Here is a 72089-nt window from a genome sequence, read left to right on the forward strand (position 1 = left end):
TTCCTTGCGGTATAGTTTAGTTTCTATCCTATTGTCCGCTATGTAAACATTGGTATCCAGAAAACTGACTTGTGTTGTACTGATATTCTCCGTGAAATGTAGATTCAAATTATTCACATTATTGGCTTTTATAAAATCCTGAGCCTCAATGGTATTGCAATCCCATACAACAAACAAGTCATCAATTTTAACGTAACCATAGTTTAACCTTGGTCGTCATTGTCACACGGTGCTCTGTCACGAGGACCAGCTCCTCCCACTAGCCGATGTGCAAACAAGCATAGCTGGGAGAGAAGCTGGCCCCCATCGCCACACCTCTAGTTTGTTTGTATAGCAAGTTGTTAAACATAAATATGTTGTTCATCAAACAAAATTCAACCATTTCAGTTATCATCATATTATGTTCCACAGTGCTGTCCAATTGTTCTCCAAGAAATGGCCCAAAGCTCGCAGTCCGTCAATGTGTTTGATACTAGTAAATAGCGAACTTACATCAAGTGCTACAAACAAATAACTCTGTTTCCATTCAAAATGTTTAAGTTTTCTTAAAAAATCACTAGTATCACTTACGTACAATGGCAATGCTTTGACCAAATTCTGAAGAAAAAAATCCACGTATTGGGAAGTATGTTCAAGTAACCCATTCCTGGCGGATGTTATTGCTCTGCCTGGTGGATTCAATGGGTCTTTGTGGATTTTAGGTATAAGATATATTGTCGGTACAACTGGATGGTCGTTTTTCAGAAATTTAAATTCCTGTACAGTAATCAAATTTTTGTTTTTCCATGTGGACAACTTTTTATAAAAAATCACATACATTGTCTTTAGGTCGGATCCACTGCTCTTGGTATAGCCAGTTCTGTCATTTAGTTGGTTCTAGGCTTCCTTGGAGTAACTTTCTTTAGGCATTAAGACAATGTTCCCTCCTTTATCTGAATTGCTAATAACAATATTATTATTTTCTTTGAGATTTTTCATGAGTATATTGTAATCATGATTTTGTTTATTGTATTTAAATTTGATGTTATTCGTATTGATATTAAGTTCTTTTAACTGCTCAATTACCTGTTCATGAAAGACGTCAATTGAATCACAAATCATGATTGGGTTGAACGTCGATTTAGGTTTGAACTGGGGTGTTCGACCAGGAGTAAGGGCACCACCACCTTGATGACCTAATTGACCAGATGTTGATGGTAATACGTCAAATGTATCCGGTTCAGAGTTGCTTACCGCCTCATTATTGTTCCACAATTCCCGCCTTTCATTAACAAATGATGCATCAGATTGTGTGGATGCATTCAAATTTTCCGTCCTAGTTTCTCCTCTTCCAGTTGTATTCAACCGGTTTTCATCCTTTTCTAGTACTCTTGAAGATATCCAACCTTGTTTTAGAGTACTTGAAGTTCCTCACCGGGCACTATGTTAATTCCAAACTTAAAATGCGTTTATCGTTGTCACTTAATTCTACATTCAATAAGTTTACAACTGTTTTGTTGATGGTCATCATTTCAGGTATTTTCCTTTCCTCCAACCGCCCCGTTTTCTTTGATTTGTTCCTGTTTCTGTTTGCCTTCCTTCGTTGCTTTCATTTGTAGTTTTTGTTTTACGGTAATTGGTTCTTTGTGCACGTGGGTGGAGGGTTTGCCTCCTGTCCTCGCATAAAAAACCCAGATCTTCATCTAACGTGCATTTTTGTCTTGACTGATTCGTATTAGATTCTTGTTCAGATTCACTGCCTGGAACAGAACTTAGATCAGATTGTGAGGTACTTGAGGTGGCTTCGCCTGTCCTTGTCATGCCTGACCTTGCTGTTGCTGTTTTTTTTATCTTTTATATGTATATATGTATACAGTACATAGATACATAGATATTAACACATGGCTGTAGTTATAGGTAGGAGTCCTAGGTATAGGAATTCCTTGGAAATTTGGTCGCTAATAACTTTGCACCCATTTGCGACTCTCCACAAAACTTTGCAAACCTATTCTTCATTCTACATTCGCAGATGAAGCAAAGTTTTGTGGCGGGTGATCAAAAGGGTGCAGAGATAAAAGGGTGCTCCCAAAATGCATTTTTTCACCAATCCATTTTTCATAGATTTTTGTATCTCACGAAGCACAAAAATAGCTGAAAGGATTTACATGAAATTTAGCAGGATTAGACCATATAGTGCACAGATGAACCTTTTGTGTACTACAGGTGAGCAGAGTAAGTATTTTTTTCAGTTATAAGGTATTTTAAACATAGTGCTATCTGTGGCTGCGGTATTTTGGTGAAATTTCATGGTATTTTTCAGAGGAATGCTGTACATAGCGATTATGTGATGGGCGAATGACTGCCTTAACAAAAGTGAAAGGCAGCCATGTTGTTTTTATTTACACTCTGCCTGTTGTCTGTGTTTCACCCGTAGTTGTAGGTAAGTACTACGTGTGATATGTTCCTCTACCTGTTGTCACTTTATTAAAGTGGTAATAGGTAGGAAAAAATATTTAAAAGTGTCTATATTTTTTTCTAAAAAAGTGCAGATTAGTGATGTACTGCTTCTGTAGTTCAGCTGGACAAAAAAGAAATAAAAAACATCTTAAAAATGTGAAAATACTCTGCAGTAGCCTATATTTTACAAATACAATGTACTAAACTGTATTTGCCATTTTTAACATATTCAAACCTTCAGCAAAGAGTCTATGTAGTATCATCGTAATGCCTACAAATTATTTTGGTACTTACATTTTTTTTTAAACTGCTGTAAAAATATATAGGGAACTGTAAATGCATTTCTCTACCTTTTAACACTTTAATAAAGTGCCAATAGATAGGGAACATGTCCTACTTATCTAAATGTAAGACCCTAAACCAGAACGCAAACAAAATGTCATGAAAAAGAGATGGCTGCCTTTTATCTTTGGTGAACACAGTCATGAGCCCATCACATACTACCTCATCATGTGCATTTACAGCGATATACCACAAACATTTCTCTTTATACTGCTGCACAATATATATAGCAAAGTGTTTGTTGGAAAGTGGTGTAGGGACCAACCTCTAGTAATGAGGCCAATGAGTCTAGTCAAGGGATCAATAAATCATTCCCTTGCTCAACCCTTGGTATCTGTCAATGAGCAGGCAGATGCAACTTTGGAGACTGGTGTGTAATGCATTCAAAAGCATTAATACATTAAATAGGAAAGGCACAACACACAATAAACATCCAACACCAATTTATAAACAGTGGAAATATTGCTATAAATAAAATGACACCACAAATACAAAGGGAACCAGAATATGATTTTTTAAATATTAAAAATACAACTAGTACTTAGAAGCAAATAGCACTCAAAATGTTAAAAAAAATAGTCACGCTCGACCTGGACAAAGTCCAGAGTTCAGGCCCCCCACAATGAAATACTTTTACACTTACATCCAGAAGAGTTTCTTGATTCAGGAAAGTGGTCCACAGCACCTGCCAATTGTTCAGATGCTCTGGTTTGATTCTTTGGGTCTTTGGGTCTGGGACTACAGCTCCCACAATGCGCCTCGCCAACTTCTGAAGCTTTTTACAAAAGTTACGACAAACATCTCCAAACCTCTGGAACTTCTTCCTGAAGTTCCTCTTGGGATTCCAAAGTGCCCAGAACAAAACTCTAGAAGCTCTGAGATGGTCCTTGAGATGTTGGGACTACTTTTCCCAGAATTAACCTGTCCCAGCTCCTTAAAAGTCTGTCTGGACTTCTTCCAGCTGGGATATTCTTGGTTGAGATTGTGCAGGTAGAGCTGTTTTAACCTGCTGCTTTCTGGGAATCTACTCTTTTACTTCTTGAAATAAGGCAAGGTCCTTAGGGCAGTAGTTCCAACTGTGCAGCAGTAGCAGTCCTTCAGAGTGCAATTCTTTGCAGAGCAGGTCAGGGGTCCGGCAGGGCAGTCCTTCTTCTCCTTGTAGTTTCAGGCAGGGATCTCTTGTAGCTCTTTTGAACATTTTGCTTTCAGGGAGTCCCTCCTTAATCCTTTTGAAGGAAGGCAAAGCCCTTAGGGCTGTAGTTCCAAAGTGTGCAGCAGGTACAGGCACTATGAGTATAGTCCTCTTGGGGTGCAGACCAGGGGTCCCAGCAGGGAAGTCCTTATCTTGATTTTTCTAGGCAGGGATCTGAGTTGCCAGGCAGCTCTTCCATTTTAATCCAGTGTTCCTGGGTGACAAGCAGGGGGTACACCTGAACAATGTGGCACAGGGTGCCACCCTCAGGCATGCCCACTTCCTCTAAAGTGTGATATTCTTGACACCAAATGCATCAATATTCAAAAATCCAAAATGGAGAAACCTTCTCCTGCAGGTTAAGATTTGGTTAATCCATCCACGGGTGTGTCTAAGTTTCCCTAACGCCCCCTTCCAACCCCTCTACTAATTTAATTACAGGTGCTCCTTTATGGCAGAGGGGTGCAGAATGTGTGGGTGAGTCTGTGCTGCACTCAACTGTCATTCCCTCTTTGAGGACTAGTTGCTACTCCACTTCCTTCCTGCCTTTTGCTCTGAAGTTTGCACATCTCATACCTCGTGGTCTCTAATCAGGCCACTTCGCACATCATTAAGACAGCTTGACTCTACCTTGCAGAGACTGACCAATAAGAGCAAGACTGCTGGATGGCTGGGGTTTGACTAAGAGAAAAGAAAGTTCTATGTCTTCTTTTCTGTGATAATTATAATAAATCTAATAGTGGTAAGTTGTTGGACTTATTCTCAATATGATACTTTGAAGTACATTTGTATCTCCTTTCTTTCAACAGTTTCACTTTAATAAAGTATTCCCATATCAGTCTATGGAGATATTGTGCTACAATAGGGATAAACAAAATTGCCAGTTCTTTCCTCACCAGGGAATATGAAACATATTTTATCATGTCCCTGCTTATAGTTACAAGGCACTCTAGCCCTGGGGCACCTAGGGGAGATCTTGGGGGTGACGTTTAAGATTTTGGAAGTACCTTTAAATCCAAAGTCGAATTTGCATATAATTTAAGTTTAAAAGCAGTCTGCAAGGCAGGACTGACTTTTAAAATGACAGCATGCACCACAGTAATGCACACTTAAGTAAGTGCATTCATTCTACTGGTCCTCTAGACCTACATGCCCTATCATATACTTTGGACTTACAAGTAGGTTGTCCGTACCAATTGGAGTTATACCTAATTACCATGTACTTTTAATCAGAGCACAGGCCCTGGGTCTGGTAGCTGAGCCCAGGACACAATCAGAGTCAGAAAACAAGCACTTAGTAGTAAAAACGGGGACAAAAGTGGCGGACGACACTGCAAAGAGGTCCTGTTTTCTCAGTTTGTAAACAATTACTTTTTAACTACTTATACTATTCACACATATGAACAAAAATTACCATTCACATCAAATATTATATTTCCTGACACATTACATCTATGCCCATTAACACACTTTCAGGCTACATCTGTTTGTTACCACAATCCAATGTACACAACTCCACTCAATTCCACTCCACTCTATATAACTCCACTCTATGCTATTACATGCTACACCACTCAACTCTGTGTCACTTCCCAATATGGCACTCCACTTTACACTAGTCCACTGTACACCACTCCAGTCTACCATGCTACACTGTATGCTATTTCCCTCCTCAGTCTATATTCCTTCTAAGCTACATGCCTCAATGGCTACACACAGTGTGATTTTTTACTGTGCAGGGGGCCTTAAGGAGCACGCAAAACGAAGGGATCTCCTGCTGACAGGAGAAGAGATCTGTTCATGAAAGCGCAGGAAGGGCCTTGATATTTTTCCTCCTCCCTTCTGACTCTGACCGTAAAGGTACGACTCCCCCGCCCACCACAATTCTGATAGGAACTTTTGTTTAACTGCATCAGCAGCACCTAAGAGTTACACACTTTGTAATGGTGAAAACGCTGTACATTTGAGCGGTTTCTATAATCTGTATAATAAAAGTATAGCAAATAAACAAGCTGTTTTGGTAAAGCCATATTTATTTGCTTCTATTTGAAAGAATTTGACTATAAAAGCCCCAGATCATTCATGAAAACAGTGTTCAATTCAAGCTAACTTATTTGGGTAGGTAAAGAAATGTAGCAATAAAAAAGAAAAGTGAGCCCTGCTTAATATAAGGGTCATAAAATAAATGCATCGCAGGCACACTCTCCCCAGCTAGGAGGAACATTTCCATACATACATTCTTACTGTAAATTAAATGGGCCAACTTATTCTTCTCTATATGCAATTTGAAAGCTGCACTCCTGTTCTTTTTATTCATATGTGATTTCTCCACAACATTATTCTTAATAATTACAGTTCCTGTCTGGAACTGTCGGGAGCGCTGCAGGGTTACTAAAAGCACTTTGTAAAAACAAATCACATACAACTAGAGATGGATGAGCCTACACATTAACAGGGAGAGCAGAGTCCGAAGTGAGTCAAGACTCTGGTTTGGACCTTAGAGCCAAAGCATGAGCCAAACCCTGAAAATGTTGGCTGTGTAAATCATACAACAAACATCACCAAAAATATACTAAAACCTCATCAACATACAAAAATGCTTATTTATGTGACTCCTTTGACATCAATAGTCACATTACAGCACTGCACTGAGAAGTACTTATTAAAAGTGATAGTTTTCAAACATGAACCATTACTGAGCTAAGATGCAAGACCAGTTGTCATGTAACCCTTTTAAATGGTCAAGATTATTATAAAGAAACAATATAGTGCATTAAATCAAACAAAATAGATTTTTGTACAACTGGTAGTCTGAACTAACATATTTGAAAGTGTTTGCATGCCTAATAATGAAGAAAAACGTTTTGGTAAAATAAAATATGTTCTTAAGATCACACAATTTCGGTGGGGAAGACACGATTTATCTAGGTTTTCCAGGCCAATTTGTACACATTGTGCAATAACTCTTTGAGCATTTTTCTGCAGTTTGCGAACTCGACCTAAATGTCAGAGAGTGCTTTACATGAACACCAGTTAACATTCACTGTTTATAAGCACAGGAAAATGCAGTGATGTATCCAAAATAATAAGATGTTGAGCCAGCGCCAACACTCAAACCGGTTCCCCCGTTCCAAAGTAAGCTGTTCTGGCAGTAATGCCACATCCTGGTAGAGGGAGGGAAGGAGGCATGGAGAAGCCACTTGAAAGCTCGTTCTTAAAGTGTTGGGCTAGGAAACACTTTTTACTTCCGCACAACACTCTCTCACAAAATATTCTGGGCTTATTTATGAGCCCTTGCGTCACTTTTGCGCCGCCGGTGCGTCACTTTTTGCGATGCACCAGCGGTGTAAAAAAGGAGCCTTGTTTCACCATATTTACAAAATGACGCATCTAGGTAGAACTGCACATGCGTTCATTTGCAATTGAGTGTGGTACATACATTGCATCTGATTTCAAGGTTAAAAGCAGAGGGGCAGAAATAACATGGTTGTAGCACGTGTCATTTCCCATTCCTAGATGCACAAACAGTGCAGATCCATCATTTGCTCCCATGGTTAAAATTATCGCTGCTTTAGCGGCAGAAAACTGCCGTTAAAGCGGCGATAATGGGCTTGATAATATGCCGCGGAGAATTCCCATAGAAGCCCATGTTGACACCAGAACATGGGCTTCTATGGGAATTTTCAAGGGCATATTATCAAGCTCATTATCCCCGCTTTAGCAGCAGTTTTCTGCCGCTAAAGCGGCGATAATTTTAAAGCAGTTTCTTGATAATATGCCCCTAAACTTTAAACGTATGATAACATAAAGGGAACTTACCACGTTGAGGTCGAATTTTCCCCTTAGTTTCTTCAATTAAGCCTTTTTAGTGTAAACTCCTAAGAAACCACATTTTACTCAATTTCATTATTTAATCAATGTTTCGGGTTTTCTAAGAACAATTGTCTGCTAACCTTTGTAATTGTGAAGAAACATAACCAAAAATAGCCTTCATTTACAATGACGAAAATTGTAGGGGGATATTATCAAGAAACGGCTTTAAAATTATCGCCGCTTTAGCGGCAGAAAACTCTCGCTAAAACGGCGATAATGGGCTTGATAATATGCCATTGAGAATTCCCATAGAAGCTCATGTTCTGGTGTCAAGATGGGCTTCTATTAGAATTCTAAAGGGCATATTATCAAGCCCACTATCGCCGCTTTAGCTGCAGTTTTCTGCCGCTGAAGCGGTAGTAATTTTAACGCCGTGCTTAATAATATGCCCCATAGTTATTAATGTGAAATCGATTGTTTTTGTTCTCTTAAAAACCGCATTCTAATATTATTATTTGTTTAACTGAAAATAACGCGGGAATCGAAGAAAACGCCATTGTACCTGCTGTAGCAACATATTGGGGAGTCACTGTCCAAGAAGACATGATATGATTGCATGTCGTGCAATTGGGGTTCAGACAGCTCCAACTTTATGTTGTTGGAGAGTTTCAGTGTGATTGAGAATGATACATTAATCACTGCACTGAAGGAAGGAAAAGCAAACCTACTAAAATCATGATGTGTATTGTACTTGTGTTTCTAAAAAGTATGGAGTGGATAAATGATGTAGAAAATTGATACACGAGGCAGAGAAAGTGGGTGTCCGTATTTAAATCTTCTCGGAAGTCTACCATATAGCATTTCTGCGTGAGCTCAGGTTTTTAGAAGATAGGCTGAAATACAACCTTGTTCTGGCATATGGGAAGACAAATGTTGAGGAAGGACAGAAGAGATCACTCTGACTAATGGAGGCCGTCCATCCTAGGGATCTTGCACTTGAGACATCCATTTGTTTATGACCTTGTCTTTGTTCATTTTTAGTTCTCGCTAATGTGAATTTGTCACAGAAAACACACATCATCAGCACTGCTGTGTACATTTGTCCCGTAGGCTGATTTAAAATCACCATATCCGCATATGAAAAAAAAATATTTGTTGTTATCAGCATGTGTCACAGTTACTACCCGCTGCAAGCGGAATGGGGGGGGCACTTGCAATGAGAGCCTCAATGCGTAGCTTAATTCCGATTGCACCCAAGATGCTGTTGTTGTGCTGTTTAACTAAATCTATAAATAAATGCATGCATACATAATTTGGTGCCATGTATTTAAAATGTATAGTGTATTCAGTTAATGCAACAGCTTACTAAATCACAAAATCATTATCCACCCTACAATACCATTACAAGCATGAATATAGAACGCAAACCAAGTCAAGTCAAGTTTTAATCCATTTTTAAACCCCATACCATAATAGGACATATAATAATGATATTATTAAAAAACACATACATAGGATAAGGTACAATGAAAACTTTATCCAATAAAACAAAGCTTATTCAATGCAAATTTAAAAAACGTACATACTCAAGTGCAGAACATTTCATTTGGAGGAGCATTTTTAAAGCACATGTTCACCCAGAAGGGCATTTTGGTGCAGGAGAACAGATGTTTATTGTTACCCAACAGCGCTCCTTTTATCCACCTCAGGACAATGAAAGGCTGAGTGGACCAGGCAGCATTTGAACATGAGACCATGAGGTCAAACACAGGCCCCTCCGGGGGATGCATTAGTCCACTAAGCCACCAGACCTGGCTTTAAACGACGAGCTTCAGAGGCTGTTCACATATGATATTTTAAAAGCAGAGGTCTGAGAAACGTATGGCGGTCCATTATCAATTCAGGACAGCCAAAGACAAATGATTCAGATCCTGGACCACAATATTACATAAATTACATAAATTATACTCTATGTTAGTTTTTGCTAATTTATGCCATTTTGAGGTAAAGTCCAGAATCATCTAACCCCATGATCCATATGCCATTTTAAATATTGTTGGGGTTTTCTTGGAATTACAGAGGTCCTTATGATGTTAAATTTGTCTTTTGTCTTGCAAGAGTCAGCAACCAGGCACACATTTAAATTAATGGAAGCCTGTTTAAGATAAGATTTTAATTGTGTTTTAGACGAAGAACGAACACATCCCTGGTTTAGTTCAATAAAAGGCTTAAAGCAAAGTTAAAATTTCAATGGAACAAAGATTTGTCTTTCTCCCTTTCAAAGATCTCAATGCACATGTAGTTCCTTAATGAATTCGATTTGCTTTTCATAGGTCAATAGCCCTAGCAAATAATGGACACAAAACCTTGTACAAACGCACTGCTTAACCCAAATTTTAATCTTAGGGTCCAAATGGCTGCGGTAGTATTGAGCTTCCTCAAGATCTGCCTTTCATGTTTATATAAACAAAACATTTCACTCATCCGTTAATTCTAATGCAAATAAATAGTGGCTGGTGGGTTAGGCTTATATACCAACAGGAGATGGGAAAAGTGCCTATGACCAACTGCATTATATAAGGCACTCAAACCATTTGACGGAGATTTAGCCTTACTAATACTATGCAAAATATGATCTGCATCAATTAAATTATTGGTCACATTTTCCATAAAAACTTGTGACTTACAAGGTACTAGGTAATATGTGTAATTAGCATAATTGCATGTGCCTTTACCCTTAAAGCACACAATTTTATTTTTAGAGATATTAATTTTTAAAAGTGGGTATCAGAGTACTGCCATAATGATGCAAGACTACAATTCAGAACCAAGAACTTTGGAGTCAAAACGTTTCCAAGTCCCAGGTTTCTCAGGATGTTAGGAGGAAGACACTTTAGTGCAGGCCAAGGAACCATGATCTCAGGGGCAGCAATTGTGGGGTGTCGACACTCACTCCAGCAGGAGCCACTAGCATGGTGAATGGCAGATCCAGTGGAACTGGTCAGAAAAGACCTCTTGTATCTTGAAGCTTGTTGTGTACCTGTAGTTTGAATAGGAGATCAACCTTATAACCTTTGGAGTCCACGTCTTCCTCTGGGTACAAAAGGGAGCCCAAGTCCAGTTTTTCAGGGCTCTTCTCAGTTCTTAGAGAGTAGGTTCCTTTTTCTTCTGATTTTCCACAGGCCCAGTAGTGGCTTTAGGAGAGTACTGGGGGTGCCATATTTATGGCTAACACTAGCCCTTCCCTAGACAATAGGGTACAAGCTTAGAGGGTAACCCTACCACTTTTGCAGCATTTTAGAAGCGTTGATCCTTTCACTTTTTTTAGTTGATATATTGAATGAATATCTTGCAAAGAGGTTTCAGTTGCAGCATGTGTAGAAAAAGCATCAGGAATCTTCAAAAGACGTTTACATCAGTTAATGACTTTGCAGTATCAACCCCTGCAAGGGGGCACTACATGAAAAAATAATTATTGTTTGTCTTTCAATAAAATACAGTACATTAAATTGCCTTATTGAGTGACAGTTATTCCACTTTACTTCCACTTCAAAACTCATCAATGCTATGATATAAAGATCACCCTGTACTTTAGTAATGAGGGTTCTTGTACATGGCTTTCTGGGCGGATTTTATTCTCAGAGCTTCCTAATCTTGCGCGTACAATGAGGTACAGTTCCAGTAACATGTGTGACCCACATCACACAATTTGCCTGATATGAATGCCTAGGCTTTCAGGATACACAATGCACAATTCAGCTTCAAAGTTTACCTTCTGGTTTTCCTACTTTGAACAGGGAAGATAGCCCTTTGTGTATAACTGATTTTCAGGGCAACGTTTCAAATGTGTCCAACGCTTGAAATGCAGCACACATAGAAAAAGGGAGTTAAAAGGAGCAATAAAGTTATTTTTGCTCGTTAAGACTCCCCTAGGAAAGTGTAGCATTTTGCCGCATGCTCAAATTTACCAGTTCTGTTACATCATGTAATGCAACAAAAACCATGGGAGTTGCATGGGAACACCCACTCAATGCCATGAAATGCCTAGGGCAGAGTAATGCAATGTAGCAATGTGTGCAGCGTTGCGTTACTCCTGATCTATGAAGCCACTCAGGGTGATGCAAAGTGGCCATGCATGGCTTCATGAATTTCATTTTTAGGTTTCCTCGCGCATGCACCACGTTGTGGTGCAAGTGTGACACAACAGGCCTCATAAATATGGCTCTGAGCATGGGTCTGTGACGCAGTAGGAAGAGCAGTTGCGTGCTGATGTGGTTTTAGTCCCAGACTGCACCATGTTTGTGACTGGGTACAGGCTACAGGAGGTTAAAGCTGTAGACAGCAGGTGCCTGTCTCCAGAGTTTGGCTGAATGCTAGAAGCAGATTGCTGCTCTCACCCTGGCCCACAGCCCACTCCTGCCAGCCAGCTGCTCTTGAGGAGGACATGGACCAGGAGGGAACAGAGCCAGAGATACGGAACCATGGAGTGGTAAATGAGGAAGAGTAGGGGGTGTTTGGTGGAGTGTGTGTGTGTGTTTTGTGAGTGTGTGAATGTTTTTGGGTGTGAGAGATAATGTGTATGACCGTGTCATCTGTATGTTTCTGCCTGCTTGTGTGTGTGCCTGTGTATGTGGCTATAATTGTGTGCATGGCTGGGAAGTGGGGGGCTGCCGGGTGGCTGCCAGAGACTCGCCTCTGTACTCTTTACAATGTTCTTCAGCCACCCCTGAGTCTCCTTATTCAATTTTAAAGCCCTTCGAAGACGGCATGTATCAAATATGGGCTCGATAAACCTTATTATGGAACCTTTTATAGCACACACCCATTACCTTATCACTGGCAGATGGAGTGACATTTCTAATAAATACTCGCTTTTTGAAAGTTATCTACATTATTCCAGGATTTAAGTTATCTCAAACTATTTTATTAAAAACGACGACATGTTCTTTGTCACATTAATTTCATCAATAGGACATGGGCAGTGATGCCATGCATGACATGCTAGGTTATAGTAAATAGTCTGTAAACCTGTGATCAGTAGCATTGGACTGATCTGTACTAGGAACCTAATTTACAGAGGAGTGGTAAGAGAATATGCTGTAGAATTATCTCCACCATACTATCCTCATTACAAAGGAGGTTCTACCTACGAATACGACTGTATAAGCGGGGCCACTGAAATTATGCGGCAGCGGAGGGCCAAATTATGCAGCAGAGTTGACTAGATTATGCAGCAAAAGAAGGTGAATTATGCAACCTAATGCAGCACATTTTGTTGTAGTGTCATTTTATAATTCAATCATTTTTTCACCTTAAATCTATCTGGGCAAATGTTTCAGCTCATTGGTTTCAGTTTAACTTCCACATGCAGTAATATGCAACATAAAGATGAATAGTCAGCCTTTGCATAGGGCCTTCCACTGTACTGCAGTATGAGTTGCTGCAATTTTAGCAACATATGATGTGCTATAATAAGAAACATGTTTTTGTTAAAATGTGCAGATTGTAAAGCAAATGATGAATTATGCGGCAAATCCATAGTTATGCAGAAAACACCACAGCTTCAGACAGTGGCCCTGTCTATAGGCAGATAATCCCTTTGTTAAATTAGCACTCCCATCTCAAAACAATGGATTTCCCTTTGCCAGCCACCACTAAGAAAGACTCTATCGCTGTTATCTTTAATCCAAAGGAAAATTCCTAGAAGGCAAGGAGGCGGCTGACTCTCCCTTCATCTCATCGGTATTCCACAGCTCTCGAGCCATTAAACTGCAACATTGCACAAAGTATTTAGGCTCATAAATCACAGATCGATTCACGCGAATATGAAACTGCCTTGTGGCTTAGAAAACCTGACACACAGCTATTTCCTCCACCTGCCACATAGAAAAAAACAGTTACAACAGGCCACTCAAATGTTAGGAGGCATTTCAGGTTACAGCCTGTCAAGGTAGGGTTACACTCTGCTTGACTTGACAAAAACATCGCATTATTCATCCTGCAGGTCTTAACAAATGGAGAATGTGTGGAACTCTTTACCTCCTATATTTAAAAAATAACTCTGCTTCTTTTCAAAATTAAATATGCATTATTTGTCAGGAATTCATGTGCAAAAAAAAGAACAGAAAATAATTTGAAAAATATGTTTTATTGCCTGGACAGTTAGGTTCATCTGACTTTTCTGGAAAATTGGTGGCGTCTTTTTACAGATGTGAGCAAAATCGACATCATGGATGTCAAATTCACCAACATGCCAGGGGTAGCGGAAATTACGTTACACGCCATCTATTAACCTTCACTTTCACTCACACAGACTTGCTTAGACACATACATACACATTCACATTTTCACAGACTCTCTCTCTCTCTCATGTAAACACGATAAACATCGTTTACCACGAAAACTTTTCCCTGCAGGGAATTACAATCCGGTGGTTACAACGACCGCTTTGTAACCGCGCATACCATTACTCCGCTAGTAGAAACAATGACTTGGGGAGGGGGCAGAAGGAGTTGGATTTGAAATCCAACAACTTCCCTAATGTCCGCACAGACTGGAGTTGGAATAGTAAATTATACTGTTCCAACATCCAGCGCCTCCCCCTCAGGTATGCGTGGTTACAAAACGCGGTCGTTGCAGCGACCGCGTTGTAATTTCGCTGCGGGGAAAAAGGATGCATTCCGTAAACACTCATTCATCCACAAGCATGCACACAACCTTCATTTAAAAGCATTTTGTTTTGCTTAGCACAGCGGCCAGTGAAGGCCATATTCAGTGAATAATGTAACATTATTCCGTATTAGTGCAATAAGAAAAAATAACAGAAAACGAAGAGAGTGGAGAATCGACCGATGTCCTTAAGGAAGTGCTGCTACTGTGTTCCTCGCACTGATTTTGTCACCTCTGAGGCCAGGAGTCACAAAGGCAGTGCCAGAGGTTGCAAATGGCAAATCAGGGGTCAGAGCTGCAGCCTATGGTGACCCCTAATGACGTCCATGAATGAAACTACATTAATATTAATGATCGCAGATATGAATGAGTAAGTTGCAAAGGATAAAATTCAACTGGTAAAATACTTATTCATCTTCTGTATACTAAAGCCCAACACACCATACCACAGTGTATGATAAACAATATTGGGCAATCTGGCCAGGCCAGAGGGGCTGGTCTAACAATTAGTGTGTGGGACTTTTTGGGCTATTGGTGGGCTTCTTTTATGGCTTGCCTGGTGTTGAATTTGAGTTGGTGGTTGCATGTGGGACTCACAAGCAGTTATTTTTGGAGACCAGCACTTATTTTTCATGATCAAACTTTGACCTAGAACAAGAGCGAGAAAAGCAGAAATAGGAGAAAGAAAGACAAGAAGAACGATGGTGAAAGAGTGACAATTGAAGATAGCAGAGGTGAGAACAGAACCTGCGAGAGTCACATAGGGGCAGGCAGTATTTGGTGGAAGAAGAAAGACTAGGCAGCTTCAGTATTTGGCAAACCCAATATATGCAGCCTCAATGGTGGACTTCTGGGAAACACTTGAGCCCCAGCAAAAAATAAGCGCTGGGTCTGGTGAGCTAATATTTACTGTTGAGTTTCCTGCATCAAGTACATGGCCAGCTTGGCCTTTTAATCAATCAGGCATTTTCCTGGTGAGCCGGAGCTATTGGAGGCTGGCTTTCAAAGCCCAGGGCCAGTGCTGGTGCCTCTGTCCCTTTCCCAACTTTTTAATTGCAGTAGGCAATTGTCTAGGGTGGTTGAGAGCTGGGCCTTGTGCATTCTAGTAGCCACACACAATGGGAGCTTAGGTATGACTTGATGGGTCTTAATGAGCTAATAACTGGCCTAATGGGTGGCGGAGCTTAGCACAGTCCTACTTGCACGTGAATAGGCTGTGCCCTGTATCCACACGATAGGCCTAACAACCCATTATTCTCAATACAGCAGCTTAGGGTCAGGGTAGGGGTTGAAGGGGATTCCCTGCACTTCAAAACCACTGTCTAGAAACCTCTCCCACCTTCCAGAACCAGGGCACCAAAGTATAAATACAGGACCTCAGACAGCACCACTTCAGTACACTTCTGGACCTGTATATACTCTACCAGGAGGAATGATTGCTGTGCAGCTGAAAGGACTGTCATTCTGCTGGACTCCTGCTGTGTTGTATTGACATGCTGCCCTCCTTGCCTGGTAGTGAGAAGGACTGGACCTGCATCACTCCAACCCAGAACCAAAGTGACTCTAAGAGTTTGCCTGCATGCCTCATGTTTTCTGAAAATTCAGGGGCACAAAAGACTTTTAACTTACCTTCTACAGCACCTGGACTCTGTGAATCTACCCTGCCAAGTGCCACCCAGTCCTAGACCCTTGGAAAGTGGGCCTAAGGTGCTTTGCCTTCTGTGGTCCTTCTTGGAAGCAATGCCGGACGATGCAAAGCCTTGCAAAGCAACGTCATGCAGTCCTTGGAAAAGAATTTAAGGTACTGTGTCCAGAGGACACAGTTGTGTCCCTGTAATCAGCCTATGCTCCATCTCAGCTGGCTTGAAATTGTACCTGATAACGTCAGTTGAAGCTTTGTGCTTTTATGTGATATTTTCACCTAAATCTTTTTCACCACTGTTTTACTGTTTGAAGTGTTGCACAAATACTTAAAACATTGCCTCTTAAGTTAAGCCTACCCGCTCTATGCAGAGTTACCAGGGGATGAGCCCAGGTTAATGTAGGGTATATTTGTGACTTATCTTGACTAGGATTGTGGTTTCTGCTTGGACAGGGTGCATACCTCTGACAACCAGAAACCCAGTTCTAACCCTGCAGTTCGCACTTGCCTTTGTTTGTTAAGAATTATTTTAAGCACAATTTGCCAACATGATTGATAGGTCTTTCACTCTCTATACACATTATTATTGGCTTACCTAAATCAACAATATTATAGATTACTGCCTGTCACCCTCTTCTTAAACTACTACTTGTCTCCAGCCACCTGAAATCCCAGAGGTTGCTTAATAGAGGGCCACAACTTCACATACTGAGACAAATTTATCTATAAGGTGAATCCAGACCTGGTTTTCTCCTGACCCCTTTTTTCTTTTACCCAAATTCCTCTATTGGGCATATCAGTCAACCAATATCCTGCACAGGGATTTGGGGACATCAGGGGTTCCCAGCAGGTCTGAACATGCAAATCAGAAATCTTCCTGCTCTTGTGGAACTACTTAACCCAAACTGTCTGTCTAGGTTTCCTAGCAGTATAATTTCTATCATGTTCAGAACTGTTTATTGAAGTATTGTTTTACATATTTGAATATAGTGACGCTTTGTTATGGTCCAACATTTGTTGTTTGTTTTGCTAATTATGCTGGTTGTATTTGAATTGTGGTAGGGAATTGTGTAGGCAGAATGTTGAAGGGTCATAGTATAATGGTCAGAATATTCAGAACAAAATTTTGAAGAGGTAAATGCATAGAGGTAGATGTGAATTACTATTCTTAGTTTCACATTATTGTTCCTTGAAGATTTACACCTCACCAACGTACTTATATCAGACCCTCCAGCATTTCGCGATTTTGCGATTCACGAAGAAATCGCAAAATCAGCAGAGTAGAGCGATGGGCGCGAAATTTACTTTTTCTGCCTCAAAAAAGGTCTCCTGGCAGGCATAAAAAAAATGGTGGCTTCTTATTGGCTATACGCAAACACGTCACTACGTGTCGCCGTACAGCATTATAGAGAGGAAAGCCAAGAGATAAGGGACAGAGTGAAAGGGACACGAGAGAAGCAGGCAAAAAGGCAGAGAGGTGAGAATGGGGTCCACAAACATCAGTGGAGAAAGGAAGGGAAGAGTAGTGGGGAGTTGCTGGGAGTAGGATAGAATGAAAGGGAGCGTCTATTACTGTTTTTAATTTGAATTATCGTTTCTTTTGCCCTCTTGATAATGCTGTTGTGATATAGTGCAATCAGTTAGATCCATGTGCTGGATAGTTGCTAGAAATACAATCAAATGAATGCATGTTCGTCGTCATCACTCTGCTTCCTCCATCCACATTGCGACTAGCAGAGTCAACGCAACCAGTCTCTGGCTGTGCGTGTGGCAAGCCTACTCATCAATTAGCAGGCAGGCTATGTTTTTAGGCAGGTTACTTCGGCATTCGCTTAAGTGACCTTTGAAATCCAAGGCCCCCTCTCATTCTCTGCTCCCTTTCTGTAGGTAGAAGGGCCAGTGAGGAGAGGTGCTGGAGAGGAGAGAGGAGCTGTGAAGGGAGGTGCTGGAGAGGGGAGCTGTGAAGACAGGTCCTGGTGTGAGAGGGGAACCAGTAGGTAGGGGGGCGAGTGAGGAGGAGAGATGCAATAAAAGGGGCTGAGGAGAGGAGAGAGGTGCTACTCCTACAGGAGGGGCGAGCTAGTGAGAGAAGACAGCTGGGGAGCTGAGGTGATACGAAGGTGATGGCAGAAGAGGGAGTGAAGGTAGTGCCCCGGTCAACGGAGTAGACGGGGAAGGGAGATGGTCTGGCAGGTGGATGAGGCTAGTAAAGAGAAAGGTTATCAGGAGAGGCTTACTACTGCCGGGCATGAGAGGCACAGCCTGCGCTTCAGATACAGTCACTCCAGGCCTTTATAGTCGCTGACTGCAGGATTTAGGTGTCAAACTGATAGTATTAACATGACACCTTTGCCCAGAGAGTGTTAAATGTAAAAATAACAAAACTACTGTCACAAAATGTCTCACATTACGCCACATATTTTGCTTTTTTAATAAATAATTTAGACAATGCACCTGCTTAATTTGTTCCTACCATGCAAATAATTCCAGTGCCCTTGCATAAAATGGACGAGCTACCTTTGGCAGAAAATGAATGATTATGAGTAAAATTAAGTGCTGGAAAAATGCTGCTAAATTTCCATATTTGTGCCGCTAAATTTCCACATTTGTGCTGCTAAATTTGCTAATCCATGCCGCAATATCCTGGCGGGTCTATTTATATGTGGTGTAAGGTATAGAAAATATCTTAAAATTACCTTTCAATATTTTGTCCCTCAATATACTTGTTAGAATATTGTGGCACTTTGATATATTTCAGTAACATAACTGACATGGAAGTGGGAGCATCTTGGCCAATCCCATGGTCCGATCACCACATAATGCCGTTTCAGATCTCACACACAAACCCACGAGTCAGCTTACCTGAAAAGTCAGTAACCCGTAGGAAGTGGGAGATGTTTAATCCTGACTAGTTCACTCAGGCACTACCAAAAAATGAACCGGAGCTGGACAAGGATATTAACCTAGCCAACAGAAAAGTGGGATCATGGATAACCGAAGCGCTGAATGAAATAGCGCCCTGGACGACCAAAAATACAAGAAGGGGGAGCATCTCAGCGCCATGGTTCAATGACACCTTAATGAAGGCCAAATAAAAGTGCAAACAGTTGGAACGCAGGTGGCGTAAGAACTACTGTGCAAACATTAAAGGAGAATATAAACAACAACAAAAAACATACTACGCTCTGATAAAGAAAACTCGTTGTGAGTTCTACACTAGGAAAATTGAAATGGCCAAAAACTACCCAAAAAAGAGATGTTTGCCATATTAAAATCCCTACAGTCCGCAGATAGATTAACAGTGCCCCCCTCCACATCGGACGAATCTTGCAATATAATTGCCAACTTCTTCGCAGAGAAAGTGACAAAGATCTATGATACTTTCCCTAGAGATGCACGCCAGGGCCCCTAGCTCCAAAGACACTACATCCACAGTAGTCAAAGATGCAACCCTAGAGGAATTTATAATGCCAAAGCCAAATGTAATAAGGAAACTAGCAAACGGAATCAAATCAGGTTCACCTAGGGACCCAGCCCGTCCCGAAATCTTATTACAAGGAGCAAAATGTTTTGTACCTTTCATATCAGAACTTATCTCCTGTTCCTTCCAATCGGGAGAAGTTCCCTATGAATGGAAGTAAGCTATGGTCCGCCCATTAAGGAAAAAAACACAAATAGATTATGAGGTACTAGATAATCTACGTCCCATCTCGCTCCTACCCTTCTTTGCTAAAATCGCAGAAAAAATTGTTAACACTCAGCTCACAAAACACAGCGATAGTAATGACCTACTTCACTGCTCACAATCAGGTTTCCGTGCCGCACATTCCACTGAAACCGCCTTGCTCCTGGCCACAGGAACTCTAAGACAACGGGCGGACGAAGGACACAATGCTGCACTGATCCTATTGGACCTCAGTACAGCATTTGATACAGTCTCCCATGGCCTCCTCCTACAGAGGTTAGAATCTTGTGGAATCAGGGGTATGGCGGAAAGGGGTTTCCAGGTTACACAAGACACATTGCCTTCCAAGAGATCTCCCTATTACAAGGAGTTCCCCAGGGGTCAATACTGAGCCCCACTTTCTTCAAGCTATATGGGACCCCTTGCTAATATATTGGAAGGCCACAAATCAATAACTGGCCCACCGCAATTAAAGAAATCCCAGCATTAAAGCTGAGGTATTAACATCAGTCATTCAATTTGCATCATTTAACTGTCCGTGTCGTACAACAATCCACTATCAGACCTTCCTAAAGGAGTCTTTTCCCCTGTTTGGATATTTCAGCGCATTTAACATTCCATTCTCATTGCGTTCCGTCTCCATCCCACCCTTTACTTCAGCAGTGTAAACAAATACCAGCAACAAGTGAAACCAGGCACACTGCAGACAGGTGAAAGTGGATTCAATGCTTCAGTTGTAATAAAGGGAAACCCTGCCTCAAGCCCATCTACGGTGCACCACTGATAGCACTACTACCCTAGCGATGATGCTCCATTATTGTACTGTGCAAAATTTAGATTATGGGGCACCACTATTTCTTAGTGAATATGCAACGATGATCCGGCAAAATCAATATTTAAATATAAATATTATTTTTAATTGAATATTTTTTAAGTTTTAATTGACAGTATTCAATTTCATGGTTTTATATTGAGTTTATATAAAACCAATCAAATTGATACTTAAAGGATTTCATTGTTGTGATCATATCAAATTCCAATCAATTTGCCTAATATATTGCCATGCAAATATGCTTTTCGGGGCCTATGTCACTGTTTCAAGGCTAGATGCAAAATTAATAATAATGGATACAAATGACCGTTTAATGAAAACATTTCAATGTAAATCCACGATACTTTCACACTTTTAGAAAGTGTTTTCAAAATAACCGGTCTAGCAAAAAACGAATCCATTATACATTTCTTAGTCGACTCAAAATAAATGTAAATAAAGTACTGCTTTTAAAAAGTGTTTCACTATACTCTAAGGACATCAGTTACCATTGGTTCCTAACTTATTGTGGGTTTCTTTAATAGATATTTTATCATGATTTCAAACAATTCAATTAAATCTATTTAGGTGCCGATTACGATCCTGGAAAAACCGGGTACGAACCGTCGGTCGGAGCGTTTTCTCCGTCCGACTCGTACCCGGTCGTAAAACTTTACAAACATGGAAGTACGATTCGCACGGAAACACCATTTCCGTACGAATCGTAAAAAACACTGTCCGACGAAAATATACATACGAATGTGATCCGGGAATGCCCCGACGTGACGTCGGGACGCTGTCAGGCAGCGTTTCACGACCCAGGAAGTACGATTCGAACCGACAGCAGTCCGGACGGCAATATTTTTACGGCACCCAAAAAGTGCCGGAAAAGCGAAGTACGCCGCAAAACGACATGAATAGGGGGCCCGGTACGCGCCGTACCCCCCCCCAGCCCCTGTGAGTACGCGCCATACCCCCCCAGCCCCCGTGAGTACACGCCGTACCCCCCCAGCCCCCGTGAGTACACGCCGTACCCCCCCCAGCCCCCGTGAGTACGCGCTGTACCCCTCCCAGCCCCCGTGAGTACGCGCCGTAAACCCCCCAGCCCCCGTGAGTACGCGCCGTACCCCCCCCAGCCCCCGTGAGTACGCCTCGTACCCCCCGTGTATGTACACCCCTGTACGTTCGAGTCGTACCCCCACCCGTGTATGTACACCCCTGTACGTGTCGAACCCCCCGTGTAAGTACACCCCTGTACGTTCGAGTCGTACCCCCACCCGTGTATGTACACCCCTGTACGTGTCGAACCCCCCGTGAATGCACACCCCTGTTTGTTCGAGTCGTACCCCCACCCGTGTATGTACACCCCTGTACGTGTCGAACCCCCGTGTATGTACACCCCTGTACGTTCGAGTCGTACCCCCACCCGTGTATGTACGGTGCGTGCCCCCAGCGCTACGCGCTGGGGGTACGCACCGTACATACACGGGTGGGGGTACGACTCGAACGTACAGGGGTGTACATACACGGGGGGTTCGACACGTACAGGGGTGTACATACACGGGGGGGTTCAACACGTACAGGGGTGTACACGTACGGGGGTGTACATACACGGGGGGTTCGACACGTACAGGGGTGTACATACACGGGGGGGTTCGACACGTACAGGGGTGTACATACACGGGTGGGGGTACGACTCGAACGTACAGGGGTGTACATACACGGGGGTATGACTCGAACGTACAGGGGTGTACATACACGGGGGTACGGCACATACTCACGGGGGCTGGGGGGGTACGGCGCGTACTCACGGGGGTTGGGGGGGTACGGCGCGTACTCACGGGGGCTGGGGGGGGTACGGCGCGTATGCGGGCACATGTCTCCATGGTTGCAATGGGAGTTCGGTGCGGACGGTGTTTTTCCATACGGTTGTGACATCGGACGCACGGGATGGATCGTACTTGCGCAGTCGGACTTCACTGTTCACGTTTGTACGGTAAATCGTCCAGGGAGGTGTCGGACACATTTTCCGACCCGAGGATGTGTGGGGAATTATTCCCAATGCGACTCGTATGGGCTTTTTACCATGCGAATCGTGATTGCCAGTTTGTACGGCACTTGTACGATTCGTACGGTAAAAAGACCGGATCCGAGTCGGACGGGCAATTTTTTTACCGGATTGTGATCGGCACCTTAATATCTGAAAAAGAAGAAAACGCCAAAGAGGGACTGTGTAAATACCATTGAATTAATCAATATCCACGCCATTCATAATTCAGAGCCATCTATTGAAGATAATTTTTATAGACAACAACCAGATCAAAATCTGTTAAACAAAACATCAATTTGAATTTAGCTTAGTTAACAGATAAAAATTGTTTTGAACAAATATAATTTTTCTGACAATATTAACGAGCGATCGTTAACGTAATTATGTTTGTTGTGGCATGCGGTCAGAAAAAATACAAGGTTTAGGATTTATGTTAGCTACATACTTACATAGTCTCATGCTACTATATAAATAAAGAGCCTTAAATTAAATTGTGCGCATACTTTGCCCGTCATTATATTAAATGGTGTGCGCTTACAAGATGAGAGTGAAATCAAAAGGACCTAAAAATATTGTTATATGCTGTAATACACTAAACAGAAGCACACTTTGCAGGATTTCAAATTATTTTTGCATTATCGACTGAAATGAACAAGTACATTATTGATAGTTGTGGCAATTGTATGAATGCATTTGCTGTTTAATTAACAATATTCAAAGGAATCCGTGGTAGGCTTTAGTATAAATGTCCACCTGAGTGGTTTTTGTGCGGATTGTAAAATGGGGAAATAATGGAGTGCTAATCACCTAATTTTGAAGCAACTAAATGAAGTCTGACACTCCATGCTCAAAGCAAAATCTAACCCCATTTTTAGTAACTCACCCTTGATGAATGTCTCTCTTTGGGAGGTGAGTATCTCTATTTCCATAATATTCTAACAAACTAAGGGGCATATCAACAAGGGCTTTATCTCTGCTTTTTTGGCTTTAAAAGCCAAAAAAGCAGAGATAAAACTAGCACCCTATCAACAACAGGGTGCTAACATGCAAATTTGCATGTTAGCACCCATTTACTCTACGCTTCCCCTTGCATCTCTAATGAGATGCAAAGGGGGTGTTCCAGAGTAAAATAATAGGAGAAATGTCGCTAAGCGACATTTCTCCTATTATCAAGAATATCGCTAACCCTGTAAGAGACACAAAAAGCAGCGCTAACCGCAGTTAACGCTGCTTTTTTACGTCTGGTATTTTTCTGACTTAGCCATGATATCCTATGGAAGGAGGATATCATGGCTAAGTTTGTCTGTCCCTATCAACAAGCTAACGTGAGATTATCACTGGGTTTCCAGCGATAATCTCACGTTAGCCACTTAGCGTGAGGATTTTTATCGCTATTGAGATAAGCGTTGCCAATAGCACGCTATCTCAGCGATAAAAATCAACGCTAGCCGGCGATAATTATCCTAGCGCTAAGTGCGCTTAGCGATAATTATCGTCGGTTGTTGTTGATATGCCCCTTAGTAAGACATCAAGCTGGTCCTTGAGAGTGGGAAAAGTAACATTTCAATCTGGTCCTTGTTCATGGGAGGAGGAAACTCTGGCATACTTTTTACAAAGTTATGCATCATTGGGCAAGGCCTGACTCAGGTAAGTCGTCTGATTGATTGTGATTAAATCTTGTACATTTTAAGATTTGCTTATGCTTCAAAAGGAAACCCAGGAGCCAATACCACCTGACATTGGTCTCACTACCAGCAATGCGATTGAGATGAATAAATTCGGGCAAGGGTAAAAAGGAAGAAATAAAATAACTTTATTAGACTTCCATCTATTGGAAAGGAAAGCCAAGACCTGGAAAATGAGAAACTACTGCTCATCAATACATGGTTTCTTTTCTAAACATGGGGTTGGCGTGGTGATTGTTCTTTCAGGTGCCAAACCCCGTGATTCACAAAAATCCAGTGTTTACAGAACCAAAAACACTTTTTATAATGTACTAACCCCATCGCTGATGGAAAGCTTCTTTTTATTACACAACAGAGTAGGGCCGGCGAAGGAAGGACATTACACCCCATGCCCTATTTAGGGTGGGCGTTATGAACTCCTTTCCTTTCTTTCTGTCAACTCCAGGTAGAACACGGCACCGTGTGACAGAAAAAAAAAAAACAATACATCGAGAGAAAAACCTCTGGAGGTGTGGGGGTCATTAGTTTGTGGTCTTTCAATAATAAACTCCCACTTTGAGAATTTCTTTTTGAAAAACAAAAACTTTATAAAATGTTGGTGTAATGGCTGTTAAAACTGGCATGGACGGTCCACCAAACCTTTTTTTTTACCTTTACAGAAACCGCCATGGCGGCAATTCCTATCAAGGTACTGAGATCTCTGCCGGGCCATCTGTGAGCTCTACGTTTGGCGGACAGTTGTGTGTAGGGAGACAGGCGAAATGTCATATCAAGAAAGAACCTTCTTTTCAGAATCTTTAATCACTCCTAACACATTTTTCCACGGGAAACATCTGCATCTAGCTGCTTATTCTCACTATTCCTGTTTACTTGCTTTGTGAAGCTCCTTGATCTTTGTACCGTGACTCCTGCTTGAGCTTGATTTATATATTTTGAACACTGCTTTATAAACTTGTTTCAAAATCTCTACGTTTTAGTAATCTGTATAGATGTAATTGTCCAGCTTCTTTTAATTTGTAGTCAAACCAAGCATTGATGCTCTCCCCTGCCTTGGCTACGTGGCTTTCTAATGCCACTGGTAACAAATATGTTCATCGTATACTATCTCCAATATCGGCCTTGTCTGTTCTGAGCTTGGCAGTTCTTCCACACTACAATTACTTTATGACTAAAGTCCCAATTACAGGCTGCACAGTACTGGCAGTGTACAAGCACTGTTGTTCACATTCTTGTTAGGTAACACCCCACCAGTACCATGAAAATATCAATTACATCCATCAAAATGGGAAATAACTGTACGACACAGAACACAGAAGTAGCGCGTTGAATTCCACACTGTATATCCTATTCTGAGGGGTTTAACACATGCATGTACCACCTGCCTCAAACAGGAGGTCAATGTGTATGGGAAGGGCCTGATTTGAGATCGAGTAAAGGAGGAGGGTTATGAAGGTACGGTAGGGAAAGGGAAGAAGAGTATTTAGGGAGGAGGACTGCATGCCCCCCAATGCCAGAAAAGAGGGCAGTGGGGAGTGGGTTCTGACCCTTGGTTTGTGTTGTAGCTGAAGGTCCAAGTTCAGGTTTTCCAGCCAGTAAAGCTGGGTCAAGTGTTCTCACACTCAGGAACATCAGGTGCAAAAACACCAGACCATTTGTGATCAAGCAGAGCCGAATTCCAAATGGGAATTACACCTTGCCTGCTTCATAATTGGGCGCTAAAATACTGGTTCGGTTTTGCCAGTTTTCAACCTAAGTCTATGTATTTTGATTGTGTTCTGATTATATAATATTCAGATACACAGCTGCTTCCCACTGAAAGGTAAGACTAATTGTGACTTTACAAATATTAGTTGTGCCAGTATCCTGTTTGCTGTTCAGCCCTGCTCATAGCTTTTTGTGTTGCCTTTCTCTGTGTGTGACAAAATTGTTTCCACACAATACCACTACAGATCACTATTGTGTTTGTACAACACCCTGAAGAGCACATAGGGTAGAATTGTTCATATAGGCCAAAATGCATAAATAGTACAATTACAAACATAGCAACATTAGTTGAATTTCCCACTGGCACATGTTCATCACATTTCAAGCATTGGACTATCCCTCACTCATAGCACCCATTCAGATTTGTTGGCTTGTTTGGAAGTATCCATATTTCCATACGTACGGTTGTAGATCACTAATTTCCACTATCTTTCTTTAACACAGTCTGTACAGATAAATTCCCATGGGTGCTAAAAATTTAAATTGTCGATTTTTTCCAGTGGGTGTGGTGTTTGCAAGTAGATAATAACAGTGATTATATGTACACTATATATTGTGGAGACATAGTAGTAAGCTGAAACACATTTTATTTATAGTGATCACACTTAAAATATGTTAAAAAGCAGTGCCAAATTTGTAAACTAATAAGTACAAGGGCCCTCGTCGGGAGGCCAACACAGCTTACACCACACATTGCCCCTGCCAGTATAGCCAATGACACTACCAGCACAACTACTAACCACCACACTCCTACAAGTGTAACAATTCAGACTATTCTAGGCCCCCAAAGCTATAAGAATGGCTTGGACAGCTTGTATTAGGCATTTTTATTGTATATTTAATTAATAAACAACTGTTGATCTGTTCATCTTCAAATTAGCCAAACAGCGCCATCGTTTGGCAGATGGTGATAAGCGCAGGTGTTGACAATTAAGTTCAGGTGGCAAACATTGGAAACCACCAGCTCCAATTAAGCACTTTTAAGAATATCCCTAATATACCCTGAAAGGCTGTTTTTAGATGTTATCCCGTTTAGGACATTGAAGCCTGTTGCTATTTAAAATGATGAATATGATGCCTGCTTTCTGATAATACCTATATTATACCCCCAGGCACATCAAGAGCTTTTGACCGACATGGACCCAGTAAATAAACTCTATCTCTGACAAAAGGGGTCATTTAGAGTCTTGCGGACAGTGCACATCCGGGCTAAATCAGCAGAGTCTATGGCCTCCAAAACAATTGCAGAGGACAACCTGCCATATTTAGAGGTTTCCATCTGCCAGATGGGGATCCATGCATCTTCAGTGGAGCTCCTGCTGCAGCCACCCCATTGCAGATACTGATCTTTGCCCAGAAGATATCATGTTTGATGCAAATACTTAGTGTGACCAACCAGGGCCTGTTTGCAGTGACCCCCCCACTTTTTGCCCCCATTTTGACTACTAGATACTGGTTTTCTGACTCTGAATGTGAGCTGGGTTCTGCTAACCAGACCCAGGGTCTGTGCTCTGTGTAAAAGTACATGGTAATTAGGTATAATTACAATTGGTACTGACAACCTACCTGTAAGTCCCAAGTATATGGTAGGGCATGTTGGTTTAGAGGCCCAGAAGATTTGATGCACTTAAGTGTGCAGTACTGGGATATGTGCTGTCATTTTAAAAAACACCCCAGCCTTACAGACTACTTTTGAATAGAAATAATATTCAAAGTCGACTTTGGAATTAAAGGCACTTCCAAAGTCTCAAAGTCCCATATTTTTACATATAAGTAGGGCTCCCAGTTTTCCGTATTTACTGATTTTTACAGATAAATACAGACAGAAAACTATTTATTTTCCTGTCTGTATTTATTTTTAAATACAGAAAAATACGAAAAATAGGCCTTCTTTGAATTAATTTTTTTCTACTGTCAGTCAAGAGTGCCAGGTCAGTAGGTGTAAAGATTTAGTGGTAGGAGAGATGAAAAAAGACAATAGATTCCATAATTCAGCTTAAATAAGCACAGATCTACAGTTATTTATGCTATTCTCCAATGCAAGTGTTTTCAGATAACGCTTTTGCGCTGTATACAGCTAAAACCTTTTGGACATTCAAATGCAAGCATACACTTATCAGTTAAATACATGTAGAAAAATACCCATTGTAGCTTCATTTATACAGAAAACACAAAATAAAAATGATAAATACTGAAAAAATTAGCAAAAACTAAATATGGATAAATATAGATGGAAATGTTGAAAAAATAAATAGCATAAAACCGGGAGCCATACATATAAGTCACCCCTAAGATCTCCCTTAGGAGCCCCAGAGGTAGGTTGTCCTGTAAATATAAGCAGGGACATTATAAATGATGTTTTATAAGCCCTGATGAGGGAAAAACTGCCTATTTCATTTTTCCCCATTGTAGAAAACAAGCTCGATAGGCTAACATGCAAATATTGACAAGAATGACCTAGAAATGCCATTGAAAGACTCAAAATGATACTTTTGATAAATCTAACAACTTGCCAATGTTAGATTTATAATAACTATTACAGAAAAGAAATGATAGAACTTTCTTTTCTGTCAGCTAAAATCCAGCCTTCCAGCTGCCCTCTCCTGATTGGTCAGCCTCTTCCAGGCTGTCTTAATGAGGTGTAAAGTGGCCTGCTATAGAGACAAAGGATTTCATCAGGGTGGATAACTGCAGCTGCAGAAGCAAAAGGCAAAATAGGGGTGGACTGGCCAAACTGATCTTCAAAGGGATACAGACACTTTAGGACAGCACAGGCTCACCCCCACATACTGCACCCCCAGCCAGACAGGAGTAATTAGATAACTGAAGGGGCTGGAAGAGGCGTGTTAGATAATCTTAGCCACACAGTGGATTGGCTTAGCAAAATCTAACAATCCAGGAGAAGGTTTCTCCATTTTGGATTTTGCAAGAATAGTGTTTTCTGGCAAACACTATTGCTAAGGAGAGGGCAAACTTTGGAGGAAGTGGCCATACCTGCATTCCATTGGTCAGGGATGCCCCCCTGCTTGACGCCCAAGAACACTAAAAGAATTTGGGAGAGTTGCCAAGCAACTCATATCTACAGCCTGAAACAACAAGGAGAAGAAGGACTGCGCTGCTGGAAGCTTGATCGGAACCCAACCAAAGAACTACACTCAGAAGGACTGCACCTATTGCACAATCTTGTGCTACAGCCCTAAGGACTTTGCCTGGCTTCACAAGGATTAAGGAGTGGACTCCCTGAAAGCTACAGGTTAACAGAGCCCACCTGCATCAACTCCACTAAGAAGTCCCCATCCTGGAGTAGGTGCAGTGGACTATTAAGGATTTGGCCAAGTGCATTTTGAGAATTGTAGTCCCAACATCCCAAGGACCATCTCTGAGCTTCTAAACCCTTGGATTGGTGTTTTGGACACCTTTAACCCACAAGAGGAACTTCAGGAAGAAGTTCCAGAAGTTTGGAGATACTTTGGGAAAAAACTCCATAAGGTGACCGACTCATCGATGAGAGTCGAGCCGCCAATGTCAATCCGCAAACCGGCCTGGATTTCAGGATTGTCCCTCTGAAAGCTCCGGAGCTCCAGCCATTGATGAGATTTCCAGGAGTTGACCAGGGACTCACACAGAATCAAGCCGGTGACTTTGACGTGGATCCGGATTGAAAAGAGTTGCACTTTGGGTGAGAGAAAATCCTCCCAAAAAGTTTCTAAGTGCGGAGATAAAATTTTACCTGAGGCCTCCCACTTAGTATATCTGACCAAAGCTCCATCGCGGTTGGCCTCAAACTTTGACTTTGTCCCTGTCTAGCGTGACCAGATGTCTGAAGTTGGAGCTATTGGTTTTTAAGCATTTTAAGCATATGTCCTGGTCCCTACATTTAATTTTTGTCATTTTGGTGTCTATTAGTTCATAGAAATATAACCTATTTTTATAAATTGATGCTAGGTTTTTATTGTGGCTTACTTATTTAATATATTGCTGTTTATAAATGCTTTACACACCTGTCACTTAAATTAAACCTGCCTGCTGGTTGCCAGCTACCAAGGGTTGAGCCAAGGAACAATTTATTGAAACCTTGACTGACCCGTTTATTGTGTTTGTGGCCTTATTTCTAGTGGTAGATCCCTACTTATCACTACTAATAAACCACTTTGCAACACTTGGCAATCCCCAGAGTGCAAGATTGTTACGGGGAAAAAAATGTATATTCTTTAAATGCTTAGAGTTTTCTTGCAAAACATGGGGGAAATTTCTATTGTTTCCTGCTCAGATTCACTGGAGGTCTCAAAGCAGGAAATGCAATTCAGAAGATCGCCCTAAATAGGGCAGTCATTGTGACGTACGTTGACTGAAGGCCTTGTGGCAGATTGTATTGGTGAAAGGTTTAAAACAGTGGAACCAGCTGTGGCTTCCCCTTCCTCAAAAAGGGCAGGGAAACCATGTCCTATATATGCCAAACTCTAAAAGGCTCTGTTATATTCTACAGAGGAGTTAAAAGCCTTACACTCAAAGATAGCATTTACAGAGCGCACCAAATATTAGCTCTACCTGGAATGTGAAGCGTGCTAGTTGTGGCGGCAGTGACTGGAACTTTTCATTGCCAATTTCTGAAAGCATGTTTATTATTCTTGCAAACACCATTGATTCACATGATAATACATCTTAAACCCAACTGAACAGAAAGATTCTCATTTGTGCTAAAACTCCATTAAACGAAAGGAGATTTGGTGATTTTTTTTTTTTTTAAACTGGGTAATACGTTGAGGATACAACTTCTGGAAATAAATCAGTTTTGTCAGTTCTTACTAATCTCTCAGCTGTGTAAGGTAAGGCTTTCCAACCCAAATGATCTAATTGAGATTTCAATGATTAACCTACATGTCTTATTAAGCATCCTGTTTGTACAGTGTCATGATGGGTGCCAACCACTCTTGGGCATCAAGTGGGCTGAACGATACCATTAATATATGGTTCCACTTCTGATTATTACACAGCTCAATTTCTAATGTGAATAAATGAATAAAGTGCTAAATTTCAAACTTTGATTGCTCTTTACAGTTCATCAAATGCTATAAATCTCACATTCTGAACATCTGAATTGACACCATACTTAAGCAAAAGTCAGTGGATCAACCCTTTGAGTTGCCTCCAATGTTCAGTGATTTTTGGAGGATTTGATGATTCAAACCTGAGCAGATTTGTAGTACACAAAATGAAATATTGGTTTCATCATCAGCTCAAGATTTGAAAGCAAAGCATTGGTTATGCGTCGGATAGATACCCCTATACTTCCAAACCCCAAAACAACTCTACCTTGTCTTCTGCATACATTTTTCTCATAATGTCTTTTTTTCTCATAAGGACCATTTCAGCACATACGCAATCTTAAACAATTGTAGTTTACCTCCGTAGGCACTTCACACAATAGCATAAGGAGCACACTTTCAACAGTTCCTGAACTTACACTTAGAAGCTGGGCATAGTCTTACATTAATATAAAGGTCCTAAATTCCAGCATCTGAGAAATGCTGTTGGTATTTCTTCATTCTCTATTAATCTTAGGCTGCTAGTTGCTAACTGCAAAATGTTCCCAACTATTTGTAGGACTACTATTGGCTGTTACTCATCACACACTCTCTTGGCCTTGCTCACCTTTGTTAGCATTCACAATTGTAACACCCCTAGTGTAACTACATTGCGGTCCAATACATCGGGAATCATTACATTGAGGTAAGCACAGGAGCTTTTACATCAAGAGGTGGTCATTTAATGTAGTTTTTTTTAAATGTATTTCAAAATGTAAATATAAATATATATACCCACATTTTGGAGGGTAGTATTTAGTATGGTGTGTAATAGAATATTTTTCCTTTTAGTAAGAGACACCTCTTACCTCTTACTAGACTGTGATTTATTAGGTGTTTGTTGTGTTGCTGAGAGCTGAGTCTCTAACCCACTGCACCTCCCACGAACAAGTCGTGGACTACTTTGCCTCGTACCCCGAGAGACAAGTGCTAACAAGCATTTGCGAGAGTTTAAGCTATTGGCATTGTAAATTCAATTAACACATAAAAAAAATCATTGTCATTTGCAATGCCAATAGCTCAAACTCTTGTAAATGCGAGACCTCTATCATTTCAAAGAAATGCACCATTGTCCTGGGGTGCTTGGAAAGTGAATGTGCGCATGGCACGCTAAATGTGGCTGGAAGGCATGTGGTGCATGCAGTAGGAGAAATTAATAAAGAAAATAGTGCTTACATACTAAATCACATGTACCGTGTAACAACCGAAGTAAAAGGGCCAGTCTTCATGAGAGGTTACAAATGAAGACGGCAATACAAATGAGGGACTAAAAAGCCTATTAACGAGTCAGAAGCCAGCATTTTCGAAGGAAAATTACACAAGGCAATGACAAATGTGGGCCTAGAGTGGGCGGGGCTTCAAGTCCATACAAGAATACAGCATGCCTCGCAGAGCGGCGCATGTGCTGCCCAGGCTCGACCTAAAAAGGGGTACTTGGTTCGCAGTTAAGGGCTCAGCAGTAGCGGGGTCTCAGGACACCAATGGTGATAGTCCAAAGGGCACCAGTAGCCATAAACCTCTAAAAATCCAGCCTGCCCTTGAACCCGAATTTCTGGCTTAACAGGGAAATGTTAAAAGCTGCAAAGGTTAATGTGCTAGATTGAGTTTGTTTTAAGTAATTACCCAGAGATATTTTAAGGCATAGGCAAAGTGGGCTCTGGCCCAGGGCCCAAAGGCTTTTAGGTGGGGGGGGGGGCATGATAGATCCAGCTCTGTTCTTTACACCGTCCTGCCCTGATGACCTTGAATGATTCTTAACTATAGATTGTTTTAAATACCACTTTCTTTTAGTTTATTTGTAAACAGATGATGTGTTGGAGTCTTTTATGGACATTATGCAGAGAAATGTTGTGTTTATGTTTTCAACACCATGCAACATCCATTAAAAAAGTTCCTTTTAAATCGAAACAGCACCTCACATTTGAGAAATACCAAGGTCTCAGAGAGGTTATTTGCAATATTAGCAGTGAGTTGCTGCTATATTACAATATTGAAAAACACAGCTCACTATCCCTGAATATTAGATGGAAACACATTTAGAATTTGGATCAGTGTGTCTGTGCAGTGTCAGTGTGTCAGTGACCTAGCCAAAGACAACATGAAAAAGCTAAAATTGGATCACAAATTCAAAGCTGTTCCAAACAGGGGCCCCCAAAAGACGTTCGGCCCAGGGCCCCCAAAGATGTCCCAGTGATTACAGGCGGCGTTCCCAATTTGGGCAGTAAGGTGATCTAGGCCTGGCTGTGTGCCTAAACCCCACTACCAAATGAGCTGTAGCAAAAGCCTTCAGTTTCTGAAGCATTTACAGTTTCGGAGAAATTAGGACAGGCCTCATTAGAAAGTGGACTGCTGCTCTCGGTGAAAGGTTGCATTTATTTCAACGGAGATGGCAACTGCGAAAAATCGTTCAAGGTGACGCAGGGAGACAGAAGCCAACTCGCCACACTACGGCTAGTGTAGGAAAATACCGATTTGTCACACCATTGACTCGCCCTGCATTCCACCCCGCCTTCATATTCACCTGCTGGAGTGCCCGGTGGCTAATGCCTGTCATTTTAGAAGGTTAAAAGCCCCTCTTTCTGAAATCTCAGTTTCGGTGTATCAGTCAAACATCACATTTAATTATACTCTAAGCCATGACCTTAAACTCACACAAGAGGCACGCCATACATTACACCATCTGACAATTACATATACATCAGAAAAGGTTGCACATTACAAAAAACCCATCACGCAGCATTTATTTTTAAAGCAGTTCCAGGCCACTGCTAATCTCGAGGCGTTAAACCCAGCTCAGGCGATCCAACGTGAAGCAACAGTGACACCTGTTGTCCATTTCACAGCGGACTTGAAATTGCGCTTTTGCATCTCGGCATTTTTTTTTTCTCATTTCATCCTACCGGATCTGTCACTGTCACATCTATAATGGAGGAACGGCTTTGATAACTAAATGCATTTTGTCTGGCGATTGGCTTCCAGCGAACGGCGTAAACCAAGCCTCTTCCATGTTTCCGGCGCTCGGACGATGGATTGCAACTCTGCAGCCCACAGTCCTCCAAAATGAAAGATTTGTCGGAGCTCTCCATTGTGCACCTGGCTTTTCCTGGGCTGGAAATAAATGAATAGACATTATTGTTCCCCTGGGGAACAAAAACACCCATTTATGAAAGAGGGATCATGCTACGATTACAGCCTCGGGTTTCAGGGAAGGCTCTAAAGCCATCCGAATGTACCATGCTACTGGCTAGTTTATAACATCAAAAACCATTACAAGGATTGACGCTTCTCTTGCAAGGGAGCGAAAGCAGAAGGTAATTTTAATTTAAATGATGTAATATTGTCTCACAACATTATCCCCGGTTATTTCTCGAGGAATCTTGACAAAAATAATGAGTGTAAAAAGTATATTTGCTATTGAAGTTGACTCAGTAACACGCTAGGTTCAGTGGAAGTGAATCACACACCCTTTGACCTCGGAAAAAATCACAGACTTGACTCTCTGCCCCACTGGTGCCTGTTCAATAGTAGTATGTGCGTTGCTAAGAGGCTAGGTAATGACAGAGAAAAGAGTCAACATGGCTGCAAAAGCCATACTTTATTTATTTTCCTGCTGCTACCTTCATGGCCCCTGTGCCAGGGGAGCCAAAGGGCTATTCAAAGATAGCAGCTGTTATCCCTGGTTATCACTAATTGGCATATATACAAAATGAGTAGCAGGTCACTATAGTGCCTTCTGCAAATCAATCTGCCTATATCTGCATATATCAATCTGCCCCATGACAGTTCTTCAGTCTCACTCATATGGATTGACAGAACAAAGCCAATCTGCCAGGCTACAAGCCATGTAATATTGCCTGGTTTTGCGCTATCTGATATCCGCCCAATCCCATGGGTGGAACTTTCCACCCATTGTGCAAATCATGAAAAAAGCACGCTGCTAATGGTGAAGGTGCGTAATTAGCCACTCACAGTGAAGGGGGAGTTGACATCTTGGTGTCCTGGCTACTCCCTCTACATCCCGACTGCCCGAGCCAGTGCTTTGTTGTCTTTTACCTTCCATGCTCCAGCAAGCGCTATATGACCTGGATATGGTCATCAGCGGGGGACCGGCAGTGGGTATATAATCCAGCGTCATTCTGGGTATTTCTCCTTTGCCTCATGACACCCAAGCATTACAGCTCCTCAGCCCGTGAAACCCCACCCACCATGACCCCTAGTTGTTATGGATTCAATGGGGTGTAAGAGGGAAAAATACCCCAAACATATAACTATAGAAAGTTCTAACTTTCTTAATGAGATTTTTACGAGGGTATGGAACTTCTTAGAGGGAGGGCTGACCTGCTGATGGTCCAGGACTTCAGCCCTTGGTGGTCCATGGTTTAATGTTTTCATGGGGTGTGAATAGCTTGGGTCATGGGTGCCCTAAGAATGGCCACCGCGTTAAGTGGTTCCCAGGTTGCTGGTTTACTAAATATGTAATTCATCTGCATCATGAAATTGTATTCAGATTTTCTAATTCTTTGCTATAAATATATTTTTGGGCTTTTAGTGGCTGCTGCAAACTGGGATGTAAATAGGAATGTGTTGGAAGGTGGTTCATAAGTAGGTGCAGGTATGTACCTACACCTAGTAATAAACACCACAATCACAAATATGGTGTAGTCAAGTTCTCAATAAATTAATCCCTGCTCAAAGATTAGTAGTTTGGCTGCAAGCAGATAGGCATAATTTAGGAGACAGGTGTGTAAAGCATTTTAGAGCACCAATGCATTAAATAAGTAGGACAAGACACACACTACAAATCTAAAACACACATTATAAAAAGACAAAATATTTTTATGATTACAATGACACCAAAATAAAATAAATTAAATGTAGGAAATCGGAGATATGAATTTTTAAAGAATAAATACTTTCTAGTGCCTAAATGCCAAAAGTGCCAACTTGAACATCTGGTCACACTTGAACGGTACAAAGTTGAACTTTGAGGCCAACTGCAATGGAACGCTGGTCGGATACAGTGAGCGGCAGGACCTGGTCAAGTTTTTACCTTTTGACTTAGTCACTTTTTTGGGGCTTTTTCTCCTTGTCAGGCCGGTTTATTATTCGATGATGGCAACTTACTTCAGTGTGATGCTTCAGTGAAAACCTGGAGGTCTTGGAGCACTGGAGCTGTCAGCGGTATGAATTTGAATTTCAGGTTGGGTTGTGGTTCGACGCCTGCGGCTTGACTCTCGATGATTGGTTGGTCAACTTATGGGTTTTTTTTGCAAAAATTCTCCAATTGCTTCCAAACTTCTGGATCTTCTACCTGAAGGTCCTTTTGGACTGTTGACGTGTTCTCAACACCAATCCAAGGTACCAGAATCCGCAAGTTGCTCCTTGAGATGTTTGGACTACAAGATCTACAATGCACCTGGCCACATCCTCAAAAGTCCACTGACCAGTGGAGATCTTTTAACCTGTTGCTTTCAGGGAGTCCTGTCCTCAAACTGTTAGAGCCAGGCAAAGTCCTTCATTAGCTGCAGCCCAAAGTGTGCTGCAGGTGAAGTTCTTCGGAGTGCAGTTCCCTTGGTGCAGGCCAGGGATTCTTCTTTCCTGGAGCTTCTGGTCTGGCTAAGCCAACCTACAGATGTGGCTAACTTTCCCTACCAATTCCCTGCCAGCCCCTATGCTAATGCAAATATAGGTGCTACCATCCAGCAAGGAGTGCAGAAAGTAGGGGTGGGCATTGTTCCAGTCCTCATCGTCTCGCTCCCTTTGAATTCCAGTTTGGCTACCCAGCACCCTTCCTGCATTTTGCTCTGCAGCAGCAGATCTCCTCCCACCAGATGTCTCCTTTGTCTCAGCCCAGGCCACTTCACACCTAATCAAGAGTGCTTGGCTCAGCCTGTCAAAGGCTGGCCAATCAGAAGAAGCAACTGCAGGGCCGAATTCAGGTACACCACAAAAGCAAGTTGTATAACTTATTTTCTGCAATAGGGATAATAAATCCAAGTGGCAATTTTTTGGATTCATTACATCTATCATCTTCATACTTTGAAGTATTATTTTAGCTCACTCCTGTCAATACTTAGAGGTCTATTATAATGTCGGGCGCATCGCCACCGCCCGTATGGCGGTGCCAATCCACCCGACATTATTATTATATATAACTATGGCCGGGGGGACCCCGGCGGACAGAAAGACCGTCCGACGGTTTTCCGCCGGTCGACCAGTCGACCAGGTAGAAAAGGGGCTGGATATGGTGGCGGTGTCTGGAAGACACCGCCACCCATATTAGCATACAGGTGGATTAGTGCCTTCCATGGAAAGGCATGCGGTACATGACTGTGGGAGCCCGTTGCAGGCCCCCAGGGTGTTGGGGGGTGCACATGGGTGGTACCTATGGTACCCCCCTGCATTTGTATGCAGAACGTGGCAGGCACCGCCTTGTAAATCTGGGGCAGTGTAAAAAAAACAATGGGTGTTGTTGTGGCACACCCACAGCAACATCCATTGCACTTCCCTTTCATGCAGGTACCTGCACGAAAGAGTACCATATTTGCAAAGCGGACTTAAGCTATGCAAAATAGCTAAACGCCTGTTTGGAATTATGGTGCAGGGCAATGCACCACAGAACGTCGAAAAAAGTGACGTTCCGGTGGCGCAATCCCCTTGGAAATATGTCCCACAATGTTCAAACAAAGCAGAACAGTTGGGTTCAAAGTAATAACTATTTGTTCTCAAACATAGGATGCAGCTCACTTGATATAAGGATGACATTTCACTGCACCCAGACACTTTTATTTTCGACCTCAATTTATGGAGCTAAGTAACAGGTTGTTAATTTGTAATGGGTGTAATCATTTAGGAGATTTCTTCCTTATTGTTTTACAAACATGGTAAGCTAGAGTCATGGAAATGCAGAGGTGAAGCAGGACACACTGTGTGATCTCTAGTTTCAGAGTAAGCATGGGAAGTGAACGGGCAGATACGTCTGGCAGTGCTTATCTGATACAAAATGATATGTTTCTACCGGTTAAGAGAGCTTCTCTGCTGTACTGATGGCTCCAATCACATCGCGCTCAAAGCTATTGCCCTCTGACAGCTGCTCGGCCTTTATGTGAAATTAGTCGAGACTCTCAGTCCATTTCTCAGAGGGCAGATCTCCAAACCAATAAAGTCCTTCATCTCAATGGGCTCCAAAGCAGGCAGTTGCTGCCAGTCTCATCACAGAAGCCAGAAAAACAAGATGTGCTCCCTCCTGGTTCAGGGACATTGGCAGACTGTTTTGGATGAATGTGCATTGCAGCTGCCTCTGTTGCAATAAAGCAGTCCTTTAGGGGGAAATAGCTCTGTTTCAAGTGTTTTCAGGTTCATATTTTGAAAAGAGATGACCTTTCACAAACACCTAGCAAATATTTAAGGACAAGAGAACATATTATTAAAAAAAGTTTGAGAATTGTTTGTTAAATTTAAGTCAAACACTTTTTCATACAAAACGTTACACGAATTTTTACAATGTCTTTAAAAATATCTGCTTAGATACAGCAAATGGACATTGTCGTTAAGCATTACTGAGTCATTTTCTAAGGCAGAGCTATTGAACAGTGCAATAAGAATCACCTATTTGATGAGTGGTATGCGAGAAAACTTGTGTGGCCCCTGATTCTATGCAACCTTTTAGCTATAGTGTTATTGGGATTTCGAGAAGAGTAGATCATATTCTGCTCACGTTAGTCATTATTTTGAATGCATTCTTTCTCAAAAAGCAGATAACACGCAAAGACAAAGATCCACTCTTGCATCAAGCTTGATCTATTGAACTATAATTACAGATATTTCATACTCCAATAAAAGGGCAACGTCTAGCCATGATTTAAGTACACTCTTTGTGTTCAGTGTGAGAAATTGGATTATTAGTGAGGGGGATGGTAGTCCAGCACAAGTAATTCTTGTTAGGTCAAGTGAAGGTTTCAGTAATGTAAACCTATGCTAAACGTCCGGTAGCTATGGCACAGAGGAGCCAGAATTAACTTATGAAATGTTTAAATCATTTATAAGTACCAAAACTGTTAAAATGTCAGAAACACTACAAGATAAAAATCCCACTTCAACTTATACATTACATTTTAGTGACAAAAAGTGCAAAGCGTCAAGCGTGGGCAACTGGTTACGCTGGACTGGGGCAAAGTCAAAGTTAAGGCTGACTAAGGTCACTGGGTGTCGTAGGGTTTGTCGGTGTAGAAGGCAGCAAGCAGAGGCTGAAGCAGAGCTTGACTGCGATGGGTTGCTTGAGGATGGAGTCCAAAAGAAGCTGTGAGAAGGAGTTGAAGCAGCCTGGGTGTCAATGAATTCCAACGGAGAACGAAGCTGGAACTACTGCAAAGTCAAGTCCACCGGCAATGCAGTCACGACATATCGACTTGGAAGATTGTCCCTATTCTTCTGTCAGTTCTCCAGGCAAAAGTCTGAACAAAAATTCTAAGAATAGGCTTATAGGGTAAGACAGGAGGAGTACACTCTGGCATTTATCTAGGGGCCATTGTACCTCAGGAACACCACCTAGAGGTCCTGACTCACCACAAGAACAGCCACCAGCAGAGTCGAGGGCAGGTCCAGTTGGAATGTGGCAGGTGGGTCCTTCAGGAAAGTGGGCTTCTTTCAGTTTTTTGCCCCTGTAGCTTAATAGGCTAGCCAACTGACCCTTGGAGTCCACTAGTCAATCAAGAATGCAAATGGGAGCAGGATCAGCCCTTGAGGTTGGGGTCCCTTCACATGTCACAACGGTAGGTTCAGTCCTTCTTCTGTTTACCTCCGGTTCAGAAGTCTTCTGAAGAGGGTAATGAGGGTGTCAAACTTGTACCCAGCATGTGGGTCAGGAAAACTCCTGACCACTCCCTAAACAATGTTGCAAACATTCCCAGGGGTGACCCAACCCATTTTTGCAGCAATTTCTATGTGGTTTACTGTAAACTATCCCAACATAACATACATAACACCTGCATTTGTAAAGCGCATGTTCAATGCGATGGGTATCTTGGCACAGAATAACAGATATTTATTGATACCCAACTCCATGGTACTCATTTTATCAGCCTCAGAAGGATGACCGGCTGAGTGGACCCTCCGGGATTTGAACCTGTGCAGAGGTCCCTGTGCCCACCCTGAGGTGTTGTTATGATAATGGAAAAACAATCCCTTGGGGTCACTCAAAACTGGTTTTGGAGTCAACCCCTCTTCCACTTGAGTTCTGACTGGCTAGCAGGACAATAGAGAAGGCAGGCCCACATGTGAGCTGCAACTGCGTGTGGCAGGGTAGGCGCCCTTGAAAAGTAGTTGAGTTCCTGGGCCGAGCCCAAAGGCCATTCTTTTAGGGAGAAAACCACTCCACCACTCCCACTGTCTTTTAAGCAATTCACATTTTACCACAGGGGTGCACTGAGCACTTGCAGAAAGGAACATTTGGGTCAGGTAGAGAAATGACAACTTTCTAGGTGTGTCATTTTCAAAATAATAATCTAAAATCTGACTTGACCATTAAGTTGGATTTTGAATTACCACTATAATGAGCCTGTGAATCATTTTTCCAGCTGTTCCTAAACTGAAGTTAAGTGTTATACAGTTTTTTAATGTAGGCCAGTGTTTTTTCTATGGGAGAACCAGCTTACCACAGTGAAAAGCAACTTTTGGAAAGCTTTAACTCCCAGGACATGCAAAACATATGTATACATGCCAAACTTATTAAATACCATGCACACTACCCTATGAGGATGTAGGTCCTACTTTAGAGGTGACATAAGTATTATTGGCAGGTCAAATTGGCAGTTTTAAACTGCCTACCCGAGCTGCAGGGTCAGGCCTGGAGACATGCTATGCATGGTCACCTTACTGGTGCGGCAGTCCACTAGTGCCATTTAACTTACAGGCCTTGGTTACACTTTTGTACCATATAACATATACTAGTTAAAGATGCCACTCAAAAGTGTAACCAATTTGAACATGTTTCAGGGGTCAAAGCAAATGCACTGGGGCCTTGGTAGCAGAGTCCTTGTATCCAGAGTTAAAAAAAACAGCAACATTGGTGTGAAAAAATGGGGGAGACTACACAAGAAGTGGTATTTTCATATATTCATCATAGCTTTGAAAATTAGAAAAATTACCTAATATATTGCTCTATGTTGTACTATGTTGTTTACAAGCACTGCTGTATGTATGTGCATGTGTGTATGTTTGTGTGTGTATGTATATATATGTATGAATGTGTATGTATATGCTTTTATTGCCCACATGCACTGGTATTAAAACACATACTTTATAGTGAACTTTGAAATATGGAAAAATATTTAATTGTTCCAGGTGAAATATGGATTTCATCATTGTAAGTAAATGGGCTATTAGTAGGGGACAATGTGAGTCCTTCCCAAGTAATAGATGCAAAATCCAGTCAGGACTGACATACAAGTTCAACACATAAACCTGTGCTGAACTCCTGGTAGCTATGGCACAGAACAGACAAGCTTCACTGAAGGAAAAAAGTGTGTATAGTATTTGGGAGTACCAAGAAAAAAAAAACAACGCAATAAAAACCGAACAACCAATTTCTTAAAATAGAGATCAAAAGAACTAAAATGTAGTAAGGAGAATGAAAGCTATCAATTGTTTAATCTTTAGGATAAAAGGTGAAAAGGAAGAGTAAAAAACAAATCTGAAATCACTGCTCATGGTGGACTAGGACCACAGTCTGATTGTTGGTTGACCGTGATGTAGCAGAAGTCGAATACCCCAAGCAGGCACTCCCAATAAAAGATTTATGTCTGACTTAATCTCCAAAATAGAAGTCAAAATCCTCAGTACAACAAGCCTGAAGGCTTCATTCTGCACGGCAGTATCTAAGTTGGAAAGCTGTTCGGTCATGTCCCATTAAAGATGTTGGATTTGGCAGGAATAGCACAGTTTGGGAAAATTCAAATTTTGCAGCTGCCAAAGCTCCTTCGTCTGTTAGATACTTTTTCATGCCTTTACCCAGTCAAGAATTTTACCTTTGCAATTAGGGCCTGATTTTGAGTTTGGTGGATGGAGTAGTGTCTGCTGGAATGGTGGAAAACATTACCTCTGCCATCTTGAGGGTACTCTGCTGGCTAAACTCGGAGATGACAGATGTCCCAGCAATCATCTCTCTACCTTGAAGGGAACCACCTCCACAGTGGTCCATTTCAAAGAACAAAAAGTTTGGAATGCATCTGCTGGTTTTGATGGCCGTCCACAAAACCTTTGACTTATTTTCAGTCAATCAATCAAATAGGATTTGTATAGCGCTGCTTTTCACCTGTGAGGGTATCCAGGCCCTGGGGCTTTCTATTGCTGGGTGGAGTCAGTCGAAGAGCCAGGTTTTGAGATCCTTTCCAAATTCCTGCAGGGAGTTGGAGGTCAAGAGGTGGAGGAGGAGGCCATTCCAGGTCTTGGAGGCCAGGTAGGAGAAGGAGCGACCGCCACTCTTGCTTCAGTGGATGCTGGGTACCTGGGCAAGGAAGTGGAAGACAGAGTGTAGTTGTCTGGGAGGCTGATGGAAGTTCACCCTTTGGTTGATGTATACTGGCACCTGATTGTGAAGGGCATTGTAGGTGTGGGGTAGAATTTTGAACTGACACCTCTTGTGGACAGGGATCTAGTGGAGCTTCTAGAGGGGAGGGGTGATGTGCAGCAGCGGTCTGTGGAGGGAGTTCCGTGGGGCGGAAAGGGCGGCCGGGGAGGGGCAGGGTGGGGGGTACTAAACACCGGAATATGGATAATTGGAAGTAAGTAAACAATTAAATAAATAAAATGAATTTCGTAGCGTGCGCTGCACCGCATTTTGTGATGCAGGGCGTGCTACGAAATTCGTTTTATTTATTTAATTGGTTAGTTACCTCCAATTATCCATTTTCCGGTCTTTAGTACCGACCACCCTGCCCCTCCCCCGCCCTGCCTTTCCGCCCCACAGAACTCCCTCCACGGACCGCTGCTGGTGATGTGGGCCCATCTTGGGAGGTCGAGGACGAGTCTAGCAGCAGAGTTCTGAATGGACTGCAGTCTCCTTAGCAGGTGTGAGGTGAATCCTATTTAGAGGGAATTGCCATAGTCAAGTGGCTGGTGACAAGGGTGCTGGGTGTTGGTGCATCTGGTGCTGGCAAGGAGCCTGTTAAATGTTTTTGGGAGAATGTAGAGAGAGAGGAAGCAGGCTGGGGAAATTGCATTGATCTGGTTTTCCTTGGTGAGTTTGATGCTCAGTATGATGCTGAGGTACCTAATGTGTTCTGTGGGTGTGGGTGAGGGTCCAAGTTCCACTGGCCACCAAGAGTCACTCCAAGGGGATGTGTTGCTCCAGATGATGAGTACCTCTGGTTTGTTGATGCTGAGTTTGAGGCAATTGTTCTGCATCCAGTGGGTGATGCTGGTCATGCAGAGGTGGATGTTGGCTTTGATGGTGACGAGGTCTGCAGATAGAGAGGATGAGCTGAGTGTCTTCAGCATATGATATGAAGTTCAATCCATAGGCCCTGATCAAGTTGACCAGTGGGGTCCATATAGGCTCTCAACAGGGTAGGGCTGAGTGAGGACCCTTGGGGGACACCACAGATGATGTTCTTGTGGTCCTAGGTATAGGATGAAAGGAGGACACTCTGGATCTTTTGGTGAGGAAGGATGCAATCTACTTGAGAGATGCCCTTTTAAGAGGGTGTAGTTTGACATGGTGTCAAAAGATGCTGAGAGGTCGAGGAGGATAAGGACGTCCTTGTAGCTCTGATTAGGGCAGTTTCTATGCTGTGGTTAGAGCGGTACCCAGATTGGGATGGGTCAAGAAGGTTGTTTTTCTCCCAGTAGTTGGTTAGTTTGAGGTTGATGGCTTTTTCCAGGACTTTGGCAGGGAATGGGAGCAGGGAGATGGGCCTGTAGTTCTTGAGATCTTTGAGGAGTGGTCTGACTTCCACATGTTTCTATTCCTCCTGGAAGGTGGCAGAGGCAATGCAGGTGTTAAAGATGGTGGGGAGTTCTTTGCTGATAGTGTTGTTCATCAGGTTTAACATGTGGTGGCGACAGAGGTCCCTGGGTGCTCCTAAGTGGATGGAACTCATGATGGCAGAGGTGGTCTGCATGGTGAGTTTGTCCCATGTTGTGATCCTGAGGTTTGAGTGGGAGTGAGTGACTTTGAGGAGGCTGTGGATGCTGGCGACAGGTGATTGGTGGAGATGTTGTTGTGAAAGAAGTCTGCTAGGATATCACAGAGATCTTGAGAAGGGGTGACAGTGTTCTAGGTTGTTGAGGGGTTGAAGAACTCTTTGACAATGTGGAAGAGTTGTTTGCTGTGGTTAGAGCTGGCTTTGAGGCAGGCAGCCAAGGTATCTCTTTTTAGTGTCTTTCAGGCACTGGTGGTAGTTTTTGAGGGCCAGCTAGTAGGTAGCTTGGCTGTTTGGCTCTTTGCTAGCACATCAAATAATTTCCAATCATTTTCAGCTGTGTTTGGGGGATTTTTAGTTCCAGGGTGAACCAGCTGGTGTGCTTGTTGAGTCTGCCTGATATGGCTGGTTTGATGGGGGTGACTATGCTGGCACAGTTGGTGATCTATGCATTGACGTTTTTGACAACCTTTGGTGTGTCCAGAGAGGTGGTGTCCAGAGAGGAGGAGCTGAGGGTGTTGGTCCATTGGTTTTGAGTATCTTCCTTCAGCTCCTGTGGGTGGTGCTGGGCTGGTTAGTAGAGATGGCGGGGCAGTTGTGAAGGAGAAGTGGATGATTGAGTGGTCCGACCATGATGTTGGGTGCAGATGTGGCGTTGAGCCATGTCTCGGTGAGGAAGACAACATCGGGGCTGAGAGAGGTAATGTAAACCCAGATCTTGGTGTTGTGCTTTTGGAGCGATCAAGTGTTGATCAGGAAGCAGTGGAATTGTCCCAGCTCAGTAGTGGTGGGTGGGGACATTGACGGAGAAGAGGCAGTGTCAGCAGGAAAATGGTCCTCTTGTTTACCGCGGGGATGCACGGCTGTAGTTGTCGTTGTGGGGTCCAGGATTCAGGGCTGTTGTCTCAGCGCTGGTGTAGCTGTGGGTGGGAGGAGACCCAGGGTTCATGGCACTGGGATTCTGAATGGCACGCCCGCTGAGCGTTTCTGCTGCTCTGTGCCCTCCATTAAGTAGCTTCCTGGTATCTTGGAGAGGCGCTGGGCTGTCAGCCGAAGGCAGGAAGCGGGAGGGAGAGGAGCAGAGCAGAGGCAAAAAACGAGTTTATAAGGAGGGGGAAAAAAAAAAGGAGGCAAAAAACAAGATAGAAGAAGGCAAAAAGATGGGAAAAAAGTTAAAAGGAGGCAAAAAACAAATTTGAAGGAGGCAAAAAATGATTTGACAGAGGCAAAAAACAAGTTAGAAATATGCAATAAACATATACGAAATAGGCAAAAATATGGGAAGAAAGTTAACCAGAGAGAAAAAGGGGACAAAGGATACAGATCGTATGCGTTCCTGCATATAGTAGAAGGAAATTGAAGTGGGCTATGTGTCCTCGGCAATGGGAGACCCCTTCCCATTAATTTGCAAGACTTAGAGATGTGCCAGGACAGATAGAAAAAGTCCTAGTCTGTGTGAAGATAATTCCATAAAATTTTTTCTTTAACTTTTGTGCATCACTGTGACTCTTATTTGAAACTTCAAAGTGTTTCAGGACAAGGACAATTAAAAAATTCAAATAAACAAAGTTTATGTTGCAGCCAACACGTGTTTCGTCTCTTAACACTGGCCTATTACCCTGGGGCTTCCTCAGGGCTGCCCAATTTAATAGAGTAAACATTGTAAGTAATTACTGATGAGGCATGATTATGTTACACATCAGAGGCAAAAGTAGTGATTAAATATATTCAAATATACACAAGGACAGAGATATTTGTTCATCATGGTTACAAGTTTCCGTTGTCAGGGATGAATTAGTACATGGTATTATACAAGATATCAGGAGATGAGAAAAAGAAAGAACCCAAGACAAAAGGAGTCATTGAAGGAGTCATAAATGAAAAAGAGGTGAGACATGCACAAAAGAATACACAAAGTAATCCACGAAACATATTACAGTAAGCAAGAGCATATACATACGGTTATATCGCATTGTTATCCAGTGAGGTAGGCATTGGTCCATATGTAGGTACAGAAAAAACATACACAGGGGCCACAACGTTAGCATATATCTTAGTTTACAGATTGTTGTATTTCTAATATGTAGAAGATAAGTGCTCATAACAAGTATAAGGAAAGCCACTAGATACGGTATGGTGATGTTTGAGCAGAAGTTGGTATTATTTTGTGCATGGTTAGGCATTTCAATTTTTGGTATTGTTATTTGTAAACTTTATCTTGATTGCTGTTACACAAATGGCCCCTAGTGAGTTAGTATTGGCCCCTGCTGTATTCCGGTGTGGCCGCATCGCGTGGTGCCCGGCGAGTTCTCTGGGCATGCTAGTCTTTACAGAAAGTTCCTATTCTAAGGGGTGTGGCCCCTTCACCTGTCTTCTCTGGTATTTTGTGCTTACCATGGAGCGCATGAATAGCTTTTATTCTTATAGAGATATCGATGTTCGTAAAAAAGAGCTTCCACTGTTTGCTGATTGGATTTGATCTAGAGGAGATAAGAAATGATCATGTGATAAGTATAATGGGGGCAAGCATATCTTGGAAAAAACAGGATCAAAAGAGAGACAAAAACTGAATAAGAGTAAGTTTAAAGGTGGGTAAAAGAGATCTGGTCTACAATTGGGGCACAAGTACCCGTGTGCGTTGGACCGGGTTGGTGCCTAACGGGGTTTTCAGCAAACTTTCTTGTGTCGGTCATCTGAAAAAAATTACAAGTCGACAAAGGCAGCCGAGTTGTGGGTATTTGTTATCTATATAATGCTCACGACCAGGAGGTGGTCCGCCGGCAAGCACGAGAGCTTCTGAGATCCCAGGCGACCTCACGTTGACATGTGAAGTTCCGGATCATTAGGCGTCATGGTTTTAGGCAGCACCTGTAGGAAAGTGGAATCTGACTATATGGTTGTCCCCACTTTTTTCCTGGTGTTTTTCTGGTTTATGACTTAAATGGACTGGGATCCTGCTATTCAGGGCCCCGGTCTATCTGCTTTCTCTGTAAAATGGTTTGCATGTACATTAGGTACATATCTAATTGGATTCTGGATTGCCTTATAAGCCTCTAGTATATGGTATACTATGTACCTAGGGCGTCGGTACCTCAGAGGCCTACAAGGGGCTGCAGCATGTATTATGCCACCCCTGGGAAGCACTCCAAAATGGCACCACAGATCTGCTAGGGCAGCCTGGGTATGGGTGTGCATGCACTCCTTAAAGTGGTATAGGCTACCTATATCCACACATATATACAGACACATATAAACATATAAGCCACTAATATGGCAGGCCTTGACAATACTGAAGGCAGAGTGCTTGGTTTTATGTGTGAGGGTGCCCAAACATGAGCTGAGTCCCTCTGCAGCTTTCGGAAATACTTCCTTATGGCTGTTCTGTGATACAGCCATACCATATACTCTTAAGTGTATTATAACCTCGCTGTAAATGCTAACTTTGGAATGGCTGCATCCAAACATGTCGTGTTTGGTGTCAAACGCTTTGGAATAATACCCCCCTGTCAGTTCTGGCACCGGAGGTAGCATTCCACCCTTCTAGAGGGAGAGACATGTTCACACTGGTCAAACCCGGTAGGACTTTCCTGAGCCCTGGCATCACAAAATGGATGCCTCTGCCACAGACATGGGTCTGGCCTCCTGCTGCTGACCGAAACTCCAGCAGGGGAGGCCTGGACAATAGGTTTCCTGTCGAAGGGAGGTGTAACCACCTCCCCAGACAGGCAGATGTGTATTGGGGCAGGGCGGGAGCACTCTCTTGTGCTTTGAAGTCCTGCACTGGGGGCACGTTTGCTGTCCCTGTGCATAGCCCAGTTCAAACCAGTTGCAGGGGCTACCTGCCCCTGCTCTGGTGTGAAACTGGACAAAGGAAATGGGTGTAACCACCCCTCTTTCCAAGCCCACCCATAGGTGGGGCCTTAGAGTTAGTCCATCCCCTAAACTTGGTATAAGTATAGGAATCCAGTCCCTAGGACTTTAGATTACCCTGGACGAAACTCTGCTACATATATCCTGGACCTTCGACGTTCTATCCTGACTAGAAGACTGAAGAAATCTCCCTTGGGGTCAAGGAGTGACTCCCCTGCTTGGCAGGCACCAAAGAAGCAACTGACCCGTCTGCATCGCTGAAGCTTCTGCTGGACGCCAAAGTCTTTGCATCACCAGAGGTAGATTTCCAGACTTCCCCGAGGCTACCCTGAGGCCACAGCAAAGCTGAGGCCCGTGGCTATCGTGGGTGACGTGGAACAGTGACCCCTGGAAACCATGAACTTTTGCAGCAACACTATCTTCCTGGTCTTCCTTGAAGTTGTGCTTTTGGCTCTGAGTGGCTCCAGCCTTGAGCACCTCCTGCACTGAAGATTTTTGGCCTCCACTCTACGAGTGACCCGTGGGCCAGCTTCAAGTGCGACTGCTCAAGGCTCCTTTGCGATCACTAGCACATTGGCTAGCAGGTCCCCACGAAGGCAACTCCTTTTCTATTTGGGTTTTCCTGGTTGCTCCAGATGTGCCCCGACTTATCCTCACTGGGTGTGTCCCTCAGACCTTGCTGCTCTGCACCACAGTCCTTTCTCTGAATTCCAGTGACTTGTCGTTGCCAAGGCTTGTTGGGTCCATTCTGGTCGCTGACACCGCAGCACTCAACAGACTTTGTGGAGCAGCTCGAATCCGGCTCATAGACTTCGTCGACGCCTCCTGGACCTTGTGGCTAAAGAGTCAAGACCCCCATCAACTCACCTGAAGCACCCAACATCTGTAGGCATTGGTCCATCCTGCCCTTGGTCACTGGCTAGTGACCCAGACTCTGTCCCCTCTGCTTTCAGGTTCCTTCCATCCTAGATCCAGGCTTGGATCTCTTCGGACAGTTCTTCTCTTCACGGCAGCAGCAGTTCTTTGCAGGCTTCCATTGAAATCGATGACGCGACCCGACACCAAAAGACACCTATGCACCCGGCTTCCCTGGGTGAGGTAACTCGAGTACTTCAGTGCTCCCGTGGGTACTAGCCCTAGAACTTCTTAAGTCCAAAAGGGTTTGCTCCTGACTCGATTAGAAGTGTCCCTAATCCTTAAATTTCCAATCGCGACATTGCCCATAGAAGCCAACGGGAACCCGTATTTGTGTTTACACACTGCATACAGTCCCCGGGGGTCCCCTGTGTCACTTCCTTGGGTGGTTCCTTGGGGTCCCAGCGATTCTACAGGCTCTAGGCCTTGTGTCTATCCCAGTCGTGGTTCTTATACCACTTTTTTGGTATTTGGTTCGGTACGCCCCTAGGGCCCAAACGTGTATTTGTGCTATTACTTATAATTGCTAACTTGTAAACAAAGTACTTCGAACTCCAGTCTCATAAAGAGACTAGAGGGGTGTGTTTTATCTTAAATACATATATTTTGAATATATACCTGGTGTGGTTGTCTTTTCTTTTGATCATTCAAGAGATAATAGACTGGTAAAACAAGCTGCTTTACATTCCTTCAAGACTTAGCCTGAAGTCTGCTCTCCATAGCTACCACTAGGACAGCTTTCAATAAAGCTTGTCTTTAACCATTCACCATTAGGGGTTGTTTGGACTGATACAAGGTGCCCACTAGAACTAGTGGACAGCATATATCAGGCCACCTTCTCACAGCGCCTTCTTCAAGTTGTTTGGGAATAAGGGAAATGTATAGAGTAAAAGTATGAACCGGAGGCGATGTCTATTATCTTTATAATGTTCACGGCTAGGAGGTGGTCCTCCTACAAGAACAGAAGCTTCCGTGATCCCAGGCAATCCCATGTTGACCTGTGAATTTCCGGGTCACTAAGCGTCGTAATTTTAGGATGCGCCATCTTTAAAATGTTTGGAAATAAAGGAAATAAATAAAGTTGAAGCATGTACCAGAGGAGACAATGTATAGTTTCCAAAATATTACTTCAAATGACCAATGTCTATGTTAGATCTGGATGGTCATATATACGGGTTCATCTAAATGAGAGGAAGTGTGATATTTTACGATAATAGTACTTTAGATAAAGAGACATTCAAAACTGCCCATTTAAATATTTCCATTCTCAAAGCTTGCCTGTTTGTGCCACATCATCAGTTTCCCTGACAGGACAGGGGCTCGGGGTTGCTTTTGGGACACAAAAGCATTCCCATGATGCTCCTTATACATATTTCAGGGTGTCTGGTAAAGCCATTGATTGTTAAAGGTTACCATTATCTGTGTAGTCACGTTATCTTCCTGAAAAATAAATGGTTCGAAAATTTGTTTTCATTACAAGAAAATAGTTCCTTAATTTTACTTATGTGTCAAAAGGTGCGGGCAATGATTTTATACATGTTACCTCGTCACAAGAAACAGATGATATTTATTGGGGGGATACACATGGCAAGGAGCAGAATCTAAGAGACTAGAGGGGGAACCTCGGGCAGATAGGGTTCAGGATCAAGACAGGTAGAACAGGTTGGGGGACAAAGGAGTATATCTTTTAGTTGTTGGTGCCCTCAGTCATCCTCCAGTCAAACGTGCATTTCTGCATCTTTATTCCGTCCATTTTTGGCATTGTTATACTGGAGGATAAGTTCACTTTCTCTTCTCCGCAGAGGTTGAATTGTGCTTCCAATATATGGACAATTACATGGGCAGAAAATCACATAGATCACAAATTTGCTAGTTTGATCTGTGGTCCCAAAGCCATAGGGACAAATAAAGTGTTATTGACTCCCAGTTTGCAGATGTTGCAGTTGTGACACATATGGAACACTGCCGGTCTGTCTAAGAAAGTGCTGAAATGTTTCCGTTTATCCATTAACTCTGACTTACAGGGCATTCTTTTCAGATTCGGAGCACGTCTAAAGCTAATTTCCGGGTAATTTCAAAGGTGAACACTGAGTCATACTGTAGTAGACACCAATGGCGTTTTAGGACTGTTCTGATGTTATGGTGACCATTGTGATAGTCTGTGATGTAACGGATTGTATTGTATTGTATTGTATAGTCATTTGTATAGCGCAGACTGTCACCCTATGGGTATCCTGGCGCTCTGACAAAACAATCAATTGCTTAAACTACAAGAGGTGAGACGACATCGACGGCAATCAGGCTTCTGGAAAAAGCCAGGTTTTAAGACTCTTTCTAAATTCCAATAAGGAGTCTAGCTGTCTGATGTTCCAGGGGAGCTCATTCCACAGTCGGGCCCCTACCACACTGAAGGCCCTCCCGCCTATCCTGGCACGTTTGAATCTGGGTTGTGACAATAGATTAGCGTTGGAGGAGCGCAGCTGTCTTGGAGGGGAGTAACGTGAGAATCTTTCCTGCAAAGGGATCGGGCCCTCCCCATGCATTGCTTTGTGGACCAGGCAGAGGGACTTGAAATGAATCCTTTCTCTGACCGGTAGCCAGTGAAGCTCTCGCAGCGCCTGTGTGGAGGAGGAATCGCGCCTGCGATTGAGCGCCAGCTTTGCTGCGGCTGATTGGACTCTCTGTAGTCCCTGCAGGATATATTGGGGAGCTCCTAAATACAGGAAGTTACAGTAGTCCAATCTACTGAGTACTGTACTCTTTACAATCAGGGCACGCGAGTTGCCTGACAAAAACGGGAGGATCCGGCGGATAACTCGTAGTAGCCCGAAACACACGTTGGCTGTCTTGTTTGCTTGTGAATCTAGTTGAAGATTGCTATCAAACAAGACGCCGTGGTTCTGGATAGTATTTGCTGGTATCAATGGAGCCTCATCCGGGGTCAGCCTGAACTCCATCGACAGATGATGACTTTGCCTCAGTGGCGAGTAGAACAGCACCTCAGTTTTGTCTCCATTAAACTGCAGGGAGTTACTCCGCAGCCAGTCTGTGGTCAAGCGCATGCAGTTTTGAAACTGTTCTAGGAGCATCGCCTGTTTTCCTTCCAGCGAGAACACCAGTTGTGTGTCATCTGCATAGTTTACCAACGGATCCTAGTGTCCTTGTTGTTTGGTGTTATTGGTTTGTGAACCAGGGTAGTTGATCTATCAATCCTTGCAACGGTGTTCATTGTAGCCAGTAGGTGGTGTTAGTCATATCCTCTTTTTTCCAGGCACATGATTGGTTTTTTTCCTTTTTGTTGAAAAATTGGTTCTTCGCTGCAGTTTCTTCTAATTCTGAGAAGTTCTCCTTTGGGTATGTTTGTAATCTTATGTTTGGGATAACAACTGTCTGCTCGTAGAATGACATTTACTGCTGTGTCTTTTCTGTCTCATTTGCTATGTAGCTGGTTGTCTTTAACATAAAATGTAAGGTCTAAGAAGTTAATTTCAGATTTGGAGGAATTAAAAGTTGTTTTGATTTTCCATAGCTTAACTCCCAAGTTATATAGAAATCTCTCTAAGTGATTTTGTTCCCCCTGCCAGATGCAAAGAATATCGTCTATGTAACGATGCCAAAAAATGAAGTGTTGTAAACTCGGAAAAACTTGGGTCCCATAGCCAGAATTTTTCCACAAAACACATAAAATAAAGGCAATTCCGCATAACTGTTTGTAGATTTTCTGGTTAAAGCTGAAGATGTCATGTGTCAGGCAGAATTCAAGCATTTCCAGCTGCATTTCATTTGCCTCAATAAAATTGGCTAGTTGAGTCCAAAGAGACTGTTTTACTGATGCTAGTCCATCTTGATGACCAATGGAAGTGTATAGGCTCACAATGTCAATAAATACTAGAAAAAGATCTGGTTCCCAAATTAGGTCTTTAAGCCTAAGCAGGATGTCCTTGCTGTCTTGTATGAATTAAGGTATGTCTTTCATAAGTATTTGCAGTTGCTTCTTATCAATATATTTACCCAGTCTGGAGCAGGGGGAGTTAATGACCGATATAATGGGTCTACCTGGGGTCGGGTATGTACCTTTATGTATTTGGGGGAGTAGATACAGTGTAGGCATTGTCGGATGTTGGTTAAAGAGGTATGCTTTTTCTTTAGAGCTAAGGAGTTCCGACAAATACCACTTGTCTAGTTTTGTTTTTATCGTATGTTGAATATCTGAAGTTGGGTCTTTAGGGAGCAGTTCATAGCATGTTGTATCAGATAGCTGTCGTTGTGCCTCCAAGATGTAATCGTCAACGTGTAGTGCTACAGTGTTGCCATCATTATCTGCTTCCTTGAGAACCAGCTCCTTCCGCTCCTGCAATGCTTTGATAGCCCTCCATTCTTCTGAGGTGATGTTTTGTTACAGACATTTCTTTTTGTTGAGATATTTCTGATATTCTTTTTCCAGGTCATGTTTTACCGCTAGGTGAAAGGCATCTATACTGTTGCCTACTAGTAATTGTGCAAAAAGAACAATTGATGGACAGAATGCAGAACAATGTCATACTTTCACCCCAGTACAGATATCTGGGCTTAAATCCATCTTTTTTTTGCTCACCATGCCATTCATGTTTGGACCCAGCCATATGGAAATCAGTCGGGCCCAATGGGAACAATTCAGCCCGAACTGTCAGGCCAGGCCCTCCCTGGACTGGAAACAAGTATCCTAGGACCGGTTTTGGGCTTTCAGCCCTCATCAGCCAGGATAGCTTGACTCCAGTGCCTTGGAGAGCACAGGACCCACGTCTGGTCATACCCGTCCCACTCGGGGTGACAAATGCAAAAAGAACAATTGATGGACAGAATGCAGAGCAATGTCATACAATCACCCCAGTACAGAGATCTGGGCCTAAATCCAACGTTTTTTTGCTCACCATGCCATTCCAGTTTGGATCCAGCCATATGCAAATCAGTCTTGACCCTGTACCCAATGGGAACAGTCCAGCCCGAACTGCCAGGCCAGGTCCTCCATGGACTGGAAACAAGTATCCTAGGACCGGTTTCGGGCTTTCAGCCCTCATCAGCCAGGATAGCTTGACTTCAGTAGCATGGAGAGCACAGGACCCATGTCTGTGCCTACCCGTCCCACTCGGGGTGACAAATGCAAAAAGAACAATTGATGGACAGAATGCAGGACAATGTCATACATTCAACCAATGAGGCACAGGGTCAAGACTGATTTGCATATGGCTGGGTCTAAACTGGGGTGGTATGGTGAGCAAAAGAACAATGGATTTAACCCAGATCTCTTGACTGGGGGTGAATGTATGATTTATTCAGCATTCCGTCCATCATTTGCTTGCGTAGCACTTTTCACCCTAAGTGGGATGGGTATGCCCAGACGTGGGTCCCTTGCTCTCTGTACCACTGGATTCAAGCTAGCCTGGCTGATGAAGGGTAATACCCAGAAACCGGTCCCAGGATTTTTGTTTGTGGTCCAGGGAGGACCTGGCTTTGCAGTTTGGTCTGGACTGTTCCCATGAGGCACAGGGTCAAGACTGATTTGCATATGGCTGGGTCTAAAGTGGGGTGGCATGGTGAGCAAAAGAACAATGGTTTTAACCCAGATCTCTTGACTGGGAGTGAATGTATGATTTATTCAGCATTCCATCCATCATTTGTTTGCGTAGGACTAGTAATTGTGGGCAGAAAATAGATGTATTTGTCAGATGTTTGTCTAACGTCATGTCTGTACATATTCCCAGTTCAGATGCAGTTGTCGAAATTGAGTTGGGATCCACATCTGGTAAGCTTAGATTTGTCAATAAGTCGATATTTTCCATATGGAGAGATTTCACAGGGGTATTTTTTGTAATTCCTGTTTTCTCTTGGGTTGATCCGCAAAGAAAACCTTTAATTTAAGTTTTCTTGTGAATTTGAATCAGTCAATTTGTGTTTTCACCAGATTCCATGGTGATGTGGGGCAGAATGAAAGTCCTTTATTGATTACATTCAGTTCATGATCAGATAATGGAGTATTTGTAAGGTTTTGTACCAAATTGTCTATCTCATTGTGGTTTTGTCTATTTCCTTTATTCTTGCTCTTGTTGTCACCCCCGCTGGTGATGGTTGGGGTCGTTGATATTGCGGAGAGGCTTCCTCAGTTGAAGTATTTTGGTTGTTTGTTGTTTTTATACCTAGTCTGTAATGAAGGACCTCCTCGAAAAAAATTACTTGGCATTTCTTTGCGTTGTTTTCCAAATTGGTGGCTGATGATTCTATATCTGAGCTAGTGGAGGGTCCTGATTGTTGTATAGAGTTTTCTCCACTAGTGCCTATTAGTGACTTAGCATCGTATTGTTTGGCAAATGTATTTACGTGACCAAATTGGTAATCTAATTGGTCACAACAGAATTTATGTTTTTTTTCTTTTAATTATGTCCTCTTCAAATTCATCAATAATATTGTTAATCGGTTCCGAAACATTCAGGCTGACCGAATGCCTTTCGGAACCGATTCAGACTTCCCGAACAGTTTCCGGCCATCCTAATCGATCATTGGGAAATGTGTATGATTCGTTCGGAAACAAGGGTTCTAAATCAGATTCTGCAATACCAAATCGCATTTGGAGCCTTTTCGAATGACATCGTAATCGGCCCCTTAGAGTGTAATGAGATAACTTAATTACTGTTAGGAAAATCATGTTTTTATCCAATTGTCTGGTTTTTGCTTGGACCTTTTTCTCTTGTTTACAGGAGTTTGGCTGCACCCCCTCTGTCATTCTGCATTGACCTCTCCTCTACCTCCTCCTCTTTTCTTTCCACCTTAAAATCTTGTGTGGCATTGTGGCTCTTATTGTTGATTTGGCTTCTTTCCATGTCTGAGAAGACAAAATTATCAAGTAACTATTTTATTTGAATCTGCATCTATAGACACTACTTCTATATTCTCAGGATCCAAGTCTGAGCCTGCGTCTGAACTGTTACCTACTAATGATAATTCCTGTTCCCTCAAATTTTGTCCTTTCAATTGCACTTTACTGAGATGTTCAAGTAATCATTTTTGTCTCTCTAAAATGTAATTATTTTTCTTGGATTTTATTTCTTTCTGACATTTTCATAAATGCTTTGTTCTAAGTGTGATTTGAAATGACGGCTCTGTTTCTTGTAGTTATGCTTGAAAAGGTCCTTTTCATGAGCATATAGTTCTGCCAAGGCTGTGAGACAATCTATTTTGGCATATTTCACCAAAATGTGTAGCATTTTTTTAACAATTACCACTATTGTCTACTCATTCTTAAAGAAACGAAGGGTTATGGTCCTCATAACTCTGATTCTGTATTCTTCTCAGACAACTAGACACTGTACACTCATCAATGTACTGTTGTGTTGAAGTCAATTCCCCCCATTTACAGAGGTATTTATTTTTATAATATCTTATATTGTGCCAATTTTATTTTCATAGTGAAATCCTCTCTCAAGATCATCATATCATGTTTGTTCTTAATTCAACTGTTATACTTTTTGTTCCCCGACCTTCCTGAGCCACAGGGACTGCATTTGTAACCCTTAGTGCAAGGACTTAGTCAATGCACCAATATGAATTAGAACTTTAGATGGAATACAACCCATACACAACCCACTGGACAATACTGAGCAGGAAGCATATACTGGTAATAAGTCCTTGAAGATGGATTCAGGGGTACAATGGAAAACCAACTCCTCTTTTGTAAATGAATACCAGACTCAAAATAATACTAAGAAACAGGAAATGTATTTTGAAATATTTGAGTTAAAATCCTAATCTAGTACACAAAATATCAATGGTAACCACACAGAATGTAGAAAGGTATACAACTAAGAATATCATGGTCTGTGAGAATAGCAGGGACATTTCTAAATTGGTGACTGAGATCTTCATATCCTAACACCCTTGAGCTATTACTAAGCGCTATGCTAAATATACATTTATAACTTAGAATTTACATTCTCACAAAACTTCTTTCTTTACATGTTTGTGGGCAATCAGACTTTCATTGCCCAATTAGACTGGATTTTATACTACAGAAACCTGATTATAGTCAATGCAGCAAAATAACATTATGATGTTGTAGTCACTGTATATGAAATTACAGAGATAAATAACTCAATTTCTAGGAAATGTAGCATAAAAAGCTAATGCTGTAGATATATGTATATGTAGCTGCATCATAGAGGTGCAAGTTATACTTAGGTCAGTAGAATATAACTGGTCTCAGTGCTTTTTTTTTTAAAACAGGAGTTTTTTATTATTAGAAAACCTACATATAACTCCACTTTAACCTTTGTTTTTATCAGCGAATTCCTAAGGTTTTTTAATGGAAGTTAAAATCTTAGGGCCCGATTCACAGAACTAACTTAAGACAAAATCCTAAACTTATTACCATTTTGGTATTCATAGTAAAGTTAGGTGTTCCAAGTCTTCGCAGTGAGATAGGAGAAGGATTGTTCTCCAGCCATCGTCTTGCAGGACCATGGGAAGGTGGCCAGCACCAGATGGGCAGATGGATATGTCTGGTGGGAGAGTAGAAGGAGAGGCAGTGGTTGAGGTATGCAGGTCCAGTGTTGTGGAGGGCTTTGCAGGCATGCATGAGAAGCTTGAAGGTAATACTTTTGTTGATAGGAAGCCAGTGAAGGTTTCTCAGGTGGCCAGTGATGTAGCTGTGGTGTGGGATGTTCAGGAGGAGTCTGGCACAGGCATGCTGGATTTTTTGCAGTTTCTGTAAGATTTTTTGGGTGGTGCTGATTAGGCCTGGGCGGTAAATTCCGTTCCACTCGTGGAATTTGATGAAATTGGGTAATTCTGCGGAGAACGCGGAATTGCCCAAAATTCTGTGTTCCGCGGAATTTTTTGCTTGTTCGTGTTCTCAAAATGCGTGTTTGAAAGATATTTCCCCCCGAGCAAGCAATTCCGCATGTTCCCAGAATTTCTGCATGTTCCCGGAGATTTTTTACCATTTTGCGGAGCTTTGCTTAGCACGACTACGCAAATTCTGCCCACCCCTAGTGCAGATGTAGAGTGCATTCCCATAGTTGTGTCTGCTGCTGATGAGCACATGGTTGACTCTTTTCCTGGACTTGGTCGGGATCCACTTGAAAATCTTATGAAGCAGATTGAGCCTGTGGAAGCAGGAGGATGAGACGGCATTGATTTGGCAGTTCATTGAGAGAGAGGAGTCCAGAATGATGCCGAGATTTTGAGCATGGTCCGTGGATGTGGTAGGGTTCCCAGCACTGCAGGCCACTGATAGTTGTCCCAGGCAGAGAGAGTGGAGCCCAAGATGAGAACTTTGGTCTTGTCTGAGTTGAGCTTGAGGCAGCTGTCCATCATCAAAGCAGCAACTGCCTTCATCACATTGTGTAAGCTGCTCTCAGTTTCTGTGGGTTTGTCTGCGAGGGAGAGAATCAGCTGGGTGTCATTGGCATGGAGACAATGTTGAGTCCGTGGCTTCTGATTAGGGTGGCAAGTAGGGCCATGTAGAGGTTGAAGAGGGTGAGGCTCAGGTAGGATCCCTGATGCCCTCTGCAGCTGATCTCTTTGGGTTCTGTCTTGAACGGTGGGAGTCTCACTCTCTGTGTTCATCCGTTTAAGGAGTAAATCCATTCTGGGGCTCTGTTGTAGATGTTAGCACCGGGGAGTCTTGAGCACAGGGTGTGGTGGGAGACGTTACGAAGGCTGCTGAGAGGTCCAGGAAGCTGAGGGCAGCAGTCTTGCCTGGGTCAAGGAGGGTGCGGATGTCATCTGAAGCAGCAAGGAGAATGGTCATGGTGCTGTGATTGCTTCTGAAACCCGATTGTGATGTAGTTCATTTCAATAAACTCAGAGAGTGGGGTGTTGATGTCTTTCTCAATGACTTTGGCTGGGAAGGGGAGCAGACAGATGGGTTTGTAATTCTTGAGGTCCGTCGGGTCGACAGAGGGTTTCTTCAGCAAGGGGTTGATCTTGCATGTTTCCTGGCTTCAGGAAAGGTGGTGGACTTGATGGAGCAGTTGATGGTGTGGCAGAGTTTGGCTGCAATGGAGGAGCTGGCTCTGCTGAAGATATGGTGGAATCAGGGGTCCGATGAGGTTCTGGAGTAGATACTCTTCATGAACCTGAGGGTGTCATCAGAGGTGAGGGTAGTCCATTTGGGCAAGGTCTGCTGGGGTCCGGGGCCATTGGGTGTGGTGGTTGCGGGTGCGGTGGGTAGGTTTTGGGTTGCAAAGCTGTCGTAGATCTCTTTGATCTTGTGGTGGAAGAAGGTGATGAGGTTGTCCAATCTATTGCATGCTACTCCAGTCTACACGACTCCACTCTACTCTTTGGCATACCACTCCACTCTACACCAAACCACTCTACTATATGAGATACTACTCCACTCCACACCACTCCACTGTATGCTATTCAACTCTATGCCACCACACTCTATGCCACTACACTCTATGCCACTACACTCTATGACACCCCACTCTATTCCACTCCATTCTATGCCACTCCGCACTAAACCACTGCACTCTATGCTATTCCACTCTATGCAACCCCACTGTATGCCACTGAACTGTACACTATTACCCTTTATACCACTCCATTCTAAACCACTCAACTCTACGCCACTCCACTCCACTCTTACCTATTCCACTCTACACCACTCCACTTTATGCTGCTTCACTCTAGGCCACTGAACTCTATGACACATCACTTCAATCTACACCTCTCCACTACATGCCACTCCACTTTATGCTGTTCAACAGTAGGGCAAGCCACTGCACTCTATGCCACCCTACTGTAAGCCCCTCCATTGTAAGACAGTTTATGACACGCTACTCTATACCTAGACACTCCACCCTACTTTAAGCTACTCCATTGCACAGTACACCATTCCATTATACTTCACTCCACTCCACACTGTTCCACTCTATGCCACTCCAATCTATGCCACCCAACTCTACACCACTCTACTTGGTGCTTTTCAACTGTGCACCAATCCACTCTACACCACTTGATCCTATGCCACCCCACCCTGCACCACTCCACTCTACACCACTCCACTCTATACTTTTCAACTCAGCGCTATTCCACTCTATGCCACTTAACTCTATTCCACTCCACTCTATGCTAATTCACTCTAAACGGTTGCACTCGATACCACTCCACTTTATCCCACTTCACTTTAGGCCACTCAGCTCTATGCCACTCCACTGGATGCCCCTACACTGTAAGACACTGTACGACACGCTACTCTATGACACAGAACTCCACTCTACTCTACAACATGCAACTCTACTCTCTTCCACTCCACTCCACTATACTATACAACATACCACTACACTCTACACCACTCCACTCTACGCTACTTCACTCCACACCCCTCCACTGTAAGACACTGTACAACAAGCCACTCTATGACATGATGCTCCCCTCTACTCTTCAACACACCACTCCAGTCTACGCCACTCCACTCTACTCTTTGACACACCACTCCACTCTACGCCACTCCACTCTACTCTGACACCTACTCCAATGTACGCTATTCCACTCTATGCCACCCCACTATATAACACTCTACTCTAAGCTATTCCACTCTGCACCACACCACTCTAAGCACTTCACTCTATGCTATGTCACTCTATGCCATTTCATTCTAAACCACTTTCCCTCTACACCACTCCACTCCATTATTCCACTCTACACTACTCCACTTTACGCTGCTTCACTCTAGGCCACTCAACTCTATGACACAACACTTAACTCTACACCTCTCCACTATACACCACTCCACTTACACTATAAAACAGTATTGCACACACTGTACTCCACTCCACTGTACACCATTCCACTCTATGCCACTTCATTCTACACTATTCCAGTCTATGCCACTGTAATCTATACCACTGCACTCTGTGCCATTTTAGTCTATGCTATTCCACTGTATACCACTCCAATGTGCACCATTCAACTCAATGCCCCTCCACCCTGCACCACTGCATTCTACTCTTTTCCACTCTGCACCTTTCCACTCTGCGTCACTCCAGTATACTCCACTCCACTCTATGCTACTCCACTCTAGGCCACTCAACTCTACAAAGCTCCCTTGTACCGCCCTCCACAGTAAGACTCTGTGGGACATGCTACTCCATTACAAAACACTCTACTCTACAGCATGCAACTCTACTCTGCGTCACTCCACTCTCTTCTACTACATACCACTACACTCTATGCCACTGCACTCAATGCCATTTCACTATATGCTACTACATTTGATACCCCTCCACTGCAAGGCACTGTACAGAACACCACTGTACGACATGATACTCCACAGTAGTCTACCACCAACCACTCTGAACTATGCCACTCAACTCTATACTATTCCACTCCATGACACCCACTCTATGCCACTCCACTCTACATCACTCCACTCTACACTATTCTACTCTACACCATGCCACTCTAAGCCACTACACTCTATGCTATTCCACTCTACGCCACTCCACTGTATACCATTCTACTCTATGTTATTCCACTATTTGCCACTCCATTGTACCCCAATTCACTCTATTTCACTAAACTCTATGCCACTCCTTTGTATGCCCCTCCACTGTAAGACATGGCATGAGACACTACTGTACGACACACCATTCCACTCTATAAAACTCCACTCTAATCGACGACAAGCCACTCCATTCTACACAGCTGCACACTACGCCACTTAACATTTCTCCACTCCATACCACTCCACTTTACCCAATTCCACTCTATGCCACTGAACTATAAGCTACTCAAATCTGCACCACTTGACTCTACGTCACTCCACTCTATGCCATCCCACTCTACACCTCTCTACTGTACACCTCTCCAATGTACACTTTGCCAATGTATGCTACTCCACTCTATGACATTCTACTCTACACCCCTTAAGTGTAAGACACTGTACGACGCATCACTGTATGACAAGACACTGAACTCAACTCTGCACCACACCACTCCACTCTCCACCTCCCAACTTTACTCTACAACATGCTCTAGGATATTCCGTTCTATGCTACTCCACTGTATGCTGTTCCACTCTGTGCCACTCCACTCTAAACTACTCCAATCTATGCCACACCCATTCTATGCTATTCCACTCTATGCCACTCCACTCTACGTCACTCCACTCAAGTCTGCAACACACCACACCACTCTATGCCACTCTACTCTACGCTGCTCTTCTCTACGCTATTCCACTCTATGCCACTTGAGTCTATATCATTCAAGTCTATGCAACTCTATTCTATGTCACTCCTCTCTCCGCCACTCCACTGTACGCCACTCCACTCTGCACCACTCTACGCTATATTATTCCACTCTATGACACTCAACCCTACACCACTTCACTCTTTGCAACTCAACTCTACACCACTCCACTTTATGCCCCTTAACTGTACGACAAGTTACAACACTTTACTCAATGAGATGACACTCCAAATATGACATTTCAGTCCACTCTACACCACTCCATTCTCCACTACTCCACTTGAAATTATTCCACTATATTCCACTCCACTCTACTCCACTCAATTCTATGAAACTCAACTCTATGCCACTCCACTCTCCACCATCCCACAGCACAACACTCCACTCTATGCCACTCCACTCTACGCCACTCCAATTGTGTCCACCCCATCTAGTCCACCCCACTCTATACCCCTCCACTGTAAGATACTGTATGACACGCAGCTCCACTCTACTCCGTGATGCACCACTCCACTCTATACTATGACACACCACTCTACTCTCCCCCACTCTACTCTACGACATGACACTCTATGCCACTCCACTCTAGTCCACCCCACTCTACACCCCTCCACTGTAAGACATTGTATGACACACCACTCTACTCTGTGATACACCACTCCACTCTATTCTACGACACACCACTCTACTCTAACCTACACCACTCTAAAACATGCCACTCCCCTCTACACCACTCCTCTCTATATCAGTCCATCCTATGCTATTTCACTTTATGCCACTCCACTGTAAACCACTCCACTCTATGCCACTTCACTCTACACGATTCCCCTCTATGTCACTCCACTCTAAGCCACTCCACTCTATGCCACTCCACTCTATTCTATTCCACTCTACACTACTCCACTAAATGCCACTCCACTCCACACTACTCCTTTCTACGCTATTCCAATCTATACCATTCCAGTCTACACCTCTTCACTCCTCGCCTCTCAAGACTATGCTATTCTACCCTACACCACTCCACTCTACACCACATGACTCTAAGTCACTCCACTGTAGGCCCTTTTGCTGTAAGACATTGTCCGACACAGTACTCTATGACACTCCACTCCACTCTATGACATGTTACTCCACTCTACGCTGCTCCACTATACTCTACGACATGCCATTCCACTTTACGCCAATCCACTCTATGGTATTTCACTCTACGCCATTCCACTCTACCCTCTACTCTATGCTATTCCACTCTATGCCACTTGGTTTAAACCAATTGACCTCACCTTCTGACGAAGCCATCTGCTGATAGATCAATTTTGGTAACTTCAGAGCTGATACTGAAGAAGTTGATTACTGGCCAGTTGTCTGAGTATTTAGAACAATACTAGCTGCTCCACCCTTCTCAATCAGGTTTTCACCATAGCTCCAATACAGAATCCTCCCTTGTTGAGGTCATTAACACCATTCCGCTGGCAGGAGATCAAGGGAAACAGGTTGTGTTGCTACTTTTAGATTTATTGGTAGCCTTCAATGTGGTGTCCCATCCAAGTAATTTTGAACAGCTTGAAAATATAGGCATACGTGGATCCAAACTAGCCAGATTTTGTTCATTTCTGCCTGACAGAAGCCCATTGTTTTGTATGGTTGACACCGTATGCCTCAGTTCCTAAACCTTTAAAGTTTGGTGTGCCCCAGGGGTCTTCTCTGAGCCTGACATTGTTCGACATTTATATGACTCCCATGGATGTGTTGGTGGAATTTTTTGGCATTCAGGTTGTGTCCTATGACGACGATACACAGATCCTCCTTAGTCTTGGCAGAAATGTACAAAATTAATTTAGTAGATTTAGGGCCTGGTTATCAGCCATGTTTCAATTAATGTGGTTTAGCAATCTATAGGGCAACAGGAGCAAAACGGAAATCCTGCTATTTGGCACACCTCCCCTATCTGGAATGGTGAATTTTGGCCCAGGCTAGTCCTGCCACTACCAGTTCCTGCCACCATAGCACGTAATTTAGGGGTAAAGTTTGACAATGGAACCTTTTTTAGCCTGCATGCAGATGGGGTGGTGGAAGCCTGCAGAAATGTATGCACCTGCCCCCAATTTATTTCCAGAAGACTGTAATACATTCCCTTAACACTTCCTGGCTTGATTATGCCGACTATCTCTACTGAGGTCTACCAACAAATCAACTTGGAAGACTCCAGTTGGTACAGGAAGTCATTACTCTGCTTTTATTAAAGCTACCAAGAGGCCATCATATCTGTCAGCACCTCAAAGAGGTGCACTGGCTGCTGATAAAGGAGTAAGTACGACTCAAAGGGGGTATGCTGGCTCATATAGCCTTCTACCAGGAAAGGCAGACTAATTCAAATACATCTAGGCGGCACAGGTGTGAGGACTCTACAGCCCAACACCGATCATTAGAGCAAACACGGCCCATACTAGAGGGCAAGACTTGAGACGACCTGCAGTGCGAGGGTGGGGGGAATGTTGGCGAGGGGGGGAGTTGGGGAGAGGGAGTGCAAGCAGATTTAATAGGTTAGGGATGCCGAGACAATACATAGAATAGCCAGATAAACAGAATGTAACTCAACAAATGTTAGTCATGTAACATGTGACATGCAATGTCCACCGCAGACAGCAAATGTATAAGTATTGCAGCATAACTAATAAAATATGTTTTTTAAAAAAAAGCCTTCTACCAGGCAGATCTACAATACCTGATCAAGAGGAACACTCCATACTAACTGGTAGGAACCCTACTTTCCTGTGACTCAATGTTGGCTGTGGTCCCAAAAATCAAGAGAAATAAGTGGGGTGGTACTTCTTTCTCACTGCATGGAATGCCCTCCCTGCTCACCTATGGGCCAAGAAGGATCATCTTTCCTTCAAACACAACCTCAAAACCTGTTTTTTTTAATTGGCGTATCAGTAAAATGTTTTTGGGTTATAGATGGTCAATATGTCTATTAGCACTGGGACTCTCTCTCAGTAGTTGTGTGCTCATCAAAACCTTTGATTGATTGATCCACTCTACATCACTCCACTCTACACTACTCCACTCTACACCACTGCACTTTATGCCACTGCACTCTACACTCCTCCATTGTAAGACATTGTATGACATGCCACTGTATCACAACACTCCATTCTACTCTGTGGCAGGCCACTCCACTCAATGCCACTCCACTCCACTCTATGCCACGCTAATCGACACCAATCTGCTCCACTCTACACCACTCCACTCTATGTTATTCCACTCTTCAGCCCTGTATGCCACTCGACTCTGCACCACTCCACTCTATGTCACTCCACTCTATGGCAATCCACTCTACGACACTCCAATATATGCCACTCAATGCTAATCCATTACAATGTACGCCCCTCCACTGTAAGACACAGTATGACACAGCACTCCACTCTTCTCTAGACACACCACTCCACTCCACGCTATTCTTCTCTATGCCACTCCATTCCAATCTACTCTACTCAACTATTCATTTGACTCTACACCACTTGACTCTACACCATCCCATTCTATGTCACTCCATTCTGCACCACTCCACGCCACACCACTCTACACCACTTCACTCTACACCCTTCCACCTTAAGAATCTGGATGACATACCACTGTATGACACGAGACTCCACTATGCTCTACAAAATGCCACTCCACGCCTCTCCACTCTATGGGCAATCCCCTCTGCAACACTCCACTCTACATCACTCCAATATATGCCACTCAATGCTAAGTCATTACAATGTACGCCCCTCCACTGTAAGACACTGTATGACACAACACTCCACTCTTCTCTAGACACACCACTCCACTCCACGCTATTTTTCTCTATGCCACTCCATTCCAATCTACTCCACTCAACTATTCACTTGGCTCTACACCACTCGACTCTACACCATCCCATTCTATGCCACTCCATTCTGCACCACTCCACGCCACACCACTCTACACCACTTCACTCTACACCCTTCCACTTTAAGAATCTGGATGACACACCACTGAATGACATGATACTCCACTATGCTCTGCGACATGCCACTCCTTGCCTCTCCACTCTATGGGCAATCCCCTCTACAACACTCCCCTCTACATGACTCCAATCTACCCCATTCAATTATAAGCCACTCCACTGTACGCCACTCAATTGTCAGACACTGTATGACACACCACTGTATGACATGGCACTCCACTCTCTTCTGCGGCACGGCACTCCACTATATGCCCTTCCACTCTACTCTTTGGCACACTGCTCCACTATATGCCACACCTACTCCACTCCCCCCTATGCTATTCCACTCTATGCCACTCCTCTCTACTCTACTCTATCGCCTGTTCCATCAACAACTTAAAGCTGATCTTAAAAGATGGGCTCCCATGTATCCATCATGGTTAGGTCACATTTATGCAATAATAATGATTGTCTTACCATTGTTTCAGTATCTTTTTCAGGGACTCCTAATTGAACTAGATTGAGAATTATTTTCGGCGCTCTGCTCTCTGCAGACCAGTTTTATTTGGCAGGATTGCAGAGACTGACTCTCTTATAAACTGTTGCACTTGCCCAAGGACACTCGTGGGCTGGCACTTCCTGATTTTCCCTTTTACTATAAGGCAGCACAACTAAGAGTGATATCCGAATGGTCACTGAAAGAATCAGGCAAACACTAGTTCCATGTGGACTGGGTGGTGGTAGGTTGATGTATATGAGACATCTTATGGAAGCCAAAGGCAGACAGACCACTTAATGCATACCTTAGCACACCTACAAAAACAATCCTTAAAGCATGGGATGATGTGAATCGATCAGCTGCATGGACCATGTTCCCCTCTCCATTCAGTCCTGTTCACTTTAACCATGCCTTTACACCCGCACTTACACTTGGCCCTTTCGATCTCTGGATGGAGGGGGGTGTCTTACCATTTCTGATTTGTTTCATGAATAAGATATCCCCGCCTTTCAATATTGCCAACAATACTATAGTCTGCCAAATTCTGAGAGATACCATTATAATTAACTAAAACATTGGGTAATTCACCCAGACCTGAGAGAGGCAGCATCTGGAGACCTTTCTCCAATTGAGACATTTGGAACACAAGCAAGGGGGGCTAAAGGTAATATCTCTTTCCTCTGCTTGTTCTTACTTGATAACTCCCCCAAAACTCAACCTACCACATAGATTTCTGTACCAACGTACCCAGGAACACAGTCTCCGACAAGCACTGATGGAAACTATGAAGAGGCATCCCTAGATATTAACCATTCTATCGGAATGAGAGACGATCACAATAAAATACTATATGATTGGTATACCTACACCACCAAACTAAAAAAAATGTATCCTAACATGTCTGACCTCTCCTGGAGATTTCTGACATATATGGTGGGACTGTCCAATAATCCGCCCTTTCTGGTTTGAAGTCTTAACTCAGACTAAAGGCATATTAGGATACCAGATCCCATATATGCTAGGCTTTGCTCTTTTGGGACTATGGGAGGAGATCCTGAAACACCAAAACTCAAGGGATCACTCGATTATATAGTTATGCCTGGGGGCAGTCAGGACAGTGCTGGTGGGTTTTTCGAAAAAAAACCTTAGCGCCCTTGATGAACCAGTGGCATACCAGGCTGTGGCAAGCTTTGACAATGGAGAGAATGGTTTACATTTTCCTGGATAACTATAACACCTGGGGTCCCCTGGTGGCCTTCCTCTCCGTAGGCCTTCCACTCACTGCCTGTCTAACCCGTACACGGCTACTTCTTTTTCAGATCTAATATCATATGAGAGCTGGTGACGACTCGAGGACTACCGCAGGCCCCATCTGTCGGCTTCTTCGGGCCGGCTTACTTACATCCCACCACACAACAAACAGCTTTATTACAGTCACTCATGGTTTATAGTTTAGGGTTAATTGGGGGAGGTGGGAGGGGGGATTATGTTGGGCAGCTGTTTTGATTTTGATTTAAATTTGTAAATCACAACAATTGCCCAAAGGCATCAAGGCACTGTAAACGACCATCCAGAGAAACCCTGATGTGCCTATAGATGATCAGATAAGCAGTCTACAGGGAGTATAACCAGGTCTTGAGTGCTTCCTGAAGGACATCAGCTGAGGAATAGCCCCAAGCGATGGTGGAAGGAAGATCCAGAGTCTGCTTGCCGCAGTTGAAAATGCTCTGTTACCCCATTTCTTTCTTTTAATTCTTGGCACCATGAGCTAATTTTGATGCGGTGATCTCAGGTCTCTTACTCCTCAATGGAACAGATGACTTGATGACAATGTTTTTCTTCATTGTTTTATTGCAAGGAAGATATCATTTCATATTGGAAACTGTATGCACTGATTCAATTCTGATTCATACTTCTGATGTTCTCGTTGTGCATTACTGCCTTGCTCACTAACTTACCTCTCACAAATTGAGAATACCTATTTTCAGTGTGGTACTGATGTAAACATTTTTTTAGCAATAACCTAATGCTGAATGATCATTTACATTTCTCTTGTTAGTATTTTAAAATATTTCTGAATGTTGCACAGTGCTAAGAAGTCCAATATTAAAGACCATGTTCTGAAAACCAGTTTTCTGTTTTGCAAGTAACAAAATGTGATCAAGCTGTGTATTCTTGCTGCCTGGACCCAGAAACCCATGTAATCCACTATTCTTATGGATTTTTGAAATGGAAAAAAATTACCTTGTTTCCCTATTGTAACTATGTACTGTCCTTCTTCAAGGGACTGCGTGGCAGAAGGGTAACTCACATCCGAGGGCAGCCCCCTGACTTCTACCACCAGACATGTGCTGTTCGGGTCACCAAAGAAGGCTGTGGGATCTAAAGAATACAGGCATGGATGATATTTTGGCGTGGAGGCATTGGGCTGCCACTGGAGGTGAACCTCGGCTGAGGAAAACATCAGGTGGTAGACAGTGAACAGGATTTTGAAAAGAGGCTGAGGGGTAGAAGGTCAGACCTTAGTCTCTGCTTTATACGAGTGGGGAGCACTGTGAAAAAACAGCTCCCAGGAAGTTCAAACGTTTTACAGACCAGGAAGCCTGAAGTGAATGTTCCTGATGGCTACAGCTCAACATCAAGAGCAAAACAAGCCCAAGATCATCCACATTGGGCCAGGGGGCTGCAGAAAGTAGCACTTGCTGTGGCGCTTTCTACAAAGGCTTTGTGTAGGGTTCACAGATTCTGAATGGCTGACAACAGCAAGAAGCGGTGTCTTCTTGTCTCCCCATGGCACTAATTAGACGGGGTGGCCATGACCTCCCCATTTGAAAAATGTAATGTTCCCTGTGGAGGCCAGAACCCTGGATAATAAATGGCAGCATAGAAGTGGATGTGGTGTCCCCAATCATTAGAGCATTTTCCCTCTCATCATCAGATACCTATGAGGATAAGAGCACCCAAATGCTATTGCACTCTAGCAATAGAACTTTCTCTACAGGCCCTCTCTTCCCCCAATGAACGATGAGTCAGAGAGGAGACCCAGGGATGGCCAAAGCCTAGGAGCCCTCATCATGTGCTGTCACCCACTCCCATGCCTAGTCACAAAGGCTGATATGGCACAGCCTGACCCTGCCCACTGTTAGTATGAGAGAAGAGTGTGGTTGGCACATGCCAGATCTTCATGAGCTGTGGAACTATGGAGCCAAGCTGGGGCCACCAGGATTTTGGGGGCTCCTTTGAACAGACCTAAAAAGTGGAATTGAATGACCCACTTGGGATCAGGACACCCTTTAGAAAAAGAACAAAAAATGAAAAACCAATGAGGCAGTTTCCCAGTTGCAACTGCATCAAAGGGCCACCTACGACACGTGGTGAGGAAGCACCACATAGGCCTGAGTGAAAGGCTTAAAATATGCATTTATCTTTCTTTGGTGTCCCAGAGAGGGCAGGGGCATCACTAATATATGGTAAGATGTTTGGGGGGCTGCCAGGAGCGGGACAGCTCCCAAAAGAGTCCCATTGGCAATTTTAGGTAGACAGCCTAAGTCTCTCAAGGTGTCAAATCAACGGTCAGCAGGCATGATCTTTCATCGCTACACCCCATTATATTGTGTATAGTGCATGTTTGGAGGTGTATGATGGTTTTAAACTTCAAGACTAGGTATGTGACTGGTTTTAATGGTCAGAGATGGGTGAAGTGTAGGGTAGGCTTGGGTGAACTTTTAATTACTCTTAAGTAACTGAGGTAATTTTGGCAATTTTGTGTTACTCTTTGGCTTATTAACACAGATACTTATGTGATTGTGCCCATTTGTGTAATTTTGAGTAACCCCTCAGCCAATACTGGCGCTGCTCCAGCAGCGCCAGCATTGGCTTAGATCAGGGTTACTCGCCGCCCACCTGCCCATTAGGAGACAGAGGGTTGAGCTTTTGATCAACCCTCGCTCTCCTAATGGGCATGCGCCAGCCAGAGCAGACACTAGTACGCATGACTGAGCACGGAGGAAAAATTCACCAACCTTCACCAGTCATGCGCACTTGTGGTGCTGCTTGCCCCTGGTCTGATAGTGCATCATGCATGTCAGTCAACATGACGCCGGACCACCCACCCCCTTCAGAATCTGAAGGGGGTGGGCGGTCCAACGACATGCTGACTGACATGATTGTCAGTTCTCCCTCGGCGTCTCTGAACTTAAGTAAACTGAGTCAGTTTACTTAAGTTCACAGACGCCGAGGGAGCTGTGGGCACGGGCGGCTTGTGAGGCAATGCCCTAGCGCCCTTATGGATGCACCGCCACTGCAGATGATGCTCCTTCCCCCACCTCACCTCCAGAGTCTGGAATGACCTACCTATCCACCTCCGCACTGCATCATCACTGACCACCATCAGAAAGGGACTCACAAATTGGTTGTTCGAATGAGACCAGCAGTAAGTAACTGGATACCCCCGGGGTGACAAGCTGCTCTCTACAAATACGACGTCATTGATTGAGTAATTCTGGATAATTTCACAGAATTTTGCATTAATTTCATGTAAATATGCTACAGCAAAAAAATGAGTTAAGCCTACCCCTAGTTTAGGAGTGATGAGAGTTTTTAGTGTTCAGGGACCTAACTTGTGCATCCTTTGCCTCACAGTATTGCTGCTTCATTAGAGAGCTCTTTCAAATCACTGATGGTGGCCCTGATTGCTTAGAGCCAATCACATTAAAAAACATTGAAAAGGTGATTGACAGCAAGTGTTAACAACCATGTACAAAAGTATTAACTGGGCAACTTTTTTAAATGCAAATATCTCAAAAACTACTTGGCAGATTTTATAAAAAGCTTTAAGTAAATATAAAAGTGCCTTCTCAATGGAAAGTGAGGCTAAACCATAAAGAAACAGGGGCATATGCATCAACATTAGCATTTGCGATTCCTTATTAGCGAAAAATAAGGATTCGCTAATAAGGAATAGCAAAAGGCTATGCATGTAGGAATCGCTATTCAAATAGCGATTCCTTAACTTTCCTTAATTGCTACTAGCAAATAGCGAGTAGCAATTAAGGAATGCCGTCCCAATCATTCCTATGGGCCTCCAGGCCCATAGGAATGAATCGGAGATTGCATGAGCAAATAGCGAGTACCAGTAGGTTCTCGCTAATTGCTCATGCAATTTCAAGGGTGCAAGGGTGTCAAAATGACACCCTATAGCACCCCTGAAAATGATATGTGCACATATGTTGCACACACACATGCTCTAAGGGCATGTGTGTGCACAACATGAAACTTTGAAAAATGCACAAAAGTG

The sequence above is a fragment of the Triturus cristatus genome, chromosome 9 (assembly GCF_964204655.1).
Source record: "Triturus cristatus chromosome 9, aTriCri1.1, whole genome shotgun sequence".
Lineage (NCBI taxonomy): Eukaryota > Metazoa > Chordata > Amphibia > Caudata > Salamandridae > Triturus > Triturus cristatus.